Source organism: Aedes albopictus, chromosome 1 (assembly GCF_035046485.1).
Source record: "Aedes albopictus strain Foshan chromosome 1, AalbF5, whole genome shotgun sequence".
Lineage (NCBI taxonomy): Eukaryota > Metazoa > Arthropoda > Insecta > Diptera > Culicidae > Aedes > Aedes albopictus.
Window position 1 is genome coordinate 165,644,805 of NC_085136.1, and position 71,804 is coordinate 165,716,608.

Sequence of the window (71,804 nt, forward strand, 5' to 3'; positions counted from 1 at the left end):
GCCATCATCTGCAACAGCAGCAAGATGCTGCCCGCGCGCGCTCTCCGCGATACTTTTAATGTGTAATTAATTGTAGTATTGTGAACTCTGTAAATAGTCCGTGTAAATATATTGTGCATGTTTTTATTACGTAATGTCCGGGTGTGAAAGAGTTTTATTCGGCCACAATAGTTACATTTCCCCGGATATGAAAGTGGCGACGAGGTTTAGCAGTCGGTTGTGAAAGCGCACGACCGACTCAACGGATCCTACGCGGGAGGGAAGATGGACGCAGAGCATCATCATCGTCGCACAGCAGAACCCGGCAGGAGTCGCACATCGTCAATGTCCTCCTGCAGGCGCACGGGTTTGCTTCCGAGTGATGATCATCAATCCCCATCATCCAACGCCATCGCCGAATCTGGCAATCTAGTGGAAGTCCAGTGGGAGTCCGAACGCACAGTCAGCGTCCTCCCATGGCAGCTCGGTTCGATTCGCAGGATGGATATTCCCTTCAGCATTGGCCAAAGGAACTGGCAATCAAAGTCCATCAGGAGTGGTACACTACTTGGCCGTGTCCTCCAATGGCAGCACGATTCGTTCCTGAAGTCGTTTGCTCCCCGTTATCCGACAGCACCATTTGGACTATGCAGTCAAGCAGGAGTCTGATGTCCCACACAAAGCATCCTCCTGCATCACCATTCTTCATTCATCCAGAAGATGGCCGCTCAACACAAACAGGAGCCAACACCATTCGAATCGCACAGCCCAGCAGAAGTCGGGTGCCACACAGTCAGTGTCCTTCTGCATAAGTTCGGGTTCGATTGCGAATGTGCGCAGCGTCATCGGATGCATCCGGTCTGGTCATTCAGCTGCAACTGGTAGTTCTTCACCTACCCCAGACGGTCAGCATCCTGCGGCTGCGCGGCGTCCTTTTTAATGCAGCAACCAACCATCGGCAGCATCAATCAAGACTTTCTTCGTCACATGAAGAAGTGCTTCTTGATTCCAGGTTCGTCATATTAAAAGGGGGAGATGTTGTGAACGAGCATTTGTTTACCCCCATGATCGGCTCGGCTCGTGTCTATCACGACGACGGATAGACGACGACCGCCGCCGCCGCCGACGACGACGACGACGAACATAGAGCAGAACAACAGAACGCCATCATCTGCAACAGCAGCAAGATGCTGCCCGCGCGCGCTCTCCGCGATACTTTTAATGTGTAATTAATTGTAGTATTGTGAACTCTGTAAATAGTCCGTGTAAATATATTGTGCATGTTTTTATTACGTAACGTCCGGGTGTGAAAGAGTTTTATTCGGCCACAATAGTTACATTTCCCCGGATATGAAAGTTAGTTTTCATGAAATTCCTGTTTATTTGTAATTTGTTATTTATAATTTTATTGAAAACAATAACCAGCTAGTATACATTTTATATGAGGTCAGCATTATTGATTGAACAATAATTTCCCATAGACTGGTCAAAAGCTCATGCAAGATAACAAGCGAATATAATAATAAAAAAAAGGAATTTATTGAAATATTCTTCGAAAGATATCACAGCAACCAAATGTCCAATCGAAATAAAATTTCAGGGCCTTTAACAAGGATACTGTAGCTTTCATTTGGTGCTAAGAGAACTCAAATTGATTGACATACGGCTGAGATATTTATTATGATACACATTGTTAAAAATCTCAAAAAGTTTAGTTGTATAACTCCTAAGTACTCTTCGAAAGATATCTCAGTAACCAAATATCCAATCGAAATAAAATTTCAGAGCGTTCTACTAGGATGTTGTAGCTTTCATTTGCTGCCAAGAGAATTCATATCGGTTGACAGACGGCTGAGATAGTTATTATGATACACTTGATCAAAAATCTCTCAAAAGGTTATCAGGTATCAGAAGGCCGGCTCCAGAGGCACGTTATCCTCCATTTGGGACATTTGTGCCATCGCCAAAATAATAGCTTATTTCATCATCTACCTGAGGGAAAAGGAAAGAAATAAGGATAGGGATGGGGATGAGGACAGGTAGGGAAATAAGAAAAGTACCCTGGAAGAGGATACTAACGCATAAGCGTACCACAATGGGTTCAAACAACGCCCTGAAAAGGGCACTGTAATAACGCATAAGGCGAAAGAGGGCCTATAGCTCTTTACCACAGCGAGTTAAGAACAACAGAATATCCTGAATATTCAGGTCTCTGAAGTTAGTTTTACTTAATAAGTGTTTACCGAATACTCGGAAACGCAGTTGCGCAAAAACTGGACAGTTACATATCAAATGATACGAAGTTCCATAATCGGATTCATCACATGCAAATGAATCAGCTTGCTGAATATTCGCCATGTGATAGCTGAGTCGGCAGTGGCCAGTCAATGCTTTGACCAGAATGCTACAATTCTGCTTTGACACATGTGTAAGATACTTCGCCACCCTTGAAGATGGCTCAGTACAATACAATTTGGTTTGACGACATGACTCCAAACTATTCCAGTATTGTCTGTGTTGAGTAGCAGCCCAGGTGTGAATCTGAAGCTTTACCCAACACTTCGATATCGGAATAGCTGGCTCAGGGCCAATGAAGTCATGTGATGCTCCAGTGCGAGCTAACTCATCAGCCAATTCATTTCCAGTGATGGAAGAATGGCCAGGTACCCATACAAGGTGAACAGCGTTAGCTGAATTCAGTTCCTCGATTTGATTTCGACAAGCGATAACTATCTTCGACCTGGAGTTGGCCGAAGCAAGTGCTTTAATAGCAGCCTGGCTATCTGAACAGAAGTATATACTTTGCCCAATACGTGCTGCTGAAGTGCTGATTGCACTCCGCACATAAGAGCAAAGATTTCGGCCTGAAAAACGGTGCAGTGTCTACCAAGTGAGTAAGACTGATATAGCCTTAGCTCACGAGAGTAAACGCCAGCACCTGCTCGACCTTCGAGAAGGGAGCCATCAGTGTAACATACAATGCCGTCTGAAATACTTCTTTCCAGATATCCAGATGTCCACTCTTCCCGGGAAGGGAATTTCGTGGAATATGTCCTATATGGAAAATTACAAGCAATTGTAAGATCACTTGGAGCAAGGACAACTTTGTCCCAATTCACCAAAAGTGGAAACAACGAGGTATGTGTTGATGTGCGGTTCACAGGAGTTTTCTCTAGTAGACCGAGTACCCGTAGACGGTAAGTGCAAGAAAGTGCTTCTTGTTTGAGATGAATGTGTAGTGGAGCAACGTCAAAGAGAACTTCGAGCGCTGCCGTGGGAGTTGAAGAGAACGCTGCAGATATCGCCATTAAGCACATCCTTTGGAGATGGCCTAACTTTGATTGGACCGTTCTCATTTCGTCCTTTTGCCACCACACAAGACATCCATAAGCCAATATTGGCCGAACAACAGTTGTGTAGATCCATTTGATATACTTGGGTTTTAGACCCCAAGTTGTATCAAAGGTTCGCCGGCATTGCCCGAAGGCCATACAAGCTTTCTTGATTCTGAACTCAATGTGAGGTGTCCAGGAAAGCTTGGAATCAAGAATGACTCCAACGTACTTCACCTGTTCAGTCACATCGATTTCAGAATCAAAGAGACGCAAAGGTCGAACGCCATTACGGTTTCGCCTTTCCATAAAAAGAACAATAGATGTTTTACTCGGATTAACCGAAAGGCCATATTGGCGACACCAACCCTCAACTACCTGAAGGGCGCTTTGCATCAGGTCGAAAAGGGTGGTGATACACATACCAACTAACAATGCTAGGTAGTCGTCGGCAAAACCATAAGTAGGAAAACCGATATTATTGAGTTGCCTCAATGCTTGTCAAAAGCGGTGACAAGACTCCCCCTTGGGGGCATCCACAAACACTCAATTTCCTAATCCCTGCTAGACGCAATGTCGAGAAGAGATATCGGTTTTTGAGCATTTGATGAATCCAATTGGAAATCATTGGAGATATACCATGACTCCGTGCGGCTTCCAATATAGCATCGAAAGGCACATTGTCAAAGGCACCCTCGATATCTAAGAAAACACCCAAACAAGATTGCTTTTGAGCGAATGCTTTCTCGATATCGTAAACAACCTTGTGTAAAAGAGTCACAGTGGACTTAACAGATTGGTAGGTATGTTGGTTCACATGAAGAGGCACGTTGGCCAGATGAACATCACAGATGTGATGATCCACAATGCGTTCTAAGCATTTCAGAAGAAAAGAGGTCAAACAGATAGGTCTGAAACTCTTTGCTTCTTCATACGACGCACGACCCACTTTCGGAAAAAACTTCACAGTAATATCCCGCCAGGATTTGGGAATATACCCTGTAGCAAAACTGCAAACAAGTATTTTTTTTTCAAAACATGTTTGAAATGATCAAATCCCTTCCGAAGCAAAATAAGATAAATCCCATATGCCCCAGGATATTTGAAAGGAGCAAAAATAGCAGAAATAGAAAGCTATACTTGTTTGCTACCAGTTCTCCGAACAACGTATACCAATAAAAATAAAGAAAACATATGTAATTATCACATTTGTAATCCGAAAAACCTTAAAAAGTTGTATTTTTGATAGAATTTCTTGTGGAACACTCTAATATGTTGAATATTATAAAACGGCATCATATTCTCTAATGTCTTGTGGTAATTTGCTCCTTTGACATCAATGCTGTAGGAGTTGAGCAAAAATTATTAAAACTCGTCAAAGCCAATTGTGTCCTAAACTGTTGTGGCTTCGTGGTCGTGCGGCTAAGGTTACCAAGCCTTTAGTCGCATCGTGCTAAGGAGCGCGGGTTCGATTCCCGCCGCAGCTGTCAGGGAAAGTTTTTGGCTGTGCCACTGGGCGTTGCATGCTAGTCCGTTGTCTAGTGTCGTGCTTCCTTCAAAGAGCAAATAGCTCACTGGAAGCATTGAACGTGTCCGTGCCTTAAAAAAAAATTCAAGGAAGCAAAGCTACTACGTTCAGTATAATTTTTTGCCAGCGTGATTGCCTCTCAAAAGCTAGGCTTTGAGATGTATTTGGCTTTCCCGAATTTTTATAATTTCTCCACGAATCCTACACCATTTGACAAGCAAATAATTACATAACATTAGAAAATATGATGCCGCTTAAAAATATCCAACTTATTACATATATTAGGGTGCTGCAGAACAAAGTGCATATATCAAAAAAATCAACCTTTTAAGGTTTTTCTTCTTACAAATGTAATAATTACATCATGAATTACATATTTTTAATTTAATTTTATTGACATACGTTGTTCTGAGAACTTGTAGCAAAATTACTTGAGAACTTGTAGCACCTCTTAAATTTTAAAGGATTTGGTTGAAATTTTGGCCAGTTACTTCTTTTTGAATGTCAATCAAAATATGGGGTTGGACTTGAGAATCAGAGAACATTTTTACAAAAGTGGACAAACCTAATATACATTGAGCTGTATCTCAAAATTGAGACGTATTGGGGCAAGTCAAAGTCCGGATTCAGTGGTCTGAAATCTTCCAGAGACATAAGTTTGCTTTCGAGACACATATATGTTTTGCTGTGAAACCCAGGCACTTTCAGCATGGTCTTGAGGAAATTTTATTCTACTCAAAAACAAGCAATTACGATTATTTTTCAAATTTAGCCTCCAAACATATCTTTAAACATTTTACATTTTCTGTTTCCTTATCGTGCTCTTCGTATATCCCAATTTATAGTCATAACTCATGGCTTTTATCTGTTCAATTGTCGTTTGATCAAATGAAAACTTTGGTTCTTACATCATTCTACTCGATAGTGCTACATAATAAAGGTAAAATTGTTTATGAAGAAATCTCTCCTAATTCTGAAAACCAAAATTGTTTATGTCCGAATAATTCTAGCTAGCAATGTTCTTCCACAAGCAAGCTCAGACGCACAATTCCCGCGCTTATTTACACAACTAAGTCGACTCCCTACCTACATCCATTCAGTTTTGGCTACTCGCGGTATTGACCGCTAATTTCTCGGTCAGTATTAAGTTGACCGGCCGCGAATCTAACACGTGGTGGTGTCTCGAGCGGGCCAAACATGCCACAGTGCAATTTCGCTTCGACCTAGAACCCCCGCTGTGATCCAGTGTGTAAACATTTGTTTCGAAATGTGTTAAAAGAGTCGGTTGGTGTAAACAGCGCGCGAGATTATTAAAAATGGAGAAACAAAAAAAGTGTGATTCAGAAACGAAGATTGATTTGGCCAAGAAAACGGGTAGTTTATCAAGTGCGAACCGTGAATCGACGTCGTCAGCTTTGCAGGAAGGTGTTGTTCAGGCGTCGTCTAGACCGCCGCAAAGGAGTACCACGCGACGAGCTCAACAGCATATTGACGCCGCGCCATTGCCGGCTACGGACTCACGGGTACTATAAGCATAATTTTATTACTCTCACTCATCAAAAACAAGTCACTCTGATTTACTTGGTACAGCTTTTAATGAAAATGTGGTGAATATATTAAAATGTGCACAATATTTGAGCACACAGTTGCCAGGGACCCTATACCTAAGATCAAAACTTGGTGCACAGTAGGGAACGCGGAGGAACTTGTCTCCCCAGTGTTTGCCAAAATCTTCATTAGTTTTCTTCTAGCATATTTTTTAACTACTTCTAAAAAGACTTCATGTGTTTAAGATTGCGCAATGTATTATTTTCTAAAGACTGATTATTTGTTTTTAAGCCGTCAGAAATCTTTTGAGCGTGTATTACATTGCGAAAATTTAGCCAAAACCTGTCAAATTTTCACAGATTGTAGCTTTGAAAATCTACTATCAAATTTATTTGTTAAAATAGTCTTATACTGAAAATATTGTGCTTAGTTAAACTTAGTATCTATATAGAACAGTGATACGGACAGACTTGCTTGTTGATTTGAGGTAACAATGATCGCCGTAGTGAACAATGTTTGTTTGTGTTAAAAACTTTGAATTTTTCAGAAAAAAAAAAGTTAGTTTTGCCTTATTTTTTAAGAATTTACAATGTATTTCTCATTTAGCCGAAATCATTACTACTAAACAACCGATTGCTAATAGGACTTCCCGTAAATTCTCTGTTTTAACGCTTTTGTGGAGCCTTGATTGGGAAGTTATGTAGCTAATCAGAACATGAAATAGTTAAAAAAAAATAATTTGGAATTTAGAGTATAAAATTCACTAGTTGTAAGATTTTGAACGCGTTATTCGGTTTTAAAAAAGCAAAATTAAGCGGAGAAGGAAATTTTCCTTTCCAACCGATGCTTAATTGTATACTGATCAATTTCGCCTCAAAGTGGCATTTCCAATTTTTTTGATATTTGGAGTTATTTAACTTAAAGTTTAAATTTGTTGAACAAAATTCTGTCACATGAATCCATGGAGATCCACTGGGTACTGGTTTTACAAAAATTCTTTTGGGAATATTTAAATTGGCACTGATGTTATGCGCAAAAGTTGTTTTAAAGTGATCAATTTGACCCCGGATTACGGTAATGGAAATTGTGTGTTTGAACATTCCATGAGGTGGATCAAGTCGATCAATGTTACACCCGCTGGTCAATGATACCCCGTTTTACGGTACTTGGAATTATGGTAGATTCAATCAGATGTGCTAGGTAATTATTCATTTAGTTATTTAGTACATATCATTAAATTGGGGATCGAGTCTACCCATTTTCAAAATACGGTAATTTCTTCAAAATTCGAGGAAATCTTACATTTTGAAACAAAAATATAGGAAAGCATTTAAAGAAAATGAATTGAAATCATTCCCTCCCCCTTCTTAATTTCACCCCTATGTACTGTACCCATGAAAAAGGGTATCTACTACGTACCCATAGAGGATAGGGAAGTGCAGCCTTCTTGTTACCTTTTATTGCTGCCCCATATAATTTAAACCAATCGCCCATGCCCGACTGACTAGAAAAGACTGTGTTTTACTTATCCCAAATCATCTAAAAATATTTTACGACCTTTTGGCGGCTCATATAAACAATTTATATTAACAATTGATAGGTGATGTGCGCCGTAGGAGTGAATTCCAACTTTCCTATCGTTCACCATTTCTTCGGGGGTTTGTGTAAACACAGTCACTGAACTGGCTGAACCGCCGTGGTGGCTACGGAAAGGAAAAATGTCGTTTCTTGACTTTTGAACAGGGAACAAACGTATCGTACACGTACTTGATTGTAAATAATTGTACGTCTACTAGGTACTTGTTTAGCTGCAATGTTCATATCTATATGATACCTATACCTTAATATCTTTCAAGCATTGCTAATTGAACATACTACACGTTCTGCTATACAACCTGCTTTACGTCTACATGAATGTCGCGATCCAATTGAGCTGTAAGTGAATGTGGTTAACTTAGTGGCGCAATGCATCTTACGGCGTTAGGACATTACCCCGAATTCCATTATCCCGAATGACATTACCCCGAATTCCATCACCCCGACTTCCATTATCCCGAATAATTTATCCACAAGCCTATCTGGAAACCCGCTCTGGGTACCTAAGCGTTGGGCAATTTTAAATCGATGTTCGCAACATCGATGTTTTTGTTTCGATTAATCGATTTTTTTAAATCGATGTTAAAACCCCACAAAATCGACCGAATCGATTTTTTACATTCGATTTTTCTTGCGATTCAAAAATATTAAATTTTCATCTTTCTTCGGAATGCATTGTCTCAACGTTATATCAATTTTCGTAAAATCATTAGCGTAGCTAGGATTTTTTTTCTGAAGGGAGTCCAGGGGGAGGGCTGACTTGAGATGACTTTTAAGCGGGATGGGCGTCCGATATGTGAATATGCAAATAGGCATTGAAGTTTTAAGGAATCAAAATGACTTTTTTAGATTTGTTTCTAGTTCGTAAACTATATGAGTATGAACAATTCCTACAGGACTTTTTTTCATAGCACATTGGTCGGGCTCCATACAAAGGGGCGGCCAAAACTCTCAAAAAACGGAATTGATATTTTTAAACTTCTTTTCACCTTATAACAAAGATAATGTATTGTAGTTTTATGATTCTTAATTAAAAGCATACCAGCTTTTGTTTTTCAATGACATTTTCACTGCCAAAGTGGCCTAAGTCATACAATTGAAAAATGAAACATTCGAAAAAAGTAAAATAATAATATTTTGAGAATGGAATATATGTTTTATGCTATCCAGCATATGAAAGCTTGTTATTGGACTGTTTGAATGCACGTATGGTGCAAAATTAATAGGGTCTGGGACCATTTGAGCAGGAGCACCTATTTTGGGCACTTGCTGCTATAACTCAGTCAATTTCAAACCGATTGGCTTGAATTTTTGAACATAGCTAGATACTGCGCCTTCCTGATCGTGTTTCAAAAATCAAGTCAATCGGTTCAAAATTGACTGAGTTATAGCAGCAAGTGCCCAAAATAGGTGCCCCTGCCCAAATGGTCCTAGACCCTATGTCACAAAACTTTTCAAATTTTCATATATTGTACCTTAGGAATTTTGGTAATTTTTATGTCAAAAAACGGTTCGTGTCGTCACGTGTCGCCGCAATTTCGAATAGTACATCTTAAACATCATGCTTAGGGCTGCATAAAAACGTTTAAACTTTTTGCAGAAATTTGCAGTTTTTCAAATTAGAGCTATTTAAAAAAAGTCATGTTTTTTCATATATTTTACGTTATTTTTCCATTTTTGACTGAAATAAAATTTATCTTCCCACATTTTTCACACGTTTTGAACAAACTTGATTGGATTTGATCGAAAGATGATCATTTAATTAAATTCAAATTGATTTTCTAACAAAAAACGCAAAAATGTGGGGTTTACTGATTTTTACCGTTTTTGAAATTATTGAAGTTACGTAATTTTTGAATACCCCTAAAAATGCCATAAAACATATCTAGACAACCTATAACTTCGATTTAACACATAAAAAGAGTTTTGACCGAACTTTATATTTTTCCGACCATTGTGCATAGCTTGCTGCAGTGATCCCATCTTGAATTCATCCAGAGATTCCTTCAAGAATTCATCTAGGGATTTCGGGGATTTGTGCCGGGATATCTTTAAAGGTTCCTTTAGTGATTGTTCAAGTGCTGTTTTCGAGGTTCAGGAATTTCTCCAGAGATCCTTGTAGGTATTTCTGCTGATATTCCTTCAGAAATTTCTTCAAGGATTTCTACATACTTTCCTTCCAGAATTACGCTGGAGATTGCCCCAATAATTCCATTTGGAATTATTGGAAGTATTTCTGCAGGAACGTCTTACAAAAATTCTTTCAGAAAATTTTACTAGAGATTCTTCAAAAATTAATCCTGGAATTTCTTTAATAAATTGTACAAAAAAAATCATTAGGAGTTCGTCTAAGTATTTCTCAATGATTCGTGCAGAAATTATTGCAGACATAGATTTGTTCAAATTTTTATCCAGTGACTCCTACAGAAATTTTTCCAGGAAGTCGCTAAGAAAGCTCTCGTGAGATTCCTGAAGGATTTCACCATGGGATTGCTTCTGGGATTCATCATAAGGTTCCTTCACAAAATTATCCCAGATTCCTCCAGGGATTCACCTGGGAACTCCTTCTGTGATTCTTTCGGGAACAACTTCCGGGATATTTTGAAAATGTCTCCGAGAACGTTTCTTGGGATGCTTTGAGCAATTCCCCCAAGAATTTTTCCAGAAACTCCTCCATGAATTAATCTAAGACTTCATCCAGGAACTGTTTAAAGATTTCCTTAGAAATTCCTCTTGAGATTGCTTTCAAGCTTTCTCCTGGGGTTTCTTCGGGAACTTCTTTAGGAACTGCTACAGGGATTGCTCCAAGAGTTCCTCTGCATATTCTTTTTCGGATTTCCTCTGGAATTTCAGCTATTTCTTCAGTACTTCATCCTGGGATATCTTCAGAATTTCGTTCTACAATTCTAGAAATTGATTCTTGGATTTCTTCAGGAGTTCTTCCTGGAATTCCTCCAAGAATTTCTCAAGGGATTCCTCCAAGAACTCCTGAAATGATCCCCCCACAAATTCCTCCAGGAATACTCTGGGAATGGATTTCTCTAAAAATTCTTACAGGGTTTCTTTCGGGAATTCCTCTAGGAATTTCTCTAGGATTTTTTTTTCAGAATTATTATTATTATTAACTTTATTAGGGAGATGTTCAGCCCGAGGCTGGTTTTTTTTTTCAGAAATTACACCAGGGATTCCTCTTGGGATTCTTCCAGAGATACCTCCACGAATTCATCTAGGAATAGTTCTCGGGGAATTCCTCTAGGAATTTGTTCAGAAATTTATCCCAGAATTCTTCTAGAGATCCTCCAGGGATTCATTGCGGGGGTTCTTCAAGAATTCATCTAGGGATTTCTCCTGGAGTTCCAGGGATTCCTCCAGCGATTTTTCCAAAAAGTTCTCCAGGAATTCTTATCAATTTCTCTACGGATTCCTCCATGAATTCCTTAACATGTTTCTTCTCCAGGGATTCCGCCCAGATTTCCTCTAGAAAATCCTCCAGGAGTTCATCCAGAGATTCCTTCAAGATTTCTTCCAGAATTTGTTCCAGGCATTCATCCAGGAATTTTTTCAGGAAGTCCTCCACGAAATTGTCCTGGAATTCCTTCAAAAATTCTCCATGGTTTCTTGCATGTATTCCTGGAGGAATCATCTTAAAATATCGAATCGATGTGAAAACATCGATTCGAAGCTTCCGATTAAATCGGTGCATCGATTCTGCTGGTCCGATTCGAATCGATTCACAAAAATCGATATCTCAGCCAAACTTGCCCAATACTCTACCGGTCTGAGGTTGATTAGCAGCGCTAAGCCAAGCTTTAGCCGTAAATTGAAGAGTTTTGAATTCTTCGCCTGCTCCAATAAGGATATATTGTGGCGTTAGCACTAAATTGGTTTCCGAACAAATTTCATTGATTTCAGCTGCCTTTCCTATGCGTTAAACATTACGTCGGAAGTAGTGCGCTGTATGGAAAACCAGATTTACTGTACAGCGCACTACTTCCGACGTTAAGTTTGACGCATAGGAAAGGCAGCGGAAGTCAATGAAGTTTTTTCGGAAATGAATTTAGTGCTAAACCCACAATATTTTGAAACATAGCGAAAAATATTTGGAATAAAACATGTACACTTGGGAGTTTTATTGTTCCCAAGTGTACATGTTTTAAATTGTTGGATATGGATTGAAGGCGATGATAAAAAAAAATATATATATATAATCTACAGCCAGCGCACCGTATAAAATATTCAACATCGGTTTATGGGACGATCAAGATTTTTAAATGGGATTGAAAATCTTCAAAAAAGGCGCCGTGTTGATAATGTTGATTTTTTCATCCTGATTTGGAAGTCGAAAATACATTTGCATTGAAATTTTTATTTATTTTTATCTATCCTTCCACAATTTCAGGTCACAATAATTATATTGTTGTCTCTTATAGTTCAAGAGATATTATGTTTTATTTAATATACAAAAGAGAATGGGCAAAAACAAATGGGGTGTAGCCTCCATTTATAATCTATTTTGTTTGCTAGAAAGCTCAACTAGCTCAACGATAGCAGTAGATGTACACTACATCCTTTTCTAAACCCATACTGAAACTTATATAGAACCTTATGCTTGTTGAGAAACACAGGAAGTCTCTCAATTAATAGCTTTTCAAAAACTTTACTAAACACAAACAACGATGAGATAGGGCGATAGTATGGGATGTGGCCGTAAGTCGGACCGAATGCAATAAAACAACTTGATTGCTAGACGGTCAAATAACTAATAATTTTATTCAAAAATTCAAATTACATATAAAAGTCATGGCATGCTGGGGTTTGCAGTCGCACCTTCAACACTCCTCCTCGACGGAAGAACACCAGCTGCCACGCGGAATCTCGTCATCTTCTGGTTGGTCAATGGCTTCGTAAGCATATCGGCAACCATGCTGTCGGTAGGACAGTACTGCACCGAGATCTTGCCTTCTTGGTACATCTGGCGGACGAAATGGTACTTCGTGTCGATGTGTTTTGATCGGTTGTTCACCTTACCGGATTCCAGCTGCTTAATACACGACTGGTTGTCCTCGTGAATACGAATTGGCTTCGCTACGTTCGCGTCGAAATCGCTCAGCAACCGGTCGATCCACTGCACCTCTTGGCAGCACTCGGCGAGCGCTACAAATTCCGCTTCGGTGCTGCTTAACGCAACACATGTTTGTTTCCGGGATGCCCAGTGGATTGGTCCACCACCGAACTTCACCAGGAATCCGGAATTCGACTTCCGGGTTTTCGTATCACCGGCCCAGTCGGCGTCGACGTAGACCTCCATGCTCGCTTGTCCTGGCCCCAGTACAAGCTCGTGATCCTGGGTGAGCTTGAGATACCGGAGGATTCGTTTCGCCTCCATCCAATCTGCCTGCGACGGGTTGCTCACTGATCGGCCAAGGATCGATACGCTGACCGCGATATCCGGTCGGGTGTTCACTGCCACATACAACAAACCACCAATCAAGCTTGAGTACTGGTGATTGTTCGGCAGCTTCTCACTCTCCTCCTTTTGTTGCAGGTGGCCAGGGTCCAAAGGAATCTTCGACGACTTCGCTTCGGTCAACCCAAAACGCTCCAACAACGTCTGGATGTAGATCCGTTGATTGAGGGAAAACTGCTCCTCGCTGCGTCGGACTTGGATGCCCAGGAAATGGCTAATATCCCCCAACGATTTTACCGTAAAGCTGCGGTTTAGAGCTGTCATCAGTTCGGCGTACTCTTCTTCGGTGTGGCAAGCGATGACCATATCGTCCACATACACGACCAGATAAGTACACTGGTTGCCTCGTCGTCGAACGTACAAGCACGGATCGTTGGCTGACTGCGTGAAGCCTAGCTGCTTCAGGACGCCATCAAATTTCCGGTTCCACACGTGTCCCGCTTGCTTGAGACCGTACAGACTCTTCTGCAGCAAACATACGGAGCTCTTGTCACCCACCTCGTAGCCAGGCGGTTGCCGCATGTAGACCGTCTCATCCAGGTCGCCGTTGAGGTAGGCCGTTTTGACGTCTGCATGTTTCACCAGCATGTTCTTCGCACTGGCAACTGTGAGCAACGCCCTGAACGTTACCTGTCGCACTACCGGGGCGAACACCTCGTCGAAGTCCGTCCCGAATTTCTGGGAGAATCCTTGCGCAACCAGCCTGGCCTTGTACTGCGCAACGTTGCCATTCTCGTCGACCTTGCGCTTGAAAATCCACTTGCTGCCTACGGGTTTGCGATTAGCGGGCAGATTCGCCAGCTTCCAGGTACCGTGCATCTTCAGTGACTTGATTTCATCATCCATTGCAGCACGCCACTGCGCCGCCTCTGGACCGTTGATTGCTTCAGCGAAACTTCTAGGTTCCGCCACAAGCTTGCGCGCCATGCCGGTGGTCTCCCGGAAACGAACTGGTTTCTGTCCCATCGTGCTTCTAGTAGAACGCCGGAGTGGCATCTCTTCTTCTTCATTTCCGTTGTCATGGCAATCATCGTCGTCGAGCACATCTTCACACGGTGAGTCGTAAGATGAGGAATCGGACTCGTACTCCTCCTGAACCGAGGCATCATCATCGTCGGATTCGTCTTCCATAGCTGGTCGTGAAAGCACTGACTCGTACTCCACCATCGTCGCTGACGGTGACCGGTGCGTCGAACCCTCGTTTTCGACTTCGTCCTCCATTTCCACGAAACGTACATCACGACTGATGACTACCTTCTTCGTCGCTTTGTCGATGAAGCGGAACGCCTTGTGGCAGTCCGAGTAGCCGACGAACGTCAACTTTTGCGCCTTCGGTGCCAACTTGCTTCGCTTCTCTTGAGGAATGTGAACGAACGCAGTGCATCCAAAAATGTGCAATCGTCCGTAATCCGGTTTCTTCCCAAACCAGAGCTCGAAAGGTGTCCTCTTGACGGACCTCGATGGTAGCATATTCTGCAGATGCACGGCCGTGTTGACCGCTTCCGCCCAGAACTCGTAGCCCATCTTCGCGTCGATCAGCATGCATCGAGCCATCTCGACGATCGAGCGGTTTTTCCTCTCCGCGACACCGTTTTGCTCCGGTGCGTAGCCAGCCGTGTACTGGGGAGCGATTCCATTGACACGATAGAATCGTCCCAAACGCTTCGATTTGTATTCGCCTCCCTGGTCGGAACGAATAACAGTCGGACATCTTCCAAAACGATTTTTAACCATACTCACGTAATCCTCTATTACATCCGCAGCTTCCGACTTATTCTTGAGGAAATACACGACGGTGTACCGGCTGTGGTCGTCAATCATCGTGAGGAAATACCGCGAACCACCAGGCGACACGGTGTTCATCGGCCCACAGATGTCCGTGTGGATAATGTCCAGCACCTTCGCAGATTGTCGGTCCTCCTTCCTCGGAAATTGCAGCCGAGAAATCTTACCTTCGACGCAGCACTCGCACGTTTGGAACACGTTACATTTTTGGATGTTCACGCCGGTAGCCAAACCGTCATGCGCCGCTCGATGTATTGCATCAGGATCACGGTGGCCTAATTTGCGGTGCCAGTGGTGGATGCAATTTTTACTGTGGAGGGACGCAACCATACCGCACTCCTTAGCCGTCTTTAACTGGTAGAGCCCACCGATTTTCTTCGCTACTGCAGCGACAACACCGTTGCGTTGGATGACACACCCCCGGTGACCAGAAAATATTACCTCGGCTCCTTTGGCTACCAGCCTTCCGACCGATATCAGGTTCGACTCCAAATCCGGGACGTAGAACACATCGGAAAGAATAATTTCTTGTGGCTTACCTTCTTCGTCCTGGCAGAATAGGCGCCCCGAACCGACACCTCTCACCAACGTCTCGTTTCCATCGGCCAGCGTGATGGAAATCCCCGTGCTTGGCTTCATCTCGTCGAAAAACGCACGGTCACAGCACATGTGCGATGTTGCTCCAGAGTCGACGATCCACACGTTCGATGCTCTCTCGGTCGCAGCAACCATGAATGCGAATGGCGTTGCCATGCCAACCGTCGCCTTCGGTTTCGATTTTTTCTTCGTCACGTAGCTCTGGCTAGCACCGCCATTTGTGGCTTCCCGTCCAGCTCTTGACGCTGGGCATTCGCGCTTGAAATGTCCGGGCTTGTGGCAATTGTGGCAGACAATTGACTTTTTGTCCCCACCAGCACGCAGAATCGACTCACCTCGGTGGCTTTTTTTGGCTCGCTTCTGTGCTTCATCCAGCAGCTTTCGCTTCACCAGCTCCATGGTGAGCTCGTCGTCGGAACGGCTTTCCAACGCTGTCGTCAGGATGTCGAACGAATCCGGCATGCTCTTCAGCACCATCGCCACCTTCAAACTGGGCTCCAGCTCCTGTCCGGCGTTTGCGAGGCTCGCGAACAGCTCCTCCATGCGGAACAGGTGGCCCTCCATGTCCCCGTCGTCGGCGTACTCAGCTTTGCACAGCTTTTTCAGGTACGACACGCGGGTGCACATCGTCGTCTTCTGATGGTGTTTCCGCAATTCTTCCCAGGTCTCGTTGGCGGTCTTGCAGTTCCGGATTAGCGGGTGTTGGCTGTCGTCGACCAGCAAAACGATGGTGGCCCGTGCTTTGGCGTCTCCGTCCTTCCACGCGTCCGTCAGAGGTTCTGGGGCGGCCTCCGTCACGTGTTTCCAAAGGTTTTCGCGCACCAGCAGCATCTCCACCTTGAATTGCCAGCATTCGTAGCCGCCGCTCTTCAGCTTCTCCAGGCCAAACTTGCTTTCGTCCATATCGGGATCGTGAACAAATCTTGAGGAAACTATGAAACTTTAATTCTTCTGTAATTTTCTTCTAAATGGCCCATAACCTATGGGATGTGGCCGCAAGTCGGACCGAATGCAATAAAACAACTTGATTGCTAGACGGTCAAATAACAACTAATAATTTTATTCAAAAATTCAAATTACATATAAAAGTCATGGCATGCTGGGGTTTGCAGTCGCACCTTCAACAGATAGTTCATGGATTAGATCTATCACCAGATTTGAAAATAGGTGTGACTTTAGCGACTTTAGCAGGTTCAATATTTGAAAAATACATGTTAAATATTTCACAAACTTCTGAATTATCAGACGTTTAAGCTCCGTTGTTGTTCAACTCAATTTTGGTAGAAGGAGTTGTCCTACATTCAATTTTTTCCACTTGTCTGATTTACTGGTGTCGTTTAAAAGTTGCTTAAAGTACTCAGTTTTACATTGCTTTTTAGGACTGATACACAAATTATGTTACGCAAAAATCGGCTTTCACTGCCCACACGAAGGGAGACCTGATGACGAGAAAGAAGCGTTCTACGCGCAGTTAGACCAAACATACGATGGTTGCTCGCCGCGTGACGTGAAAATCGTGGTCGGCGACATGAACGCGCAGGTACGAAGGGAGGAAATGTACAAACCGGTAATCGGGCGAAACAGCTTGCACGCCGTATCGAACAAGATTTGCAGCCTCCCGTGGTATGGTATGTCCGAAGCACCTTCTTCCCCCGCATAGATATCCACAAAGCCACCTGGAGATCACTTGACCATCAAACAGAAAACCAAATCGACCACGTTTAAATCGACGATAAAATCTTCTCGGATATAACCAATGTCCGCACATACCGCAGTGCGAATATAGATTCGGATCACTACTTAGTCGCTGTATGCATGCGCTCAAAACTTTCGACAGACCACGCGTCGAAGTCGAACGCCGCGGCTCAACATCGAGCAGCTGCGTAACGTAGAAGTGGCTCAAGACTACGTGCAGCAGTTAGCAGTGGCCCTACCAACGGAAGAGTAGCTTGGCGCAGCTACACTTGAAGATGGCTGGAAGGACATCCGATCCGCCATAGGTAGTACCTCGGCTACAGCACTAGGCTTCGCGACTTCGAATCACAGAAACGACTGGTACGACGGCGAATGTGAACAGTTGAAAAACGAGAACAATGCAGCATGGGCAAGAATGCTGCAACACCGTACGAGAGCGATCGAGGCACGTTATAGACAGGCGCGGAACAGGCAGAACTCAGTCTTCCGGATGAAGAAGCACCAACAGGAAAAACGAGATCGCGAAGCGATGGAAGAGCGCTAAAGACACACGAAAGTTCTACGAGAAGCTGAACCGCTCGCACAGAGGCTTTGTGCCACAAGCCGACATGTACCGAGATAATCACGGGAATATTCTCACGAGCGAGCGTGAGGTGGCCGAGAGGTGGCGGCAGCATTACGATGAGCACTTCAATGGCGACGTTGCAAGTCACGACGTGCGCAAGACGAAAGATTTCCAGCCCCTAACCTCCAAGAGATTGAAAAGGAGGTTACCCGGTTGAAAAACAACAAAGCCGCTGGAGCAGATTAACTACCAAGCGAGCTTCTAAAATACGGTGGAGAAGCACTGGTAAGAGCACTACACTGGGTCATTACCAAGATTTGGGAGGAGGAAGTATTAATCGATCGAGAACAGCTATAGCAGATTATGCACGAATACGGATTCCTGGATAAACAGATACGATTAATCAAGGCGACGATGGACCGAGTGATGTGCGTAGTTCGAGTATCAGGGACACTCTCGAGTCCCTTCGAATCTCGCAGAGGGTTACGGCAAGGTGATGGTCTGTCGTGCTTGCTGTTCAACATTGCGTTAGAAGGTGTAATAAGGAGAGCAGGGATAAACACGAGTGGGACGATTTTTAGGAAGTCCGATCAGCTGCTTGGTTTCACTGCTATTATTGCTCGCAAATTTGAGACGATGGCGGAAATGGTTGTGCTACTTTTCCCCGAATGTCGTTTCCCCGAACGCCGGTTCACCGAATGCCTTTTGCCCGAATGACCCATTTCCCCGAATCACACCCTTCTTTATTCTTTATTCTGCTGAAACACTACTTAATAAAGAATGTTGTTATGACTCCTTCTTTCCATTGCTGCCCGTTCTTTCTAGAACTAAATTGACCCTAAAGAATTGTCAACTTATGGTCGGTCAACTAGTCGATTAAAATCATGGTCGATTAATTAGTCGGTTATAAACCTAGGTCTCATAATCACGAATATTTTGTAGTAAGTGGTCATTTCGATCAAGAATGTATTTTTCGGGGAAACAGTTCATTCGGTGAACTGACTTTCGGGGAAACGGGTCATTCGGGGAAACGGCATTCGGGGAAACGACATTCGGGAAGAAGTAGCACAATCGGCGGAAACGTGCATCCGAATGAAGAGTGAAGCCAGGCGAATTGGATTAGTCATTAATCCGGCAGGAAATCGAACTTACCTTGGACTCCGCAGAACTTTACGATCGAATAAAGTTCGCCGTAACACGAAGTTAACTATCTACAAAACGATGATTAGACCGGTCGTCCTCTATGGGCTCGAAATATGGACCCTACGTGCAGAGGACCAACGCGCCCTTGGAGTTTTCGAACGGAAGGTGTTGCGTACCATCCACGGCGGAGTGCAGATGAAAGACGGGACTTCGAGAAGGCGAATGATCCACGAGCTGCATCAGCTGCTGAGAGAACCAACCATCGTCCATACCGCGAAAATCGGGAGGCTACGGTGGGCGGGTCACGTCATCAGGATGTCGGATAGCAACCCGACTAAAATGGTTCTCGAGAGTCATCCGACCGGTACAAGAAGACGTGTTGCGCAGCGATCTAGGTGGGTCGACCAAGCGGAGGACGATCTGCGGACCCTACGCAGAGTGCGGAACTCGAGACAAACAACCATGGACCGAGTGGAATGGAGACGGCTACTATGTACAGCAGAGGCCACCCCGGCCTTAGCCTGATCTGTAAGGTAATGAATGTTAGGACGGCGCCTAAAAGCTGTTTAAAAGAAAGTTTCGAAACATCAATGAATGAAATAAAAGTGTAATAAAACTATTTTCTAAGGGATTTCAGTTTCTAGTTGAACTTGAACATTGCGGTGGTTTCCATTGAATATATACATAATTCAAAATTTTAAACATATTCGCAATATGGTCAGAAGCATGTCACGACCAACACATTTTCAAAAACTCACTATCGAAGATGCAACTCGAACAGGAAGATAAGTCATATGATTCCGGGTCGTTTGGCCTAACGTCGTTTGGGCAAATGCCATTTAGCCGAAAAGGTCATTTTGACCGAATGCCGTTTGGTCAAAAAATAAATTATAAACTTATTCATTCCCAGGGGCCATGCCACCGTTTTCTATGTAAGTGTAACTAGAAGGAACAAATCTTTGATAAAATTTTTATGTTCTTCAAATTAGACCGTGATATTCTAAGAGCACTCTACTTGTTAAATACTAGGTGTCACAAATCAGGCTAACTGATCTTATATTTTCTTATTCGAATGCGCAGGGCGCTTAGTACACAACAAAAATATTTTCATTTCATTTTCATTTTGCAGCATTTGGTGGGGCAATGAGAGCGCAAGTCAGTCCAAAGCCGATGATAAGGAGGGGTAATGGCTGAATAGTCTTTGCTGACCACATAAACGCCATGGGATAGGAAAAGGGTATTTTGGTGTGGGATTAGGGTGTTGGTACAGACTTGACAATATCAATGCTATTCAGATGCAAAATAATTTTAAGGCTCAATAGTGAATCGCATACCTTCCAAAACCAAAAAACAATAATCCACAAAATACCAAGCAAGTCAAAGAAAGAAAAAGCGCCCGATTGTTTATTTTGTCAATTATAACAAACGGAAACTTCTACCCTCTCCGACTCGCCAGTCACCCCGGAAAAAATGTCCCTTCAGTTCTAGAAAATATATTATCCCCAATTAAGCCTTTAATCGAAAAGCTAAAAGTTAAAAGGTAAAAGCTTTGCTGATGTGACTTTCCTATTAGGCAATTCTCTCATCACATGTTTGTCTTCAAAACTTTGTCAAGCTTAGAAAATTGGAGTTAATAAACAATACACTACAAGGTTCGAATTCCCATAGAATGAGATCATTCATTCGCACTACAACACCATAAGAGACAATATCACATTGGCTGATTACAGAACAAATGCGAAAAATCTCCCTTTTTCCCCTATCCGCAACCCGGGGACGCGCCCTGTTGAATTTCAAAAGCCTCAGAGAATATTACAAACCTTCAATGGCATTGCCATACACTAACCCACATTGCCCATTCAGGGGTCTGACTGGGCCTATTACCCTCCCTCAGTTTGTAATATTCTCACCAACTTGGAATTATATTTTCCCGGCACATAAATGACTTCGACAAATGTTCGATATACTATGCTGCATCATGATCAGTATAACAATATCAGATGACTTGAAGATCTGATTTTTACAGAATTGTTTGCCATTGTTTATACATTCAGCTATTCCAATCATTACTGCAAAGCACATCGACTACATGCCTGAAATCAAAGCTTTCTGGAAGATATAATCCAAGCCCAGGGCTTAGTATACACAACAAAAATATTGGCTTAGAATGTCAATTTTTTTTTCTGAATCATTTTGATCATAATTCGGCCAAATGGCCGGACACCAAGTAATATCACACTCCCAAATTCATCCTATTCGAAGGCAAGCAATTATACAGCACCGATTCTAACAAAAAATACTGAAATAAGAAACAAAACAAACGGCGCTTGAATCCTTTATTTTTCGTAGGATAAAAATGGGAGCCACATGCTTAATAAGGAAACCAATACCCTACCTACAATTATAAGTTAGAGATGAGCAGGAATATAGTGAACATTTGCAACACAATGTCTAATCCCTTTGAATGATCTTTCCGCGATAATGATTTTTTTAACCTTGAAGCGTAGGTATATCGACTAATAGCGTCATATCTTCATTCTTTCAGGAGGAGCGAAAGGCCAATGGAAGATTTATAGCAGTTTGCGTTGCCTTGTTCCTCGTGTTCCTCGGAATATATCACGCGTGGCTGCGGCGAACAGCCGTTGTAGCGGGAGTTATCGTTCCGGTACTAATCATGCTTCTCTACACCGCTTGGGTTCTTTATTCGGCTAAGCGACACAAGCGGAAAATGATGCTGGTAATTATTTGGGTCAGTTATTTCGAGCAAAATTGAGACATATATTTCTATCGTTCTAGCTAAGAAATGCAGCTTCATTAAATTCTGTCAACTGTTTGGACAAAGATTCCGTTGCTCCCCATTCGGATGTTCCCTTGAAAACGAAAGAAAATCTCCAAACCCCGAACAGCAATTCGCAGAAAACTGGTTCTGTGCGATACTCAAACATCAATGAAATACCATCTACCTCATCACGAAGTCACTCAAAGGATACCAACTTGCGAAAGCACGAACAGCATGACAGGAGCCGATCCGGAGCAGCTAATAAATCATCAGTAAAAGTTCTACCACGGCAGCAATCGTCGATTACTCCGATGAGCCTGAAGGAAATCCCTCAACAACGACGACTCTCTCTGGATCCCCATATGGCCCACATGATTGTCAAGAATGAACTGGACAAGGATAGGCATGGCAGTTTGCGAAGTGTTGAGAATGCAAAGGGTAACAAGAAGCCAAAGAGCAATAAAGAAAAAGTTGGGTTTACTATTTATTAAATGTAATGTTTGGTTAATAAAACAAATTGTTTGTATGAACTATGAATTCATAATATTTTTCATAAGAGAAAAATGATAAAAAAGTGATACCTATAAACTATTTTATCCACTCATTTGGATCCGAAGTTCGAAGAAATTCACATAAAATGGCAAAACTAGGTAGATAATTTGTTTTGAAATGTTAAAAAAAACACCTTTAATCTGTGCAGTGACACAGTGAACACAAAGTCACAAATAATGAAATACGCACTTACCTTCTCAGCTTGTTTCGTGTTTTCGCTTCATGCCTTCTTTCCGCTTGTTATGCTTTTCGATTTGATACTGAACTAACACGTGCTCGATGTCAGCACCGATGTCGAACGGATCGTTCGATTTTGCCTTGCCGTCCAGCAACTCTGGATGGGTTTGCCAAAACTTGTCACCGATCATGTCGTCGAATATGGGAACTATCAACGACAGCGACTTGTTATCGGCCACGGTTACCTTCTTCCTGAGAAGCACGGTACCTTTCCGGTACATGGCCGGTTCGTTATTGTAGTTGATGTTGAACTCGCTGAACAGTATTTCGTTCTTATCGCTGGACAACGTTTTCCTTAAACGTGTTTCTGCCTAAAATTAGAGAAGATTGTTCGAAAAAGTGTTTAAACATGGGCAATCTCTATTGTCGTTGCATGTAAAGGAAACGTCCATAAATTACGCCACGCAAAATTGACCATTTTCAGTCCTCTTGGGATATACCTGATTGAAATTGTAATTGAATTTATTAATCATACGTAAACCATCTTGTACATTTATCGGGTCAAGGAAACTATCCTGTATGAGATCCCTGAAAATTTTCATGTGGGTCGTCACACTTTGCTGTGATTTAGGAACGTTCCCAAAAACTCTAAACCTATGACAACGGAACAATATCGGGCGATACGGTGGCTCTCAAGGTTACTATCTGTACATTTAGACATTAAAATACAGATTGTGCCAATATACGTGGCAAATTGAGCTCTTTGACTTACCTCTGCATTGGTCAACCCAGACGCAACGAGATTCCAAAAAGTGGTGTTGTACAGATTGTTTATATGGACGTCCGCCTGGCGCCAACTCAAATAATCCCGTAAATTTTCATCGGTGGGATATAGCACGGCTCGGGCATCGAACGCCGGCGGATATTTCAATGGTAGTGAGTCTTTGAATATGTATTGCCAGTTGAAAATGTACGCCGCAGTGAACAAACTGGCCACGTAACTGACCAGTTTGTCCCGGCGCCTCTCGTAGACGGTACTGTCCCGCTTGAAGACGAACGAGTACTCGTCGCTTTGTCCATACCCCACAACGATCTCGTTGAACTCCAGCATGACGTTCACCGCAGCGAGGCTCATGAGGTTCAGCCCCCGCCTGTCATTCGGCTTATCGAATCCATGTACGTCGCAAAACTTGTGAAAGCCTTTTCCGTCCACGCGCACCACAATCCAACAGTTTTTCAGCAGCGTATCAGATTGTTCGAAACTTTTCACATATTCAAAGCGACTTTTGGCCATTTTCGACACAGAAAACTTGCGAATTTCATGCACAAACTTTGAAGGGATTGTTTTGATCAATAATTTGTTCCACATGGTCCACATCACACCGATCGATATCGTTACGTCACGCGGAAGAGCACGCATCACGATCACGACGCAGGATGCGTGATGGTAAACAATGCACAGTAAATGTGAACAGTGCAAAAAGTGAGCAAAATAACAAAATGAATTTAATTTGTAAATTTTTCTGTTTTTATTCAGCTTGGGTTGATTTTTAGTATTAGAATAAATTTACAACTAGAGTTAGAGGTTAGGTGAGATTTCGAAAGAAGAACTCAAATTAAGGTATTTAGTATAGCGCGCCCCAGGAGAAAAACGACGCAGATGGCGAACTCAATTTAAGTGTGCTTTGGGCTTAGCGTGGAAGTGGGTAGGCGTATTTCTGCTGATGGGTGGGTGTAACCTCCAGCAGAGCAATCCCCACCCAATGTCAAAAATATTTTGGTTTCGCGAAAAAAAAAAAGTTCGATCTGTTTCGGGTAGCCTGAGTTTTCTCTAATTTCATCGCTTTGCGAAGGTATTTATTCAATATTTCTTGTTAGTTTGTTTAACTAGCTTCGGCTAAAGTGTAAAAATACAAATTTTAAATAAATCCATCGATTTCTCCGACGGCAGGACGAATCCCGAGCATCTCCATCGATCGCAGCCAGCAGTAGTGGTAACGCGGGGGAGGTAAACAAAGCGAGATAAAATGGATCCCATAATTGATTGGCAAATATCGCGTCACGACATCAAATCCCGCGGCCAGTACCTGCTGGAAACGGGCAAGTGGGCCGATTGCCATTTCCTGGTCGGACAGGAACCGAACCACCAGATGCTGGCCGGCCACAAGCTGATTCTGGCAATGGCTTCGCCCGTGTTCGAAGCCATGTTCTACGGAGGGCTGGCGGAGAAGAACGATCCGATCCCGATACTGGACATCGATCCGTCGGCGTTCAAATCGTTGTTGGAGTGAGTATATTTCCGGACATTTTGTGTATGTGTATGGTCAGGGAGATGCTGATTGCCTGGGAAAATCCCAGTCGTGGGATTCAGTTAGAGATTTCACCTGGATCCCTTCAGGGATTCTTTCAAAATTTTCTCTAGACTTTTATCCCAGTATTCCTTTGTGATTTCTCCCGGGATTCTTCCCGTAATTACTCACTGGATTCCTTCAAAGATCCCTCTTGGGATTCCTACATTAATTCCCCTTGGGATTGCTCCCGAAATTCTTTCTTTAATTCATTTAACGGTTTCTTCTGGGATTCCTTTAAGATTTTTAGAGATCTATCCCGAAATCATTGAGGGATTGTTCCAGGATAATCAAGAAGACTACTTTTGAGATTCTTTCTTGCATTAATCCAAGATTCGTTTGGGGATTCCTTCAGAAGTTTCTGCCGGGTTTTCTTCCGAATTCTTAATGGGGTTTCTACCGGGGTTCCTTCAGGGATTTTTCCCGGGCTCCCTTCATTGAGTCCTCCCGGGATTGCTTCAGGCTTCCTTTGGAGATTTATCTTACAATTCTTTAAGAGATTCTTGCAAGGATTCCCCTTCGCGGATTTCTCCAACATTCTCTCAGGAATTCCTCAGAAATATGTTTACTACCCGAAAAAAAAACTAGAAAGCCGGAAATATTCAGAGAATTTTGTTTATCAGGGAAACACCTGGAATACTCGGAATATTTTGAATATTCAGGGAAATTTTACACCGATAAAAAATCATGTCTATACCAAGTAGTGAACTTTACTACTCGTAGATCTACTCAGAAGTAGAGTCCACAGAGTTTACTACATTGTTGGTATCAATCTGGTAGTTGAAATCAGTCGAGAAATACCGTTACAATGACTTTTTCCAGTCAGGGTTTATTACTGGAACTACTTTAGAAATATTTCTTGGAATGCCTCAAGAGTTTGTCACAGGATTCATTTTCCATGATGTTCAAGGTTCGAACATTTATTTTCCTTAAGAATATTCTGAGATTCCTGAATTAGTAATCGAGTTTTCACGAGCAAAGGCGATTCCTTAACCTCAAATCTACCTGTTCAACGAATGTAAATTCTTGATTTTTCTCAATAAATTGGCTCGTAGTTTGCAGACAATGACGAGAACAGCTGTTTCCGACCATTTTCAATTTGATTCTGATCCTGAATTCCCCGCAAATGCAATTTTTAGGGTCGTTGAACAGAAAAAGTGAGGTTACGAGACGCCACTGTTCACGAGGATTTTTTTTTTCAGAATTTCTTCTAGTTGTTTTTTGGTATTGGTCCCAGAGTCCCTCGTGGGATTTTCCCGAAGTTCCTCCTGCGTTTTGCCCAAAGAAATTTTCGCGGGCTTTCTTCCATGATTGATTTCGAGATCTAAACAAGAGTGTCTTAAGATATATCGCTGGTAGTTTCACAGATTTTCTTTTAAACTTTCTCTCGGAACTCCTCTTAAAGATTTTTCGCGATTCCTTCCAGTGTTGTTTATGAGGCTTCTCCAGTAGATCTTCCCGGGATTTCTTCCAGAGTAGCTGCAGAAGTTATTTATGGGATTTCTACGACGGCTCCTGCAAGGATTTCTTAAGGAATTTTCCACAACTCCTGCCTGGATTTATTTAGAAATTCCCGTGAGTTTTCTTCAGAGTTTTGCTTTTCATTTCTACAGGAAATTGTTTCAGCTTGAAAATTTCCTAAAGATTCTTGCAGCATGTTTTTTTAGTTGCACCTGAGATTTCTCCGGGGTTTCTCCCGGTACTTTTCTCGGGTTTCTCCCGGTACTTCTATCAGAAGATTCCTTTCGGTGTTGGGATATCTCTCAGAGTTTTTTTCTGAATTTATCCTGAGCTTTCTTCTAAGTTTTTAGTGCCTTAGGGGATTTCTGTATACAGCTTCTATAGAACCTATTTCTCATAGAGTTCTCAGGGTGTCGACTACCTGGAAAAACCTGGAAAGTCAGGGCATGTCAGGCAATTTATCTTTGGACCTGGAAAGTCAGGGAAAGTCAGGGAATTTTGTTGATGGTCAGGGAAAAATTAGCACGATAATCATAAAACAATATATATGAGTTATACAAATCCCTACAAATATGAAGTTTGAAAAAAAAGTTGAATTGTTTCTTTAAACTGTCGAATCCATGATTCAGACTTACGATCAAATCAATGTATGATCTTAAAATTTTTCAGTTAAACGTAATGTTGTTCTGAATTTCATTATTAAGGACAAACGTCTTGAAATCCCGCTTCAACATTGCATCGAAACTTCAAACGCACAAATCTCAAGAAGCAAGCTTCAAACAACAATGTATTTCATTATTCTGTTCTTGCTCACTTGTAATTAGCTTAGAATAAAAAGGTCAGGTTCACTGGTTTTGTTTACGAAGAGATTTGTGCCCTCGAAATCGTGAGTAGGTGCCTAAGTCAGCCATTGTGGCGGCCATTTTGGGATTCTAACAAGTCTGTCCTTAAGCCTTATTTCATGTCACCTTTACATGTTTATTTTCGAGCAAATAAGCTGAAAATTAAAAGGTCCATTCTTTGGTGATAACGTTTTGAGATACCTGATGAGTTCTAATGAATTTATTGGTAAATTCAGTCTTGAGATGCCAGGAAATTTTGTTGTACAGACCACTGATGATTTTATTTAATTACTGGAGAAATCTTTGTTGAATTCCTAATAATCAGGGAATATCTTCAATTATGCGTACCAGATAGTATTATACCCAAGTTTAATTGTTTGGTGATAACATGTGGGTTATCTAAAAAAAAAGCAAAATCTTTGCGTTTTGCAAGAAAACTCTTCAAGAATCTAAAGATAAGTCTACAATAGAGAAGCCATCGAAAATTCCGATGAGAATATAGAAGGAAGCTAGTGACGAGATTATCAAAGATGTACCAACAGAATTGCAAATTGTTTAAGATAAACGCACAATAAAACAGATAAGATCTTCTCTTTTATACTGGTTGACTAGAAAATTCTAGACAGATTTCTGAAAATGTTGAAAATCCATTCCTTAAAAACATTTGAAAAGCTTCAGCTACATCAAGATGATAATGTATGTCACTAAGACAGGTCTATCAATCTCCTAAAAGTCCTTCATACGGAATTCATGTTGCAGTTCCTAGTTTTTGGAAGAATTTCGAAACATAATCTGCTTGACATCCTGTAATCCTATTTTAGGATACAACAGAAATTCAATCAACCCTAGCAGAGTAAAATAGCTCAATAATAGCATATTTTTAACGGAGATCAAAAAGTGATATTTGTTTGTTTGAGATAAGAGGTAGGTAAAAGTACTGAAAATAATATCTCAATTTTACTCCTCGAACATCATCATCATAGCACATTTAACTCTTGGTAAGATCTAACCAATAGCAGTGAGCTATTTGATTGATCTTCAAATATCAAATTTTGCTATTGGTTAGATGGTTAAAGAACAAATTTTTGCTATTATATTCAGCACTTTTACCTCTTATCTCAAACAAAACAATATCACATTTTGATCGTCAGTACTTGACCTCTGCTCGGGAATGTAGAAGTATCAGGTAGAGTATAGCAAGAAAATGTGTACGAATTTTCAAAAGTTTGATGGAGCTAATGGAGTTGTGAAAGGTACAACACTACCAAAAAATCTCGCTCGTCGTATACAGTTTTGGTTGCTTGATGGCGCGCGTGCTGAAAGGTTAAAATATGTGACAAAATTGCAGTTACAATATCTGAACATCTGGAGTAGCTCTAACTAATGAAACAAAGTCAAGATATCATTCTTATGATGTTCTAGGGATAATGTCTATTGAACATTCTAGTTGTGATTTTAGCGTTATTTTTAAAAGAGTTTTTAGTTGGTCTTCTGAATAGATTTTATCTAAATTAAGGAGTTATTGGTGGACATATCAAAAGTTACTTCCAGCACAGCGTATCAGGAAGAAGAGTTCTGAAGAAAAACTGTCAATTTACCTTAAATTTCTTGGAAAAGATCTGGTAAATTTTCATTGTTTTTTCTCTATTTTTTCACTTCTAGAAAAAAACAGGAAAATTCAGAGAAAGTTATTATATCTCATGAGCAGATATGATTGTTTCGCATGACCTTGAATTTTCAGTGAAATAGACTGTGTGGTGATCTCATCTATGAATGCCACGATAAGATATTAGTGTTGCACTTGTGTGCGTGGATTCACTAGCGAACGAATGGCCTAACCATAAACAGTCGGCACCACTCGTCAGTCTAGTCGACGGACTTGAGTAGATCGGACGACATCACAGACTGGAAAGTCAGGGAATTTGATTTTCAAAATTGAGTCGACACCCTGAGTTCTTCTCGTGATTTTTTTTTTCCGAGCTTTTCCCAGGCTATTCCTCAAAGTTGTTCATCGCATTTCTTGCAGTGATTCCGATGAAATTTTTTTGCCGATTTTATCAGAACCATGCTTTTTATTTCTGGAATATTTTTTAAAGATTTTTTTTCACGGATTTCTCAGAAGTTTTTCTCGGAATATTTCCTGTGATAACTTACAAAATTCTTTGTAAGAAATTCCCGTAGAATATTGGAAGGAATCCACGTGACATCTTGTGAGAAACCCCTCAAATATCTATCCGAAAAACTTGAGAGGTAGTTTAAAAGAAATCCAGAGAATAGCTGAGACATCTCGGGAAAAATCTGTGTGTAATCTTGGCAGGAAATTTTAGGAGAAACCCTAAAAACCTCTAAGAAATCCTGGGAGAAACTTCCGGCGAATTTCTGCAAGAACCTCGCAAAAATTTTGAAAGAAACTGTCGAAAAGCTGTCCCGGAATACCACTTAGAGAAATTCATGAAGAAACTTTGGATAAGATGTTGAACGATCTCCGGGAGGAGTCCAGTGAGAAACATGGGAACATCCTTCTGAAAAAAAAAACCTGGAAGCTACCCCAGCAGAGACTCCATGTACAACTCCTGCAGAAATTATGGGAGAAACTCTGCTAGGAATCCCAAGAACAACTCTCAGAAATCCCGAAAGAACACCAAAACAATCTTTTTGGAAGTATTCATCGAAATAGCCAAAATTTTCAATCGGTATCCCCAGTTTTTTTTTTTGAAATTGTTTGTGGTTTCCAATGTTCTATTGAATTTTCATCTAGATCTCAACATTACTACACCACCAGCACAGACTTTTCAGTTCAGTTTCGAAACTGTACTAGCAATTTAACCGTCAGGCGACTGTGGAATTGTGGATTGGACTTCCTAAATGTTTTTTTCCCTGATTTTTAGAGTGTTTGGTTGTCATTTCTTATTAAAAGAAATTTTCGGTAGAGTTGTCAAATAAATTTCTTGTAATTAACCCGAAAGAATGCTGGAAAAAACCTAGGAGTTTTGCAAAAAAGGTACTTGGAAGAATTCAGCTATTTGGTGGGATTTCTATGGTGGAAACTTGCGCATTTTAGTTCTGTATAGTTTTTGAAAAGAATATACTGCCCCACTCGCATAAATGTCCCATATGAATAGGAAACCCAGCAAAGATGGGACTGTTATGCGAGTGGGGGCAGTATAAATTTCACAAAATTTTGGGATCATTTTTGAATTAGGTACATGTTTTCAAAATGCCTCCCTGGATAAACCTGGAAAACCGGGAATTTGATTTTGTCTTATGAGTAGACACCCGGGTTTCCTTTGGAATTTTATCCCAGAAATCCTGCAAGGATTTTTTCCGAGGCTCCATCAGGGAATGTTTTATGTTTTATGATTTCTTTAGAAATCCTTTCGATTTTCTTTCAGGGATTGCTTCAGGATTAGCTCAGGGACTTCTCTTGAGATTCTTTCAGGTATTACTCAAGGATTCTTTCAAGGATTGCTCCGGGGATTGTATGAGAGATTCAGGAATTCCCCCTAGACTATTTAAATATGCAACATGATGAAGAAACACCCCTGATTATATGGCCTTCTGATAGACTATTTCAAGGATTCCACCAGAGATCAATTCCCAAATTTTAGAACGTCCGATATGAATGTAAAATTAGTAATATAGTTCAGAAATATCGGCACTTACTCACTAATAGGGTGCGGGCACCAGTTTTGGCCAGTCTAAGGGAAACCATTTTTATAAAAATAACCAATAATCCTATGAAAACAACCAATGCGTCAAAAGAAAGGTTTCAATCTATATTTGAAGGAAAAAATGCAGAAATCATGCCAATACTTGATTTTTGTATTAAAAGTGGCACTGGCCAAAATAGAAGCTCTGCCGCAGTTTTGGCCATATTCTTAAGTTTGGTTTCTATTTTGGCCAATCACGTGTATTTCTTATGGGACTGGCCAAATTAGAAGCACCCTGGCCAAAATAGATATATGGGAGCAGATTTTTTAAGGAAATATATTTTTTTCTTCCAGTTTTTAATCAAAATGTGTGGTTTTCACAGCTGTAATCATCATATTGTATTAGGATCTACTAGTAAAAAATAAATTTTCGCCGATTTAGATCGCAACAGGCTCAATACCGCACTATGGCCAAAACTCCGGACTGGCCAAAACTGAAGCTTCTACCCTACTAACTATTATGTATTTCATTCCCTCATCTACATCTTCCAGGTATATCTACACGGATAAAATCAGCATCAATTCGGTAGACCGAGCTTGCGAGTTGTGCTATGGTGCTAAAAAGTACATGCTTCCTCACGTTGTCGAGCAGTGCATAACGTTTCTGTGGTCGGATCTTTGCCCCAAGAACGTCTGCCGAGCCTATGAGTTTGCCAAGTTGTTCGAAGAGCCACGTTTGATGGAAAAGTGCTTGCAAATAATGTGCACCAAAACGATCGACGTAGTTCAGGACTCGAGTTTCGAAGATGTCGAACTCAGCACGATCATTACGATCCTTGATCAGGACGTTTTGAACATCGACTCTGAGTTAAACCTATTCTGGGCGATCAATAAGTATGCCGAAAAGCATGGGCTATGTGCAAGCCGCAATCCGGAAAGTCAGTCGAATAACGACCAAGATCCGGTAGACTCGCCGCAATCCCCTCCTACGGTGGACGTTGAAGCAGGTCCTTCAAATGCCCAACGCGCTGGAGGAAACCCCAATGTTCCTTTGGGAAACGACCAACAAGTAGCTCCAATTCCTCTGGTGAACACAAACCGACAGCAAGAGTTGCCCACAATTCGAGATGCCATACGTCGAATTCGGTTCCTGTCGCTGAATCCGCAGCAATTTGCCGAAGGACCAGCAAGAACTAATCTTCTGACCCAGTCGGAAGCATTTGCCATCCTGATGAACATCTCAACGTCCAACAGTTGCTATCCGATGCCCGAGGGCTTCACCACCAACAAGAATCCAAGGAACGCATTTTCCGATTCTACACCATCTAGCCCAATGGCCGGACCGAGTGGAAACGTTCCCCCCATGGGTCACCGTCCCGGAACTGGAGCTGGTCCGAGTGGATTGTTCACTCAGCATGTTCCTCCGCCGCAACCGGCTCCATTGCCGTCCCAAACAGTTCCTGCTCCAGCTCCCGCTCCAGTTCCAGCAGGACACCCGGGCAGCCCACAAAGTCCAGAATTTTATCCAGCAGATTATTTGGATGAGCTGCGCACCAATGACTCCAATTACGATCGGAAATACTATTGCCGACGGATCATGCGCCAGCAAACGGAATGCCTGAATACTTCCGTTCTGGATTGCTCTTTGACCTTCATCGTGGACCGATCGGTATGCATCACGGGAATCGAAGTTCCCACTCAGGTCCAGGGCTCTTCCATCGTGGGAAACGATCGCTACTCGGAGCTGCTGTACGCCCACCTTCTGGATGCCCACGGATCGCGCCTGACCTACACACATTGCAACCAGCGGGTCCAGTACAACTCGATGCTGGAGATCGCCTTCGATCGTCCAGTATTCATCCAGCGGCACAAGATGTACAAGATCGGGGTCGTGTTCAACAAGGTCGGATGGTACCCGGTCAGTCAGTCCGTGGCCAAGGTCAACTGTGACAATGTTTGCTTCACGTTCTGCGTCGGGTCGCAGTCGGAATCGGTCCGCGATGGGCTGATTCGAACCATCGTATTCACCTACACGCGAGATGGAATTGCATATCCGTAAAGGGATGGAAGTATCTATTTTTAACATTAGTAAACTACTTACCGTCGTCGTATATTCATAGAGTGAACATCCACATTATAACAGAACACTATATGAATCAATCTCAACTATATGTATTGTTAATCACATATTCCTTACATTTATTTTCAAACCCTGCTAGGAAATTTCATGAAAATGTGAAAAAGGTCATTGGTAACCTACTGTCTTTCACCTGATTTTTCTTAGCCATTTCTCGATAAGATGGAAAGCTTTTTATGGTAATGAGTATTAGACTAAACAGAGCATAATGCTAAGCATCTTCCCTACGGCAGTAAAGGCTGTTCTTATTGTTTAAGACAATTATTCACCTATTTGAAGCTTTTGGGATAATCTGACAAAAGTATTTCAGTTAATTATCCAAAAAGTTATTCTTCTTCATATCTGCATTACTTGAAATCAGTTCTGGGCAACATACATACATACTTAAACGTAGATTTTGCAATAAACTATGATCATTAATATATTGGGCGCGCTCATTTGGAAAGAAATCCTAGTCTTTACATCGCTGGAAAAAAGTTAACCCTTTCCTTCGTGGGAAGGAACAATTTAAAAAAAGCGTTTCTTTAAAAAAAAAATGCTTCCACAAACGTTATTGCAAATGGGCCGAGTTTTCCGAAATCTACATACCTAACAACGAGTTTGTCGAAAACCAAAATGGCTCTAGTCTAGAGCAACGGAGCAACCTTGCGAAGTAGATAGTTAGCAATAGTAGGTACGACACAACACAGCCACGTGCCCAGAGAAATGTGGATCACGGATCATACCTGGAGGAAGATAGAGAAGCGAAGGAACGCCAAAGCCGCGATAGAGCGAGTGAAAACACGAGGAGCCAAAGTCGTAGCCCGTCAGCGCTGTTCGGCTCTCGAGAAGGAAGTGAATCGCTCATGTAGACGGGACAAAAGAGCGTGGGCGGACTCCCTAGCCGACGAAGGTGAGAAAGCTGCATACACCGGCGACATTCGTCTCCTGTAAGATGTTTTACGTCGTCTTATTGGGACTAAGAAGAATGCTACGATGCCCGTGAAAGACACGTCGGGACAGTTATTGACCGACCCGGCTGACCAGTTGAAACGTTGATTTGAGCACTTTGGAAACCTTTTTCAAGTGTCGGCCACGCCATCAACACCTCAGCATGATCCCCCAAGTGTTCAACGCATTACCCTTGTCCAAACCGAGGCTCCATCAGTGCAGGAGATGAAAACAGCCATCCGTAGTATGAAATCGAACAGGGCCCCAGGGGTCGATCGCATATCAGCTGAGATGCTCAAAGCTGACCCCGTAGTATCCGCACAACTATACTGCCTCAATTATTCTGCAACATATGGGAAACCGCGACATTTCCGGCCGACTGGATGCAAGGCTGGACTGGACAAAGGTACCCAAAAAGAGTGATTTGACTGTATGCGATAATTGGTGGGGCATCATGTTACTGTGTGTTGTTCTCAAAGTCCTCTGCAAAGTGATCCTTAACCGGATACAGGATAAGATTGACGCAACTCTCCGATGGCAGCAAGCAGGATTCCGTGCCGGACGACCGTGTGTGGACTATATTGTCTGTCATGCTCCGCGTCATCCTGGAGCAAATCAATGAATTCCAAACATCTCTATACCTGGTGTTCACCGTCTCAATCACGAAAACATGTGGAAAGCCCTCATGCGCAAGGGTGTCCCTGAGAAAATCATCGGCCTCATTGAAGCACAGTGCATCCAAAGGACATTTTCATGCAGAGTACTGCACAATGGTGTCTTGTCCGACCCCATCCAAGTCGCCGCTGGAGTGAGGCAAGGATGTATATACTAACACCGCTGCTGTTCCTCATCATAATCGACGAAATCCTGCTAGGTGCGATTGATCGTGAACCATCGTGGGTTGCTGTGGCATCCCATTACCATGGAGCACCTAAATGACTTCGAATTGACTGATGACATTACTCCTAGGGGCTAGACACTGTGCAAACGAGAGCACCTTTGAGAGATTCTGAGTTACTCTTTTTATCGATGATCGACGAAATATGTTGAAAGACATCTTCAAAACTGCAATTTTCATTCAGCACACGCAACACTTTGCAGTTTGACATTGGTGCCAGATCACACTTTGGCAAAAACGGGAGAAATTCTGAGGAGCTGTGAGGAATTCTGAACAACACCTCGAAAACAGATTTGCTCTAGTTAGCTCTGTCTTGCCCCTAGCGTTACTCTCCTAACTCAACGGCGCTCTGATAAGCAAAGCAAGCTCGATGATCTTGCTGATCGCTCCTCGGCGGCAGGTGTTACCATCAAAGTCAACAAGACTAAATCGTTGGATGTAAACACGGTCAACCTTTCCAGCGTTACGGTAGCTGGGCAATCAGTGGAGAATGTTGAAGGTTTCAATATCTTGGTAGCCAAATGGCGGCACCAGGAACGTGATATTCACGGCATTTTTGAAGGATTTGCCATACGGCGTAAGTCTGGTCTATTGTCGACCGACCGTCGATGAAGCATGCTTGATACTTTCCCACGAATTCATTTGTTTTAGGTGACAGACTACAGAAGATGACCTGGGATAGCACTTCAAAATGGTAATCGTTCTGAAGTTCGCACATTCCAAATGGTCGCCTTACTTGTGAACGGAACAGATTATCCCTTTCTTTCACTCCTCCGATAGCTGTTCATTTTCTCCGATACTGACTATCAATCGGTGCAGCCAGGAGACCAACTTTTTTGGACCCATCTTGATGAATTCATCTGCGATAGCAGCTTTACTTTACTTGCTGCTTTGTTGGTTTTTCGTTGGTGAATAGTATACTTAACTTCCCTAAGTGTTGGAGTTGGATCATTTTTGTTCTCTGCTGCAGTGGCCTAGCCGTGCCCTCCGTTGCCGTGGACTCCCGAGCTGGAACGAATAATGGGGCACGTTCGGTGTAGTACTAGATTTGTAGTAATGAGCTGAATTTTTGTATGGTGAGAAGGTCAATTCTCCGTTTCTGCAAAGAAATGGTTCAAAAAGCGTGGGTATTATGATTCCTTGCCTAATTTGATGTTGTTTGAGCAAAACTTTGGATAACTGTGTTGTTTATGTTGCAAGAAATGAAGAAAACAACAACTCTGTTGCCCTAAGTTTTGCTCAAACAGCATCAAATTAGACAAGGAATCATGATACCCACGCTTTTTGCAACATTTCATTACAGAAATGGAGAATTGACCTTCTCACCATACTAAAATTCAGCTCATTACTACAAATCTAGTACTTCACCGGTCTGTCCTATTGCCGCATACTAAAATCAGGTATACTACCAAAACCAGTATTGGTATTGTGTAAGTATTGTGTCACTGGCCGAAAATGCCTCACTGAGTTATTGGTTTGGTATAGGAGGCAATCAGTGAAGTACTAGATTGAAAGTAGTGAGCAGGATTTTTGTATGGCGAGATGATCAATTCTCCTTTTCTGCAATGAAATGGTGCAAACAGCGTGGGTTATATGATTTATTGACTAATTTGATGCTGTTTGAGCAAAAGTTTGGGTAACTGTGTTGTTGAAGTTGCAGGAAAAAATAATACAATAACACAGTTATTCAAACTTTTGCTCAAATAGCATCAAATTAGCCAATAAATCATATAACCTACGCTGTTTGCACCATTTCATTGCAGACATGGAGAATTGATCATCTCACCATACAAAAATCCAGCTCACTACTCTCAATCTAGTACTTCACTGATTGCCTCCTATTGAGGACTGATTGATTCAATAATTGAATAGGACGCAATCAGTGAAGTACTAGATTGAATGTAATGAACTGAATTTTTGTATGGTGAGATGATCAATTCTACATTTCTGCAATGAAAGGGTGCAAACAGCGTAGGTATTATGATTTTTTGATTAACTTGATTCTGTTTGAGCAAGAGTTTGGGTAACTGTGTTGAAATAAATAATACAACAACACAGTTACCCAAACTTCTACTAAAACAGCATCAAATTAGCCAAGAAATCAGAATACCCACGCTGTTTCCACCATTCCATTGCAGAAATGGAGAATAGGACAAATCGGTGAAGTATTAGATTTGTAGTAATGAGCTGAATTTTAGTATGGTGAGAAGATCAATTCTCCTTTTCTGCAATGAAATGGTGCAAAAAGCGTGGGTATTTTGATTCCTTGTCTAATTTGATGCTGTTTGAGCAAAACTTTGAGCAACAGTGTTGTTGTTTTCTTCATTCTTTGCAACACAAACAACATAGTTATTCACAGTTTTGCTCAAACAGCATCAAATTAGGCAAGAAATCATAATACCCACGCTTTTTGCACCATTTCATTGCAGAAACGAAGAATTAACCTTCTCACCATTCTAAAATTCAGCTCATCACTACAAATCTAGTACTACACCGAACGTACCCCATTCTCCGTTTCTGCAATAAAATGGTGCAAAAAGCTTGGGTATTATGATTCCTTGCCTAATTTGATGCTGCTTGAGCAAAACTTTGGATAACTATGTTGTTTGTGTTGCAAGAAATGGAGAAAACAACAACACTGTTGCTCAAAGTTTTGCTCAAACAGCATCAAATTAGGCAAGGAATCATAATATCCACGCTTTATGCACCATTTCATTGCAGAAACGGAGAATTGACCTTCTCACCATACTTAAATTCAGCTCATTACTACAAATCTAGTACTGCACCGAACGTGCCCCATTGATCATCTTACCATATTATCAATCCAGTTGAAAATCGGAGTTTTCGACTAGCGAAGTTGGATTCTTCTCCAAATCCGTGCGTCGGACCTTACTTCGGAAGTGGTGCGCTCAGGGCCGGATCTAAGGGGGGGCCGGGGGGCCCGGGCCCCGGGCCCCCACATTTTAGGGGCCCCACAAAAACCTTTTTTGGTTGCTAACATTAGCTTTATTTTTCATATTGCTCAAGTACTGTTCGAAAATTGGGAAAAACATTTTTGGTCATCCCTCCAAGGGGCCTCCACATCCGCTCGGGCCCCGGGCCCCCACAATGCTTAATCCGGGCCTGGGTGCGCTGTATAGTATCAGGCCCGCTAGACAGCGCACTACTTCCGAAGTTACGTCCGGCGCATAGATTTGGAGAAAAATTCAACTTCGCTAGTCAAAAACTCCGATTTTCAACTGGATTGACAATACAAAAATCCAGTTCACTACTTTCAATCTAGTACTTCACTGATTGCGTCCTATTGCATTTTATTCAGGTTGTAGATATTGCATTTTGCATACCTGAATTTGGTATTGCACAGCTTCTATTTTCTCCTACTCGGGTACGTTCTCCATGCCATTCAGGTGCTGATCGAAGTACATCCGTCCATCAACATGCTCCTATCATTATCATTGGACATTTCGGCTTGCGGCACGAAGCTGTTCCGGGAAGCGTTGAGTTTCTGGTAAAACTTCCGTGTTTCTTTGGAACGGCACAGCAGTTCTATTCCTTCGCATTCCGCTTCTTCCAGGCAGTGCTTTTTCTCCCGAAAGAGGCCGGTCTGTTGTTTCCACTTCTCTTTGTAACGTTCTGTGGGGTTTCTTGCTGCAGCATTACCGCCCACGCTGCGTTCGTATTTGAAATTTCAATGCACTTCTCTTCGGACCATTAAGTCCGTCGACTCTTTTCCGAGGCAGCATTGGGTTGCTTTAGTTGCTCTAGGTTGTACCGTGGTCGCCGGTACCGTACAGTGTTGTAACGGAGAGTTTTGGAAGCAGTTTGACCATCATCCGGTAGTGGTCAGAGTCGATGTTAGCGCCACGATAAATCCTGACGTATATAAGTACCACCCATCAATTAGAACGTGATCGATTTGCGATTTCGTCTGCTTTGGTGATCTCCAGGTGTAACTATAAGAGAGGACGTGTTGGAAAAAGGTGCTACGTGTGGCCATGTTGAAGGCGTCGAAATCAGCTGAAGCGGACCGCTTGAGACTCCTATTTCTCAGGAATGTGAAACGAAAAATCAACAAACACGGTATTTTACGGAAGGTGAACACATTTTATTTCTATTTCATTATATGTATCATTATGGAAGTATGCTTGATGGTTGTATTCCGAACTAAATGCTTCTGCCGCAATTGAATTTTTGACACTAATTTCAGGTTTGTCAATTTGAAGACTTTCGTTTTGAACTACGAGTTACAAATAAATGCCACACATTCAAGTTATGTGTACAATGTTTTATCTTACACTGAATATATTTTCATACTGTTTCACTAACGTTCAAGAATTTGAATAAAAAGGGATTTGAAATCCCAGAGATCAAATAGAACAAGCATCAAACATACAGTTATGGGATGGCTTTAGTTATAACTATTGTGATTATTGTGGATAGTCAGATTAATTGTATCGGTATAGTTGTTTGGCTTAGTCTTTAATTTTCAGTGTGTTCCTCTTCTCTGCATGCACGATTTTTGATCGAAATCGTTTCTTTTTTTCATCGAGTTGTTAAAATTCCGTAAAAAAGTCTAATTGCACGATATTTTTTTTCTTGTTACATCGATTTTAAATCCGTACATTTTTTGTTATCTAATCCTAGGCTTCCGAACGATTTGCTTTTTTCGTTTTTGGTTTTTTGATTTTAGTGTACCGTTGTAAAAAATACGACACATATTGTATGGGTATTACATATTGTATTAGCATATTCGGGATATTTCGTTCCGTGGACAATGGTTTTTCGTTATTTTTACGTTTCTTGACAATATGTCAGTTAAACTTACGGGTGTTATATGATCTTAAAGGTACACCAGACACATATTGTTAAGTATTTCTAGTAATGTGTTTTGGTTTAATGTAGGGCTAATGACGTACACTATCCCTGTGAATGATACGAACTGTGTAATTGGTGTGTAACATAACGAAAACACTCTAAAAGTAATGTCAGTGCACCTTCGTGACAAACACATTAATACGATGGAAACTCCTACCACGCTCATTCTTTGCAAATCTCAATAGCAGCGTAAAGCCTAAAAAAATGCATTTCTATCCCACCTGTACATTACCGTAGCCAACATCAATGAGGTACAGATACAGGTGGCGCAGATAAACATTGCGAACCACTAGTTGTCTCTTTCGTTCTACCGCTGTTCTTATGCAACTCAATTAGTGACGTCACTAATTGAGTTGCATAAGAACAGCGGTAGAAGGAAAGAGACAACTAGTGGTTCGCAATGTTTATCTGCGCCACCTGTATCTGTACCTCATTGAGCCAACATCACTTCGACACAACCTATCTTTCAACACAGTTGCATAGTTTTAATGTTCACTGCGAGAAGAAGAAGAGTTTTATAGGTCCCCCTCTCCACATCCGTTATCGCCTCTCCTACAGACTTATTAAGTTACAGTAATTTTAGTCGCTCTGACACATAAATTATGACACTCACTGATCGTATATGAATGAAACGTAGAACAAAATATCAAGCAGTCAGAGCTTCGTGTTTTATCATGAGTTTCAGAAAGAAAAGACGATCGCTGCTGACTTATGTTATTGACATTGTCTTGAACGAGGGTTTAGTTTAAGTTGCTTTGGCGTTCGTTTCTGTTTTGATGGTCGGCGTTTGTCATTTGACCCTCACTTCACAGTAAGCGTCGTTAAGCAGCCTGAAGTTGCACACTACTGGTTCAAACGGGCAGAAAATATGCTGTTGTAGGATTCCAATTACACCTTCCATCAGTACAACATATACCGCCAAACATTGAATTTCAACTCCAGAGCTACAGACATAAAAAGAGCTACATAAAATGCTATTCATTTAGATTTCTAGATGTTTTCGTTATGTGACAACACTAACCATCACAGTTATTGAATCTTACAGAAATGACATATTTCTCTAGCAGTCTTCTCTAAAGAGCAAGTTTATTTATCGTTCCGCCTACGACGAAACAGGATTAGATTATTTAGTTTTTCGCTTCTTGTTGCTGCAAACGACTCTCTTCTGCTTGGCAGGGGCTTGTCGTGGAGCGTTGACCGCTGATTGCTGGATTGCTGGGTGGTTGCCACTGGTGAGGGCGCCGCTACCACTGGCCAATTGCGACTGCAGCTGCTGGTGCTGATGCTGCTGCTGTTGCAATTGGCCAGGGTCTTGCTGCGTGTGTTACCAGTGGTACACCGGAAATCAGTAGGTCTGCAACGGATCGGCGTCCTGCTCAGAGACGTCGATCTGGATGGCTTGGTAGTCCTTCAGCATGTTGCGCAGAATTTCTCTGAATATCGGCAGATAACCTCGCTCTGAATTGCTATGGTTGAGCAAGATTACGTGGATATTCTGGTGGTTCGCGTCCAGGACATCATGGTGAAACATTTCTCCTAGAATACACAAGAACAATTCGATTTACAGTCACATCAGTAGATCAACTCATTTTCAGCAAACCTGTAATGTAAAGATCAGCCTTGACTCCCTTCAGCACGCTGGTACCCGATCCAGCGCAAACAGAGAACGTCCGTATCGGTGACTCCAAGTTTCTGTTGACCGCTACGGCTACCTTCAAGTCTTTCAATTTCGTGTAGGCCTTTATTCTGTCGATAGCTGCCCCTAGGGTCAATTCACCCTGGATGACACAAAGTCTTCCGGCACCGATCGACGGATTGGACAGATTCTCCAAAACGGGTTGAGCACTGGCCAACGGCAAGGCGGCGGCCAACCAATCGTTTACTCCATTAGTGACGCTGTCCCAGCTGGTGTGTGGTGAATACAGTGCGATTTTATTTTCCAGACAAATCGATACGATACGCTCCTTCCAGGACTTTTGCGTGATCCTCTTGAGAGGAGCAAATATTGGCGGATGGTAGGATATGATCATGTCGGATCCCCTTGCCATAGCTTCACTCATTACATTCTCAGTGAGATCGTTCGTTAGGAGAATTTTATTAACATTTCTGTAAAACAATAACTAACTTAAGACACAGTACCTTAAATTAGGAGTGCCTCGAAACTTACCTTTTGGTGAACGGCTCAATCAGTAACCCTACGTTGTCCCACTTTTCCGCGAGGTTCTCCGGAGCGAATTCATTCAGTTTCTCCACAACCACGGAGAGTGCTATGCCAGCCATTTTGCGGACAACTGGAGACGTGGATATAGCTTTGGCACGATACTGTATGTTGGAGATATTTCCACTGGTTTTATATAAGTTGAACATTCACGAAGCTTTTGTGGAGTACATCAGTTGGATTCGCCGGTGGCTCTCTACAACAATGAAGAATGTTCGTATTTTATTAGTCTTTTTAATCCTTTTTCTTAAGATTTATACTGAAGCCGATTCATAGCCGATACACTGAAGGATCGCTGGTCCATCGGTTCGCTACATGAGATATGTTGGACAGGAACTAGGGAGGGTGCGAATGTGAAGAAGTAATCGGAATCATACGAGAACTGGAAACTGCTTTTATCTTTAATCTTAAATGTGCAGGTTGAGGATCAAAGGCGGATTGTTCAACTTAGCCTTCACTCCGTAAGTACTGATTATGTCAAAGACGCATTCTTTGAAACGTGAATACGATCACGGCCTAAGCCACGACATACTGACGCTTAGGTAGGCCAGGAGAAAAAATTCAGACCGACGATCAGTGCTCATCAACTATCAAACGAAAACGCCCTATGACTTGTAGATTTTACTGCCTCCAAGAACATGACTATTTGTAGCACCTTCTTCCAGCAAAACTTCTCTTATCGTTCCACCTGGAGATCACCACAGCAGACGGAATCGTAAATTGATCACGTTCTGATTGATGGACGGCACTTCTCCGGATCTGGGATCTGGGAAACCGAACAGCTACCGGAGGAGTGGAAGGAAGGAATATTTTTTTTTTTCTTTTTCAGTTAGTTTATTTAATGGCTCACCCGCCGATACCAGCTTTACAGAGCCGACAATCTTATTTAAAAAGAGAACAAAAACAAACTATTTCGAGCCATTACTGCTCTTATTTTTCAAAGAAAAAACTTGGGTTGATGAGGCGCCAGTAGCATGTTCCTTCGAACTCCTGTTTGGGGAACACTGCTCACTACAAACTTTTTTCGTTTCAGCCTTCTCTCGCTTTGACCGCCGCCGCTTGTTTGTAGCTTCAATAAAGTCGGATGATGAACTCGTCGAAGCATTGTCGTCGATGTCCGTCCATTCGTCGTCGTTTTGTTTTGTTTCTTCAACTGTAGGTGCTTTTTGTGCTTTATTAATTGGTGGGAAATCGGCCTCAGTAAAAAGTCCGTCGGATGGTGGAGACGATGCTGTAGATGCTGTTCGTGGATGATTTACGAATGCTGCGTTGTTTGATTCCACGCACTTCTTACCGGGGTGGATAGGTTCGTGGCAATGCCGGCAGGATTTAGGTTGGTTCTCGTACGAGATCATTGTAATTTCATTAGCAATGGTAACGTAGGATGGAATGTGACGTAGTAAATTCATTCGCAACACCCTCACGCCATTTGATATGCCCGGGAAATAGTGCATCCACGTTTCGTCTCTGATGGAGATAACCTCTCCAAACTTCAACATGAATTCTCCGACGGCAGAATGGCTCACTGACGGAGGGAGGTCATGTACCCTAACGGTGACAGCCTCACAATCCACGTATATAGGAATTCTGAATTCTTTATCCGCACAAAGCATTGTTCGCTTCCAGTTATGTTCTGACTGGTAGCGTGAGGCAATCTCGTAAGACTTCATCTCGACATACACACAGTTGCGTGCATGGTGCAACTGGATGCTGATAACGTCTTCATATCGTACTTTTATCACATTATCCAAAAAAGTCTGTATCTTCCCAATCTCGGGACGAGCCGGGAGAACGCTAAAATCAATCACTAACGTGTTTTTTCGCACACCGCACATTTTCCGAGTATTGCGAACGAAAGGGAATAAGACAAAAGAAACACGTCTGATGCACGCGAGGACTGGCTGTAAACTCGAAGGAAGGAATAATATGCCCCATTCGCAAGAAAGGCGACTATTTGGAATGTGAGAACTTCAGAGCGATCACTATTTTGAATGCTGTCTACAAAGTGATATCCCAGATCATCTTCTGTCGTCTGTCGAGCCGGCTTCATCGACGGCCGGTCGACAACGGACCAGATCTTCACCATACGGCAAATCATCCAGAAATGCCGTGAATACCAGGTCCCAACGCATCACCTGTTCATCGACTTCAAAGCGGCATACGACAGTATCGACCGCGCAGACCTAAGGAGAATCATGGATGAAAATGGCTTTCCTGGGAAGCTGACTAGACTAAAAGCAACGATGGGCGGTGTGCAAAACTTAAGGGTTTCGAGTGAATTATCCAGTTCATTCGAGTCTCGCCAGGGACTGCGACAAGGTGATGGATGTGAGCCTACTTTTTAACATCGCTCTGGAAGGTGTGATGCGACGAGCCGGGCTCAACAGCCGGGGAACGATTTTCACAAAATCCGGTCAATTTGTGTGCTTTGCGGACGACATGGACATTATCGCCAGATCAGTTGGAAAGGTGGAAGAGCTGTACGTCCGCATGAAACGCGAAGCAGCAAAGGTCGGATTGGTGGTGAATGCCTCAAAAAAGTACATGCTAGTTGGCGGAACCGAACACGACCGGGTCCGTCTGGGTAGTAATGTTACGATAGACGGGGATACCTTCGAGGTGGTGGAGGAATTCGACTACCTCGGATACTTACTGACGGCTGACAACAACGTGAGTCGTGAAATTAAGTGGCGCATCATCAGCGGAAGTTGTTCCTACTGTGGGGTGTGAATATAGTTTACTGTTATTCCCCTTGCCTGTCCGTCCCCTAGCAAGCATCAGTGATAGCCAGTACCATGACGACGCAGACAATGTGAAGCTGCCTCATTGAGGAGAGGGGCTTTGGCGGAGCAAGTCGTATTCATCGTGCGCTTGAGGATTATGCCAAGTGATTCTACTGTAGTTTGCTAAGATGGCGGGGAACCGATTGATCCAGTGAGTTACGCGATATTCACATTGGCGATCCTGCCAGGAGTGCATCATAATTTATCTAAAGTTAATCAAAAGGTAGGTAGAATCACTTGGCATGTAAACAGTGAGAGCAAGTGGGTTGTTTGTGTGTGTAAAGTGTTTAGTGTTACAAACGAGGCGAGCTGAGAATTCAGAGAAGTTTTTTTTTTATGCGCGCCGTTGTGTGGATGTTTACGCAACGGTTCGAGCACATCCACATACACCACACCCTGGTGTGGTGGTATGGTTGACTCTCGTTGTGGACTGATAGCACGTTATAGTTTAATGGGTGGTTCGTCAGTCGATCCTTGCGTGCATGCTTGATCATGTTCTTGTTCGGCGCTTGTGATCACGCTTTCGTAGGATGGTTCCTCGGATTGTTCATGCGCATGTTGTCGCTCGGTGAAAAAGTAAAGGCAAACAAACGACGTGGTGTGTGTGGCGACAGATAAGGTAATCGGTAATTGTGAATGGAGTCGTTAAATACTCGCGGTGACTCGAGGCTGGTATGAATGGGAAAACAAGGCATGTCTAAACGGAATTTTCGCTCTGGAGCGATTATTGGCATGTGGAACCGACGAAAATTATTCTGCATAATGAAAATGCAGGGACGTGTAAAGAAAACCGTCCAAAGAAATAGCGTGTTGGACAACCGCTGAAAACTGTTCTGCATAAAGAAAATGCGGGGACGTGTAATGAAAACCGTCCATGAAAATGGCGCGTTGGACAACCGCCGAAATTTTTTTTTTCTGCATAAGGAAAATGCAGGGACGTGTAATGAAAACCGTCCAAGAAAATGGCGCGTTGGACAACCGCCGAATTTTTTTTCTGCATAAGGAAAATGCAGGGACGTGTAATGAAAACCGTCCAAGGAAAAGGCGTTGTTGGATAACCGCCGAAAATGGTTCTGCATAAAGAAAATGCAGGGACGTGTAAAGAAAACCGTCCAAGAAAATGGCGCGTTGGACAACCGCCAAATTTTTTTTCTGCATAAGGAAAATGCAGGGACGTGTAATGAAAACCGTCCAAGGAAAAGGCGTTGTTGAATAACCGCTGAAAATTTTTCTGCATAAGGAAAATGCAAGGACGTGTAATGAAAACCGTCCAAAGGAAATGCGTGTTGGACAACCGCCGAAAATGTTTCTGCATAAGGAATATGCAGGGACGTGTAATGAAAACCGTCCAAGGAGAAGGTGTTGTTGGGTAAAACAAGCCTAAATGTGATTGTTCTGTCTACTGCTGACCACTGCAGTTGATATGGCCGTGCCCATTACCTGGTAATAAGTCTAGTAATCAGCAATGGAATGGGCCTTTTACATTTGACGTTTTAAATCAGCTGATTTTTTCGGGTCTTTGACAGTTCTTGTATGGAGATGACAGGTCCGGGTTAGCAGCTGTTGTTCAAATTTAGGCCAAGAAAATGCCTATCCTCCTCAAAAACGAAACAAGCATACAAAATAGATTTGAATTTCGCTATCCCATTAGAAGCTTGAGCAGGGATGGCAATGAGACATCGATAATGGCAGTAACAAAATGAAACTTTTTGTGACTCAAAACAAGTGAACAATGGACGAGGAAAAATGGTGAGACCAAACAAGGACAAAAAAAGCAAAATCATCGATTTGAGTGGGAAAAGGGCATATTGGCCCTTAAGAGCTCATCATCGCTCAATCAGAAAGAAAAGGAGTGGGAGAAGTTAACAAACTTGCTAGAAAGACATCTTTTTTTTCGGAGAAGAGGGAGAATGTGGGGTGTGAATATAGTTTACTGTTATTCCCCTTGCCTGTCCGTCCCCTAGCAAGCATCAGTGATAGCCAGTACCATGACGACGCAGACAATGTGAAGCTGCCTCATTGAGGAGAGGGGCTTTGGCGGAGCAAGTCGTATTCATCGTGCGCTTGAGGATTATGCCAAGTGATTCTACTGTAGTTTGCTAAGATGGCGGGGAACCGATTGATCCAGTGAGTTACGCGATATTCACACCTACTACGGTCTCCAGAAGAATCTGCGGTCTAAAAAGATTCACCCACGCATAAAATGCACCATGTACATTAAAGCCGGTGGTCCTCTACGGACACGAGACATGCTTGAGGAGGACCTGCAGCTGCAAGCACTCGGAGTTTTCGAGTGACGCGTGCTAAGGACGATCTGCGGCGGTGTGCATGAGCTTGGTGTGTAACGGGGAAGGATGAACCACGAGCTCGCTGCACTTTACCGCGAACCCAGAAGGTGACCAAAGCCGGAAGGATGCGATGGGAAGGGCATGTTGCAGGAATGGCGGACAACAACCCTGTAAAGTTGGTGTTCGCGACAGATCCGGTTGGCACAAGAAGGCGTGGAGCACAGAGAGCGCGATGGGCGGATCAGGTGGAGCGTGACTTGGCGAGCATCGGGCGGGACCAAGGATGGAGAACGGCAGCCACGAACCGTGTATTATGGAGGAATATTGTTGATTCAGTTTTATCTTGAATTTGATGTAATTCTAAATAAATGAAATAAAAAATGACGGCATTTTTCTGACATTATCGACGTATGGACCTATCAAGGTGTTTATATCGACTCTGACCACTGCCTGGTGAGGATCAAACTGCGCCCAAAACTTTACGTGTTAAGGAGTGGAGTAAAATCGAAGCTGCCGTAAACAACGCATCCAAGATGACTATCGGGTACGTGGAAAGAAAGGGAGTCTATAGGACGATTGGTTCGCCAAGGATTGGTTTTGGAGAAGAAGAACGCACCGGGGACGGAAATTCGGCAGCATGGAATACAACAGAATGTGAAGCGGTTAAGACATAAGCGGAAGCAGCAGGCCCGCCTCTTGAAAAAAAAAATCGCCTGGAAAAACAGGATAGTGATGAAATGGAACTGCTGTGCCGTTCTCGTAATACACAAGCTCATTGCATGCCGCAAGCCGAAATATGCAGTGATAAAAACGGAAGTCATCTAATGGACAAACGTGAGGTGATCGAAAGGTGGAAACAGCACTTCAAAGAGCACCTGAATGGCGTGGAGAATGAAGGCACGGAGGATCAAGGCAGCCCATGAAATGACTACGTTAATGCAGCAGAGGAAATGAACAAACTAACTCACACACTACTGTGAGTAGTAGTAGTAGTGAGTAGGATGCCATTCGCAGCAGAACTCATCAAGATGAGCCTGTAAAACTTGGCTACTTGTCGGTCTTGGCTAGTAGTTTAAGTTCATACTGAAGAAGTGGAAGGAATGTGTAACCTCCTGTCCCATCCAACAAGACTGGCGACTGTATGAGAACTTTCGAGCGATCACCATTTTGAATGTCGCCGAAAAAGTGCTATTCCGGTTATCCCAGCGCATCTTCCGATGTCTATCACCTAAAGTAAGAGAGTTGTTATGGGATGCTCTCAAGCCAGTTTAATCGAAGGCCGATAGACAACGGACCAGATCTTACGGTAACTCCTCCAGAAATACCGTGAATATCAGGTTGCAACGCAGTACCAGTTCATCAGCTTCAAGATGGTACATATCAGTATTGACCGTACCAAGCTATGGACAATCATGGACGAGAACAGTTTTCCCGGGAAGCTCCCCAGACTGATAATATAAAGCAACGATGGACGCTGTACAAACGATGGACAGTTCGTAAGTATATTACCTAGTTTTAGCTCGTGTAAACCATCTTTAAAAATTATAAAAAGTTCATACATTTCTCGAAATTGTAATGTGTTCAGAAATGAACTAAGCTCGGATTAAAAATCCCTATAATAATAAGTCAATAATAATAATAAATCATGATTTCAATAAAAAAAAATTGTCCGCACATTTTTTTTTCTATTGGCACTTGGGTTGTTTTCGATAATACTTGTATACCCCCATTTAATTTCTTTTTCATAGAATATGGGAATACTTCCATACCTAATTTAGTGAAAATTTGATCTTTGAATAGTTTAACATTGAAATAATTAAAAAAAACTTAATGAACCTAGATGGGTAAATGATTTTTTTTTCATTAACCTCAACAAAAGGGTGTCACATAAAAACACTAAATATGTGTTCACAACTACCTTAATTCTCAACATTTTTACGTATTGCAGGAATATACTCACAATCATACTCTCCGGGATCCTTTTTTCAGGATTTGGGCAACAATTTAATTCACTTTTTTCAGTTTTTCATCACCTTCAGTATTTGCAGAATTCTTTGTTTTTTGCAATTTTCATTTTTGCAATTTTTCCGACTTTTGACAGACACCAGACACACTCGGAGCAGAGGAATCAGATTGGCTGAATTTCCAACCCTGTTCCACATCAAGCGGTGCAACGTGGAACAGGGGGTCATAATAGCGATAATAGCCCTATAGCCTTCCCCGGTTCGCTTGTTTGAAGTGACCGTTTTTATATATAGTCAGAGAAGCCCGTATTATACAAAATCAATCGTGGAATCAATTTTTGACCCATATGCATTGACGATAATTTTGATGCTGTAAAGATCTTCTTCACAAAATATCGAATCACGAAAAGTTGAAACAATAAACTTAAAGCTCTCCAACAGTACCACATAAGGCCAAAAAAAAGCGAATCACAAAAAGCCGAAATAAATAAAATAAAATTTGTATTTGTTAACATTTGTAGCTAGGGGGATTAGGGGCATAATGGACACCCTAAGCAAATGAGTACGTTAGGACTGTTAACAGAGACAAAATTTAACATACTATCAGTTGCCTTACATAAGTTGCATAATGGGCACCCTTGCATATTTTATGCTATACCTTTGATTACATCGACCACTTAAATAATTTGCCTACGGCGATCAATGCTACAAATATAATATTGTTCGTGCAGTTGAAAATCGGAATTTTTGACACGCGAAAATCGATTTTTTTTCCTAAACCGTGTGTCGGACGAACGTCGGGCACAGTGCGCTGGATAGAGGGCCAGGTCCGCTGTCCAGCGCACTACGTCCGACGTTGGGTTTCACGTATGGATTTTGAGAAAATTCGATTGTCGGGTGTCAGGAAACTTCGGGTTTCAACCGCGACGACAATACTCCATCTTACACGAATTTACATAAAACCAAAGTTCATTAAAACAAATTTAAGCTAAAACAATTAAAGTGATTTTTTCGAAACTATCTAAAATGCCTAAAAGTATGCAATGCATTTGCAGTTTACAGTATGCAATGTTCATTTCACCCTAAAACGACATCTACATCGAAATTGCTATTTTTAGTTATTGTTCGTGCAGTTGAAAATCGGAATTTTTGACACGCGAAAATCGATTTTTTCTCCTAAACCGTGTGTCGGACGAACGTCGGGCACAGTGCGCTGGATAGAGGGCCAGGTCCGCTGTCCAGCGCACTACGTCCGACGTTGGGTTTCACGTATGGATTTTGAGAAAATTCGATTGTCGGGTGTCAGGAAACTTCGGGTTTCAACCGCGACGACAATACTCCATCTTACACGAATTTACATAAAACCAAAGTTCATTAAAACAAATTTAAGCTAAAACAATTAAAGTGATTTTTTCGAAACTATCTAAAATGCCTAAAAGTATGCAATGCATTTGCAGTTTACAGTATGCAATGTTCATTTCACCCTAAAACGACATCTACATCGAAATTGCTATTTTTAGTTAATTCTGATCAAAAATAAAATAGGGAAACTGACGTGTTCTTGGCAGTTTTGCTCTCTTTCGTCATGTCACGAACACACTGAGATTCTGATTTTCCAGCTCAGTAATTTTTTCACTGAATAATTCAGTATTTTTCCAGCTTTTACTGAGTTCTCAACAGCAGATTTAACTCGGTATACTCGGTAATCATATTTACCGTTCACCAGTAACGATGTTTACCGTGCATCTGTAATTTTTGACAGTTCATTTGCAGAGCTCGTTAACTTATTTACAGAGTATAGTCTATTTTACGAAACGACAACAGCGTTGAAACTAATGTTCTGCCCGACAACAACTCTGCAGCGCGAGACTCGGACGTAGTCACAGGGTCGGCGCGCTACCGGGCAACCGGAGGGGCTTCGCGGGATCAAAATTGGCACTCAATCATTCAAATAATCTGTTATCAGACGAGCGGTTCAAATTACACTATTATTATTTGGCCAAACTGTTGTTCTGTTGTTCACGGGTGTTTCACTGGATTTTCTGGCACGTACCTGATGATCTGCAGTCCTGCGAGCGCTCGCGATGGGTTTCCGGATCCTATTCCGGCGGCACGGTCACTCCTTCAGACGCTGTAGTGATCGGCAAGATGGCCCTGATACCGATGAATGGGGATTTGGGGACAATGGCGGATTTCGGTGGGCTGGAATGACGGTATTCAGCGATGTGGAGTTGGTTCGGATGATCAGGCGCTTCCTTCAGACTAAACCGGTCGACGACGGCAAGGCCGCCCTATTGTCGAACCGTGAAGGGAATTCTCCTTGATATTTAGGGCCCCGGCCCGAGAACAGTCCTACTTGACGTGGATGGCCTTCGGCCAGAGGTATTGGGGTCCTTGACAATTAGGTCTTGGCGACTACGAGGTCACCTTGACCGGCGTGCAATGGCGGTCTTCAGACGCGCCAACCAGAACGTACTCTTTAAAAGGCACATAAAAGGTCCTGGCGAGGAAATAATCAGGATAATTGCTCCATAAATTGGTTCGAGCTATTGAATTACCTGAACTGCGGTGAACGGTCTCTCCAACGTAACTCGATTCACTACTCCCCTGATAAAAAATATCATAAAAATACGATAAATTTTATTGTTACAACACCATTTTTTCGAAAAATATTCACCACTAAACGTATTGTAATTTACACAGCACACTCACCATCACCCCTATTGTTCTATACCATTCGGCGAATGGTAAATGGCACTTTTACAATAAAAAATGGTGGTCGTTATGTATCTTAACCATAAAATTTTGAGAAAATTTTCATACACTTTTTCGCGAAAAACAATAGAATGTATTGTGTTTTTATGAGACATTTTTGGGGCAATTTTCAAAAGAAAACAATATATCTTAATGTTTTTTCATTGTTCTTACAATACAAATACAATTAATTGAATGGCGTCAAATGAATCGTTGTTACAATAAAAATACAATAATATTTGTTGTTGTTTGTAAGCAGTTTTCGCTTTTGAAAATCCATAGAATTTATATTTTCCGCTAACATTTATATCCAGCATTTACGAGCACTAACGGCCGCCAGAATGACATTTTGGGATAAGAATCAAACACTCTGATGTCTGCCTGGTATGTATTGCTTGGCAGCTGTTGATAAGGTCTATCTTCAATCTTTTCAAATAACTGCCAAATATCACAAGTCAGACCTCAGGTCGTATGATCCATACCATAAATCGTTCACAATTCATGTGGCCATTAGTATCTGTAAATGCTGGGGAAAAATTTTAGCGAGAAATATGATTTCTCTGGTTTTTCAAAGGCAAAATCTGTTTACATAACAACAAATATTATTGCATGTTTATTTTAGCATCGGTTCAATTAACCCCATTAAACTAATTGTATTTGTATTGTTATCAATGATAGTTTACTCACAGACAAACAGACGTAACACCTTGAACGATTTTCATAAAAATCCATCGCCCAGTTCACACTACCATCACCTGGTGGAAAAGTTGCACGAATCACTGTGTTGTGCAATATCGTCAACAGAAGGCGCTAGGGTGAAACGTCAAACACATAGAAAAACGATGCACGCGCCTCTGGTTGTGAAAGCTACAACTATGAAAATTTAAAATGATCGTTAAAAGCGTGGTCGATGGAAATTTCGCAAGTGTTACGTCTGTTTGTCTGTGGTTTACTATTTACTAGATTCCTTTAATTTATTGGAAAACATTAGAAAAATCATTGTTCATCTTTTTCTTGTCGTAACATCCTCACTTGGCTAAAACCTGATTTTCAGCTAGTTTTCTATAAGTACTTCCTGAGTTATTCATTGAGAGCTTCCTCTGCCAACACGGCTTGACGTCTGTCAGTCGTTGAAGCTTAAGCGAAACATCTATTGTATTTGAATTATTGAATTAGAACGAAAACTATAAAAAAAATATGTCAAGTGATTTTGCATTTGATTATACAAACATGATCCAAGCAACAATAATATTTATTGTTATTTATTTGTTACGAATTGTTTTTAAGTGTAATTGACAAATAAACTCTTTTTTAATAAGAAGTTCATGAGAACTTTGCAGGCACTTTTGCAACTATTTAAAAACAACTTAAATTATTTTTTACTGATAGTCGTTTTAAATTTTTATAGAACTATTGAAAAACAATCGAATCAATTAGTCACTAATAAAGCTAATGTTCACTTATTGTACGACCTATATGGGTTTGATTTCTATTGTAAAAAGTAACAATATATCTACTATGTGTTTTATTGTGAACGATAAAACCAGTCATATGTTAATAATATTTACCATGTAATGAATGGTAATTTTTTATCCGGGTCGCACTATATTCTTAAAAATTTTGAACTCCACAGAGCACTTCTGGTCTACACGCTCGCCTGATTAAAAGTGGGCGATGGCCGCCCAACAATCATCCGAAAAAAGATCGAAGTAGGCCTCGCCGCGATCGGACGTGATTTTGTTTTGCCTGTCACGGTTTTTTTTTCGCTCTACCGTTTTGTGCGGTTTTTGTGATAATTTGGCTAGAGCTACGCCTTCTGGAAGTTTTGAGCATATGATTTGTGGAATCCGTTCGGCACAATGGTTGTGTTGCAGTTTTGAAGCTCTTATCTTCAAATTGAAGATTTTCGTGTTGTGATTGTGGCCGGAAGAACTTGATATCGTTATTCCGCTAGTGATTGATTTGGTTATACGTCGCGAACAAGCGGACACCCACTTTTCATGCCGCATCGTGTACTTTTGCCAATGCTGTTAAGCTTTATATTCTTGGTGTGAAAATTTTAAATCAGAACAGTGTGTTAATGCAATGACTTGTAGTCTTGTGTTATCCAGAAAACATTGCGAACATTCGTACAACAACTATGTGCGCGGGTGTTGATAGTTTTTGTGGCGTGACATTTCTCAAGCAGTTATCAGCAGCATCCCACATCAAGAGGAACCTGGTTCAGAAAAGACGATCATCAAATGGATATAAAACGACAAACTTGGTGAGGGCGTTTCATGCTTCCTATTTCTCTATTGTATATTGTATATATTGAACCATATAATAGCAAATATCTCGGAGCGTTTGGTACGGTATGTCCACGCATCCTTCCTCCCCTGTAGATTCGAGAAGTGATTCGATGTTAAACGAAAGTTTATTATAGTCGAAGAATTTCAAAGAATCATCTCTGCGGTAAACGCTACGCAGTAGGCCTGGCCGCTTTGACGCTTGTGTCATATCTTTGATATGCTGCAAGCATCAATATTGACAAGAAAAATAATTGGGCGTAATCTAACCCGATTATTTTCCAGGATGCTTTCTTGTACTGGCTGCGTATGCGTTAGATTAGATAGATTAGATTAGATTAGATGGCCGCCCAACAATCATCCTTCGAACCCTTCAGCCCATTCGAAAATCCATGTCCCCATCTTGTTGTAATTTCTATACGCCATGTTACAACGGCCGTTACATATGGCCTTGTCGGACTGCTTAGTGAGTTTGAATGCTGATGATGTTCGAATATTTGAATGTTCGACCACATGGTGCAATTAAAAAACCTATTTGAATCTTGTAACTACGGTTACAGTTTTGATATTGATATTAACACTCACGGTTTCGGGCCCACGTTCTGATTGACGGACGGCACTTCTCCGACATTATCGACGTCAGAAACTATCGTGGCGCCAACATCGACTCCGATAACTAGCTGGTGATGGTGATGATCAAGCTGCGCCTAACACTTTCCGTCATCAACAATGTGCGGTACCGGCGACCACCACGGTACAACCTAGAGCGACTGAAACAAAATCCACAGCTCAGGTGAGATTTGAACTCACGACTTTTATTCGCTAGACAAGTGCTTTACCAACTAAGCTACCGAGCCAATTAATGACATGGCAACTTAGTTGTCATAAGGTAATTCAAATCTCATCGATCTATAATCTATATCATCTCTGTTGTACATATGTACGACGAGCGAAAACGATTTATTTATTGTTTGAAACTGTTTGCCTATCGTACAGACACCACTTCCCCAACAACTTGTAGAGGAAGAACAATTGCTACCTGGAAGGCGATCAAACGCGTCGTTCGCATTCTGTTTGATATTGTCGGGCCGCCACCAAACCGGACTTCGCACAATCAAGTCGCGACGCGACCCAACTCGCGACGTTTTTTAATCATGTCAAATGTAGTGCGCATCCTTCCCGTTGTTGTCAGCAACACAGCGCACTAGATGCGAAACAGTTGCGACACTTGTGGACCAAGAAAATGACAATTTTTGATTGAATGTCGGTCTTGATTCCAACCGGATAGACAATACGACGGATAACTACGTAGAGGTAGATGCTCGAAAACGACAACTAATGTCGAATTCGTTTTTGAACCTGGGTTGGAACTGGATCGGCGGAAAATGTGTAAACAAACAACGTCAAACAAACTTTAGTACAAGCGAAACCGAAGTCGGGTTGGGGTTGAAACTGTGATCTGATCCAGTTCCAACCCAGGTTGGAACTGAATCAAAAACGAAAACGACATAAGTTGCCGTGTCATTATTGCGATATTTGCACCCATTTAGACTCGGCCGAAACTCATTATCATCACAGTCGAATTTCGCACACGACTTCGCAGCGGCTGGCATGCACAAGTTGTAAGCCCCTCGGCTGCTCCGACGGGAAATAATCTTGTTGTGGGTGGGATTATGTAGAACACTGGGTCGTCTATTCAAAATAGCACCGTTTTAAACACTAGAACACCCTAGTCCACTTACCTGAGCGGGAACTAAATTTGATAATCAACTCACGGTTCGGGTGGAGGGGGGTACAACCAATTTCCGAAACCAAAGCAGAAAATTTATAAGCGGACCGCTAAGAATGAGGCATTAGAACCCCTTTCTGGGTACGAAACAGCGAAATAAGAGTGTATATGACGTAATCAGGGCAATGCGTCTTAAAAGAATACTCTAACTACCATTTCATTTGAACTACATACTATATGGTTTTATTTGCCCTTTTCGGGGCTTTTGAGAGAGATGATACATGTGAGGAGGGTACTTGCGGTTTTGGGGTCCTGATCAGCGATCTGTCGGTGGCTCGGTGACGAAACTACGGCGGGGCGGTGGCCCGGCGGCGACACTGTGGCGAGGCAGTGGCCCAGCGGCGAATGGAAACTGCGGCGGGGCGGTGGCCCGGCGGCGAAGCTGCGACGAAACTGCGACGGGGCAGTGGCCCGGCGGCGAAACTGCGGCGAGGCAGTGGCCCAGCGGCGAATGGAAACTGCGGCGGGGCGGTGGCCCGGCGGCGAAGCTGCGACGAAACTGCGACGGGGCAGTGGCCCGGCGGCGAAACTGCGGCGGGGCGCTGGAGATACGTTGGTAAGCCGTATTACAGGGTGGCAGGCTTGGCTACGGTACCGGTTCCCAACCGGTTCTATGTTGGCGGGAATCACTGGCGGCTGACCGGTTCGATTGTTGGCTTCGGGACGGTCAATTGGCACAACGGATGGCTTGGCATGCACGGATGATGAATGGCGTCGGAATTCATTGCCGGGTCCAACGATGGCGGGGATCACCGGTTCCTAACCGGTTTGATTGGAGATTTCAGTGAGTGGCTGGACCAGATCGGGAATCACATGCGTTAGTGACCGTTTCCAAAATGGAGGACTTTCGATGGCATGCAGTCGTCCTTCTGTCCGTGGATAGCCTCCAAAATGGCGGAGGGGATGGCTATCGAGTCCCAGCCGGTGAATGGTGGGGGATTCGAGCGTGAATCCGGTCCTTGGCGTCGTGCAATCTGTGGGTAGGAACAACGGCTTCGAGGTTTCCACCCGGAAAGCCCAAAAGAAAAGGCCCGAGCTCGGACCTGATCCCGAAGATTAGTAACCATCACTTCAAATCGTCTCCCCCCCCCTCACTGTCTCTCTTTTATAGTTTAGCACAAATATAGTTACCTTTTCTTACAATAGCTGTTCTTTCTTAACTGGTGCAGGTGGTGGATTTTCTTCTATTTAACACATGCGGCTATATAGATAGATTATCAAATTTCACATTAGGCATACACAATTACAAATTAGATATAAGAAACTAACCGTACTATAGTTTTTTTAAGCACAAACAATTAGCTTTAGGAAAACTTCAATAACTGTAACTGTGAAATAGATCTTTAAGAACGCAAAACTAGAATTACTTATATACACTTTTACCCTAAATCTGGGCTTTTAGATTTACTTTTAAGGTTTCACGACGCGCACTACGATCTTCTTGGCGGTCACGGACAGAAAGAAAGACCTTCTGCAATGGCGTATTATTAAAAGGCATTCAGAAAAGCCGAACTATCCCGAGGCTGGACACCCAGTTCATTTGCAATGGTTGGCATCCCTTCCTAGAACTCTGAGTTGCATGTTTTACCTTAACGTTTCAAACCGCTGTTCATAAATGACAGGTGTGAGCATCCACTACGAGTGCCATAGGAGTAGCCAGCCTGCGCATTCCACCGACAGCTGTGAGTACTACACCAGTAAGGCTGTCAGTTTGTTTGTTCAGGGTCGGATTTGGGTTTAGGGTGCTTACTGGCGTGTGGGGGTTTTGGGGAAAGGATGCTTGTGGAGGAGCCATCAAGCTTATAAATTGGAACCTACGGTTACAAAGTTCGGTTGAGTTCGTGACAGTGGCGTCGGACGCACGACAGGTAAACAAAATAGGGTCCGGGACCATTTGGGCAGGAGCACCTATTTTGGGCACTTGCTGCTCTAACTCAGTCAATTTCAAACCTATTGACTTGATTTTTGAGACACGATCAGATACGCACAGCATCTAGCCATGTACAAAAAATCAAGTCAATCGGTTTGAAATTGACTGAGTTAGAGCAGCAAGTGCCCAAAATAGGTGCTCCTGCCCAAATGGTCCCAGACCCAATTGTGGATTTGGAAGAAAACCGAAGAATGAGCATCGCTCAAATTTCACTGCATTACTAGCGAACTTAAGGTGAGATAAGACGGACTCACCATGGTACTCAGAAACATTTTTCCGTTGTGAAAACAAAAACCAATTTCACACAAAATTCCGGACTTGCTAACTTATTGTACCCGTGCGCTTATTGTTTCCAGTAAATAAACAGTTTTCGCATAGTTAGTGAGTTTTCGCAAAAAAAAAGCAAAAAATGAATACCGAAATAATTTGTCTTATTAACAGCGTCTAGCGTACAGTTTTACCTTAACCACCAACAACACATGCTCACTCACGCAAAATTGGCGCGCTCGAACTGACAGACCCCCAGGTAGGATAAAGTCGTGACTGTCGACACTGCGTCGGACTGAAAACGAAAACATCAGGGATGCATGTCGGGTCAGATGAGAAATGACAGAAAGTTCGCTGAAAACTTCGCTTCGCTAGTCCAACTGGCGAACTCCGATTTGGTGCTGCGAGGGCAATAAGTTTGATTAGTGTGAAATTTCGCGTGGAAATGATGATTCAGTGGATTCTCAAATTATCACAGTAGTCTAAACATTGGTGACAAACCCAATAATTGGCTCGGTAGCTTAGTTGGTAAAGCACTGGTCTAGCGAATAAGGGTCGTTAGTTCAAATCTCACCTGAGCTGTGGATTTTTTCTCAATTTAACCAATAATTTACCCATCTGTACATATGTAAGTTGAGTTATTTGAAAATCATAATTGACCACACGGATTGGTATTACGAAAATTTGCACTTTGAGTGAATAACAAACTATTGGTTTTCGTCAGTCTTATGACGGAAAGGCTCAGCTATGCTGCAAATCAATATATTAGAGTCCGATCATAAAACATATAGATCGAATATTGACTTCATCTCTCTCACCTCTCACTTCGCCTCTCCGCCATTTCCCGGAATGCCACTTCCCGGAATGATCATTTTCCCGTAATGCCATTTCCCGGAGTGGGCTGAAGTATGTTGAGCCGAGGTACATCAGAACGAAAGTAGGCCGATTAGGTGATTATAGGTCGAATGACTTTTGTGGTGGGTTGCGTGTTATATTCTTGGCAGTTGAACTGGTGTTGAATTCAATCATAATCCTCAGCCTTAGATTAGCACAAAAATACCACATCTCCTTTTTCTTTATAATTGAAAGAGCTTTTTATCAAGCTTTCATATATATAGCTATCAGCATGTACTTCATTTTGAAGCAAACTACCACAGATTCGAAAGGACGGCCACTCGGCAGCCTAATGGAGTGGTATTATTATGAAACACATACTGCCTAAGATCGCATATCAGTCCTATATTTGCTGGGTTTCCTATTAATATGGGACAGTTATTTTTTTATGGGTTTTCAGTTGGAGCTGCGTGACAGCTTGTTTGTCAAGGCTGAACTCGTTATTCAAATTTCATCTCTACAAAGACCAATGTTTAGACGGACTAGTGTTAAATTGGGCTATGTTGCCCAATTTAACACTAGTTTTTACATTGTGGCTAAGTATATAACTATAGTTTTAATCAAAATTTTGCATTTTCCCACCCGTAGATGTATTAGTCATGTCTACCCTCAGTCATGTGAAGTCTATGAAGCTATCAGAATAAATTTTTACCCGTGGAATCTGAAGCACCAGGAATGTTTATATTCTTGCTATTAGAGCAACATTAACGGCGGCTACTATTCGAGCAATCCGCGCAGCGCTACCATTTTGACTTAACCACCCTTTTCCACACCGGTACCCGGATAAAAAATTACCATTCATTACATGGTAAATATTATTAACATATGACTGGTTTTATCGTTCACAATAAAACACATAGTAGATATATTGTTACTTTTTACAATAGAAATCAAACCCATATAGGTCGTACAATAAGTGAACATTAGCTTTATTAGTGACTAATTGATTCGATTGTTTTTCAATAGTTCTATAAAAATTTAAAACGACTATCAGTAAAAAATAATTTAAGTTGTTTTTAAATAGTTGCAAAAGTGCCTGCAAAGTTCTCATGAACTTCTTATTAAAAAAGAGTTTATTTGTCAATTACACTTAAAAACAATTCGTAACAAATAAATAACAATAAATATTATTGTTGCTTGGATCATGTTTGTATAATCAAATGCAAAATCACTTGACATATTTTTTTTATAGTTTTCGTTCTAATTCAATAATTCAAATACAATAGATGTTTCGCTTAAGCTTCAACGACTGACAGACGTCAAGCCGTGTTGGCAGAGGAAGCTCTCAATGAATAACTCAGGAAGTACTTATAGAAAACTAGCTGAAAATCAGGTTTTAGCCAAGTGAGGATGTTACGACAAGAAAAAGATGAACAATGATTTTTCTAATGTTTTCCAATAAATTAAAGGAATCTAGTAAATAGTAAACCACAGACAAACAGACGTAACACTTGCGAAATTTCCATCGACCACGCTTTTAACGATCATTTTAAATTTTCATAGTTGTAGCTTTCACAACCAGAGGCGCGTGCATCGTTTTTCTATGTGTTTGACGTTTCACCCTAGCGCCTTCTGTTGACGATATTGCACAACACAGTGATTCGTGCAACTTTTCCACCAGGTGATGGTAGTGTGAACTGGGCGATGGATTTTTATGAAAATCGTTCAAGGTGTTACGTCTGTTTGTCTGTGAGTAAACTATCATTGATAACAATACAAATACAATTAGTTTAATGGGGTTAATTGAACCGATGCTAAAATAAACATGCAATAATATTTGTTGTTATGTAAACAGATTTTGCCTTTGAAAAACCAGAGAAATCATATTTCTCGCTAAAATTTTTCCCCAGCATTTACAGATACTAATGGCCACATGAATTGTGAACGATTTATGGTATGGATCATACGACCTGAGGTCTGACTTGTGATATTTGGCAGTTATTTGAAAAGATTGAAGATAGACCTTATCAACAGCTGCCAAGCAATACATACCAGGCAGACATCAGAGTGTTTGATTCTTATCCCAAAATGTCATTCTGGCGGCCGTTAGTGCTCGTAAATGCTGGATATAAATGTTAGCGGAAAATATAAATTCTATGGATTTTCAAAAGCGAAAACTGCTTACAAACAACAACAAATATTATTGTATTTTTATTGTAACAACGATTCATTTGACGCCATTCAATTAATTGTATTTGTATTGTAAGAACAATGAAAAAACATTAAGATATATTGTTTTCTTTTGAAAATTGCCCCAAAAATGTCTCATAAAAACACAATACATTCTATTGTTTTTCGCGAAAAAGTGTATGAAAATTTTCTCAAAATTTTATGGTTAAGATACATAACGACCACCATTTTTTATTGTAAAAGTGCCATTTACCATTCGCCGAATGGTATAGAACAATAGGGGTGATGGTGAGTGTGCTGTGTAAATTACAATACGTTTAGTGGTGAATATTTTTCGAAAAAATGGTGTTGTAACAATAAAATTTATCGTATTTTTATGATATTTTTTATCAGGGTAGCAATCAAATTAGTCGCCCTGGTTCGTATCGGGAGGGCTGTCATATTTCCATAACATTTTTAGCAGCGCAACTGTCCCGCTACTATATTTGGTCACCCACCCATAGCGCTACTATTTTGCGAGCGCATCCAGCAGCGACCGGTAAAGTTTGTTGCAATGATGGAGGGCTGCCAAACGGGGTATAGAAGCGCACCGTTAAAGGTGCTCTTACTTCTTGGAAATAACATAACACAAAATGCTGTCTATGTTGACAACTGTGCCTATGCTATCTCCAAGAAATATTATGTAAAATGTATAATCGAATTAATTACGGTTAAATACCAATTGAAGACAACAACCTTTAGGGCCGATTTCTTCACCTCGGCTTAACCGGTAAGCCAGGCTTACCCATACAGTTAAACCTGGCTTAACGCTTAAGCCAGGGTGAAGAAATTGCCCCTTACTGCGATAACACCTCCCTAATAAACCAACACAATACACGTTAACCAACACAATACGGTTAAGCAAATCTTATGGTTATCGTTTATGCGGGCTATGTTGGTAGCCACCTACAGCACTGGCGCCATCCCCAATGATAGACACTAGTTTACGAGACACGAGATACGAAAACAACCTAGGGTGGGGCGGGGCAAGATGGGTCGCGGGGCAAGATGGGTCAGTGCCATTTTTGGGCGCATTACTCATGTTTTGTTTATGTTAATAATTTTGTTAGATGACCAGCACGAATATACAAAAATGTGGGGCATTGATTGAAAAATTATTCACTCTCATTGGAAATAAAAAATAAAATGGTTTTTAGCCATTTTTCTTATGCGATACATTCCATATAATCTCCGTATAAACGGCCGCGGGGCAAGATGGGTCATCTTTAATTTTGAACGTATTTTTGGAGCATTCAACAGTTATTTATTTTTTATTACCGTGCGGTATCCATATTCTGAACAGTTAAGGGAATCTCAGAGTTTTGCAATGAGTTCCATACAAAATTTTATGCAATGATATTTTCATTATACAACTCATTTGAGTTGTATAATATTCATAATGCAACCCAAACGAGTTGCATTATGAACATTATGCAACTATTTTTCATTATGCAACTCATTTCAGTTGCATAATGAATCAGTTCTAAAAAAATGGCCATTATGATACCAGAATGAGTTATATAAAATAGAAATTATTATACTGAATTGCATAAATGTATAAAATAAATTAAATTTCATAATAATTTCCAGTCTCTGAACTAGATATATTTTTGTTTGTGGACGACGTGTTCCTAATTATGGACATCATAAGAAGCCGTGGTCCTAATTCTGAACACATAGTGTTACTTACTATGTAAAAACACATTCTCTACGTTCGCAGTTCAGTCAAAAACGATATGTTTTGTAACGATTGGATAATAGAGGGGCTTTATAAAATTAACACCTCAACTCTCGATTCAATATATGCTTCATAAAAAGAAAATCTATTTTGCGTTAGCCGACTGTTCAGAATATGGAGCTGTCTATAATATGGTGCTCGCACGGTACAAGACTATCTCATAAATGACTTCAATCAAGCGGAATGCTCAAAATTATAACATAAATTTATGATATTTTTTTAGTGAAAACATCGATTTTCAAGTCGCCTCAGGACCACTCAAATCGTAAAGTTTTTTATATTCCAAATAAATTTATAAAATGTTTACTAGTAGCTCTTGTTTACTTGTTTTAAATTACTTAAAAGGTGACCCATCTTGCTCCGCACTTTTTTTCACGGCGCAAAATTGATCACTTTTTAAAGCTGCTCGTTTAACATCATATTTTGTATTTAATGAACTTTTTATGGACTTTTAGCATAGCTAACTAGTGTATTAAAGAGTAGCGGACGAATACAAACCAATGCGATTTGTATTTACAAAGTTATGGTGATCCATCCTTAGGCGACCCATCTTGCCCCGCCCCACCCTAACTATTAAAACAAAGCCAATCCGTTCATTTGTCCTATCGGTCCTACCTAGATAAACCATGTCATCTTCTTTCCTAGTCATACAAAAGTTACGTCCTTCAGCTTAGAAACAATCAGATTTTGTCTAAAATGTCACGTCGAACGCGTTGAAGTCAATAAAGTGTTAAAGTATGGTCCACTGCATGAACTTGGGCCGACCCGCCCACTCCCAAAGATAATTTGGCGTTTGAGCGGTGTCGTCACCGCTCAAAAGTCAAACCATGTGTGAGAGTAAGCAGGCCAGTATAAATTCGTGCAGTAATCCATTGTTCGCACGTTAGCTTCGAATCTATCAGCACTATTAAGTGCTGCAACTTTCCTTCCTACTATTCAGTTGATTTCACTAGATTTATATAAAGGGAATATTACTGGATATCATTGTAATATTTAAAAAAGCAAATTTGTTTTGATAAAATTACTAATTTAAATATATTTAATTATTGTATATTGCTCAAATTATAGTAAATTTAGTAGTGAATCAAAATCAACCAAAAAATGTGGGAAAGAAAGCCCAAACAGCATTTTCAAGTCTACTGGCAATAAAAAGGTTTCAAAACCTGTCACAAAACCTATAATATTTCTACTAGGGTTTGTAATGATCATCAAAACCTTTTCAAATCCAACCGACTTGGACCTATTGCTTGAGTATAGAATCTATTGAGCCCCGGCGGTCCCTCCGTGTTTATCGAGCATGTCTGATGAATATGCCAAAATACGGCCGAGAATAGGTAATTTCCCCTAGTTTGGATCCATATCAAGCTGTAGAAAATAAAAAAAGGGTAGGTAATGCCAATTTTCATACGGTAAAAAATATTTGTATGATATTTATTACGAAAAATTGTCATTTTTCAAAAATCTCGCCGGGGCGACTGTTGCGGAGACAAGTCATCTTTTGCGCGATACACCAAAGATTAAAAGCAGCTTTCATGATGTGCAGCTTCAATGCTGTAATTCAATTTATTTTATTATTCTTAGTCTATTACTTATTCATTATATTGTCGGCCCGCCACCAAACCAGACTTCGCACAATCAAGTTGCGACGCGACCCAACTCGCGACGTTTTTTAATCACGTGAAAAGTAGTGCGCATCCTTCCCATTGTTGTCAGCAACACAGCGCACTAGATGCGAAACAGTTGCGACACTTGTGGACCAAGAAAATTGCAATTTTTGTTTGAATGTCGGTCTTGATTCCAACCGGATAGACAATATACATACATTTTAGTATTCTATTCCGCGCTATTAAAAGATGCGACCTCCTATCAACAGCTTTTTTCGCTAACTGCTATTTGGCCCGTGTTGCCAGTTTCACAGAGCATTTTCATCCCAACACTCCCACCCGTGAAACTGGTAAATAGGTCTAATTATTTTTTTTGCTTGATTCACATGGAATGGATAACATGATCAACGGTCCGACCATTCAGAATTGCAAACAATCGCCGCAGTGCGATCGACCTGAAAGTGTGTGCAATCGCCACTGTTTGTACGGCTCCCACCGGGATCGAAAATCACGTACACTATGTCTATTACACAAAGCACTATATTGTCGAATCCACATTTGTTCGTACTATCGCACAATATAGGTTGGACGGTCGTTTGCCTTTTCAAAGCGTGTCTCCTAACCGAGCATGTTTTAGACACATTCCCACTCACGACATACACCGTGTTCACACTCTGATTATATTTAACCCCGAGATGACAATTTCTATTCGGTCTAATAGAAATTGATTGCACATGCAGCGATACAGACAAATTGTGTTCTTCTTCATAAACCTCGGCATGATTCATTTGACGTGATGGTTCTGGATGATGGGTGATTGGTTTACTGCTTTCATGATCAGCTGTACAGACTGGATTAGGCGAAGATTTCAATATTTCACATGGGTTAACGTTACCAAATTGCCTTATAATTGCTTCCTTCTGTTCGAGGAAATCCAACTGAATTTTTCTCGCAGCTTCCTCAAATTTCGCATCTATTTCAGCAATATCACGTTCATATTCTTCATCGATTCGACGTGCTTCTTCCTCATAAAACTTCCGCCATCGTTTGCTTTTCAGCTCTATATGGAAAAGACTTTGCACTTGATCCATGGTGCACTCACTTCGCGACCATAAAATCATTGAAGTTTGTTGCGAAGACAAGTCATCTTTTGCGCGATACACCAAAGATTGAAAGCAGCTTTCATGATGTGCAGCTTCAATGCTGTAATTCAATTTATTTTATTAATCTTAGTCTATTACTTATTCATTATATACATACATTTTAGTATTCTATTCCGCGCTGTTAAAAGATGCGACCTCCTATCAACAGCTTTTTTCGCTAACTGCTATTTGGTCCGTGTTGCCAGTTTCACAGAGCATTTTCATCCCAACAGCGACCTCTAAACGTCATTTCTGAAATTTGCCTTCATACAAAAGTTTGTTTCTAACACCCTTAGCTATCATTTGCAGGGTTAGCCCCCAAGCTTTTTGAACATGTGCAATTTTGGGACACCCTAATATAGGGTGTTTCAGGTAATTTGGTCAGACCGTTACGTGTATACATTTTGGACATTTCTATTTGATTTTGCCGTAAATGTCCAAAGTATATACGCGTATCGGTCTGTCTAAAATACCTGAATTCCCGTACTGTGGCGCCTCTGTTTACATGCGGTGAACACTAGAAAATTTGACTTCATTGATCCATTGACAACAGAGACCCCAGTATAGGTACTTATTAAGAATTAAGCACTAAATAAAGTACTGTTACAGGGAAAAATATTAAGGAAATTTGCTGAAAAACCCTCAAAGCTACCCTGTTTTACGGTATGTTCTTTTTCACATACAGGCAAAAGCGGGCTTAACCTGCCTATATTTTCAATAAGAAAAAACTCATTCCACGGTATGAGGTTTCTATCCTACAGGAAATTCTTCAAACCATTGGAAGCCTATCAATTTTACGTTGCAAACGATTTTATTCAACAAATGACCTGTGTGTATAGCAGAATTTTAACCATCGTTCATAACATTCTTAACGGTAAACTCATACATTTCCTTGTTGATCGACTTCAAGTGTTGTATCTCTTTCTTAAGCTTGATAATTTCGTCCTGCTGGTTGGATTGACCGGATCCACTGGTTACACTTCTGGACGAACCATCCAATTCTTTGCCGGCAACAAAATCGCGCACATTTTCCTTCACGTCAACTTCCACAATCAAGTCGTCGATCTTTTCGCTAGGATAGACCATTTTCTGGAACGGCTGGAATATGGGATTCAGTTTCACTTCTTGGTCGAACATCGCCTTCGGAGTCAGCATAAATTGGGCATTTGTTACTGTGCCTTTGTGGGGAATGACTCGTAGCTGCTGGCGGCTTTTCGTGTGCCACATAAGGACATTTTCGTCGGCCCCACCGGAGAGCAGTGTTTCCCCGTCGATCGAGACCGACAGGCATGTGACGGCTTTTTTGTGTCCCAAGAAGACATTCTTCTGTTGCTGTTTGCGATCCACATGATACTCTTTTGTACGAGGCGGGGACAGCAGACTGAAACTGTAGATTGGCCCTTCGTTTGTTCCGACGAATACGTTCGACTCCAGCGTGTCCATCGTTACGGAAGACAGAGGCTCCTGGAACACCAAATTCAGAAGCATAGAGCCAGATGATAAGTCGTAAATTTTACACGACCGATCAGCAGAAACAGAACAAAACAGCGCTTTCATGCCTCCTTTGCCAACGTACAAATCCGTAACCGGAAGTGCATGATCCGAAAAGGAATACAGCGCATTGAAGGACTGCTTTTGGAACACTCGAACAACTTGCGCCAGGCTCCAAACGAGCACCATACCGTCTTGTCCGGCGCTTATGAAATGAGTCCCATCATCCGTAAAGCGGAGAACGTTGACTGCTTGATAGTGCCTGGAAATTGTTGCCAACATAGCGCCCGTGGCCAGCTGATAGACGTTGATGGTTTCCTGCACTGCTACGACGCAGTAGGCACCGTCGGGCGAAACGGCCACCGCAGTGGGTCGCCCAGGAAGTATAAATCGTGTACTGATTGCCTCATGTCGGTTGATTGGCCAAATGTGCAGCATTGGTTTGACCATGTTTCCCGTTAAAATGTACTGATTGGATATGGTGGCCAAAGTGTGCGCACCCGGGGCACCACCGCCCTTGTACGAAATGAGATGTGTCCCGGTGCGGACGTCCCAAACGCAACAGCTCCATAATTGATCACTAGAATCACTGGTAATAGCAACTTCAACACAATCCGACATTATTTAGCACTGATCCGGGAAATTATCGATGAGTTTAAGCGGATTAAATTAAATCAGAATTATTTCAAACCAGAAGCACGTTTTTACAAAACAAAACAGATAGCAGACAGTGTTCAAATCAGGCGCAGTGGCTCGTGCAAGAATTTGTTTACATTTTTTCGAACAAAGTAGGGTTGGGTTTCAAAGTAAGGATACTTTTGCAAATTACGTAACAAAATTTTGTTAATGTGAATGAGCCATTAAGAACAAAAAATTTTATTTACATCAAAATGATGTAATCGTTCATAGGAATCGTGATTACATTGATTATTTAGTACATCGGGCGGGTTGGATTTTTTTTTTGCTGTACCTATGGATTACTGCACGAATTTGTGCTGGCCTAGCTTACTCTCACAGAAAATTTGACGTTTGAGCGGTGCCGACACCGCTCAAACGTCAAAGTTCGCGCGGGAGTAAGCAGGCCAGCATAAACTCTTTTTTTTTTAAACTCGTGCAGTGGCAAAGTATCTAAATACCAAGGTAAGAGATTCCCGCTAATATTCATGGATTAGTGAGAAAAGGAAAAAAGCAAAAAATAGTTATGAAGTATGCGCGGATTTGTATGGGAACATCACTATTTAGCAAAATTTTTAAAGAAATCAAGCACTCCCATCTTAGAAGGAATTATTTAATTGCTTCTCACTGGATTAAAAGTTACCTCCATGCAATAAAACAGGAAATATCGCCATTTGAAAATGGGTGACAACATATTTTTAATTGGTTCTAAACATATTTTTTCAGCATTTAGAAACATCCAAACTAATGAAACTTCATAAACTTTGCTGAAATAATGACATTTTAGTGTAAAAACACCAACTTTTCATAACTAACGCAGATGTGTTGGTGAGTGTCGTTATTGACATTTGCGGGAATCTCTTACCTTGGTATTTAGATACTTTGGTGCAGTGGACCATACACGGAGACAAATTTCGTTCGTTTGAAACAAAAATATTCATGTTTATTCGGTAAACTGATAAAATATTTAAAACTAAAATATTAATTTTTAAAACAAACTCAATTACATATTGATTTCTACAATTCCCATTGAAGAGCCCCCCGTTCCGCCGTCGAGAACATAAACAAAACTCTCAAGTTCCCGCTGCATCACCCAACAAGATTTCCTCTTGCAAAAAAGGCAAGTTTCACCAAAAGTTTCCATGAAATCCCATTGATTTCGGGAGCGTATGTTATCTACATGATGTTGGCATTGAAAGTGCCACGCGGGAAGTGGATTTTCCTACAGAAGGAAATAATTCTGTAAATTTGATTGGAAAACAAATATTTCCGTAGGGCCGACCTGCCACAAAAAAACAAAAATTTTTACATTTGTTTCTAACATAACCAGTCAGAAGATACATGTTTGTTTCAAAAATGGATTGAATTTGCTTCAAATGTGACGTTCGATTTGCTTCAAACAGTTTTATTTTTGTTGCCAGAACAAATTGACAATTTATTTGAGTTTACCTGAAATATTTTTGATTTTACCATGCTTTTTTCTGCGTGTACTGTTAAAAATGTGATCGATAGGAAGGAATGGTCCACTGCACGAATTTATTCTGGCCTGCTTAGGGTTCGTTCAAATATTACGTAACACTAAGGGGGGAGGGAGGGGGTCTAGCGCTGCGTTACGCTTCATACACAGGCCTGGTAGCGAGTCACTTTTTAGTGATTTGGTCACTATTTTTGAGTCGGTCACTAAAGAGTCACTATTTGCATGAAAAAGTCACTAAAGTCACTTTTTTCAGTAAATTGGTCACTAAAGTCACTATTTTCGTTAATCTGACTACATTGAAAAACATTTATTGTCAAAATTAATGGACAAATTTTCCTCAGAAACCTTATCCTTAAAAAAAATTTCGGCTGCGCCGCTAATTACACTAATATTGTTCTTGTCTTTATCAACCTTCATCACGTTGGAAGCAGCTCGCTGACGTAGTATATGGTTTGGATCGAAAATTAGCTAAAGGAGGGTTAATGCGAACTATAGCTACAGTTTTCTCGTATTCCGAAGAAGTAAAAATGAATGTGTGGCTATGATCATAGATGAATTTCTGAAATATTATACTTTCTCAATAATAACATAGCAATATTCCTTAAGTATTTTCATTTAAAATTTCAGTTTAATTATATCACCCTATTTCTTCGCATTATTTCAAACTCTTGTGAATAAGATGTTTGGATGGAGTTCAGCGGATCGGAATACGATAACACATACCCAGCTTTAGCATCCTTTTCAACATCATATGCGATCGTGTGTTGATTGGGCAGTGCATTGTATTCCCCTGTATCAGTTAATCTTGGATAAATCGGAAATTTACAGCTCACGAACTTTTGTAGTAGGTAAAGAAAAGATTCTTTTTTTCATTAGATTGCAGAACTATTTATATTACAAATGCGAGATGAATTTCTGATGAAACTATTGGAGGTAGTAGTGACATCATTTGATCATAATTTTTTTTACTGAAATCCGGAAAAGTTTATAATGAAGTTTATTTACTTCTGATGAAAATATTCATAATTCTTCAAATATTTTTTTCATGAATCTTTTATTCTCTCTGGAGCTTTTCTTGGAATCTAATTTTACCAACATGTCATCCAATGCGATGGTGAGATTCAAGAAGAAATCTGCCAAAGTTTCTTTCGCAAAATTTGCTCAACTTCTGTAATTATTTTCATAAAATATAGATCAGTTTTTCAACTGCGTCTTCGAGAAATCGATTAAACAGTTTTTTTTTTCAGAAATCCAGTTTCTGGGGAAGTTTTCCAGAAGTGGAAAGAATTAGGTTTTGGGAATCTTTTACAAACAAAGAATTATGAAAACATATATTTCTTAGAAACAGAAATACTAAACAGATTGCAATGAAACATTTTTGTAATATTATCTATGTATGTAGGAATATTGTATGAAAGTTTCATTTGATTTCAAATCATTTGGTCAAACCTTCAGAAAGTTGTGGTCGTATAATTGTCTCGGGAATCTATATTTTTGTATTTGTTCTTCGAAGAAAATTAAATTTTTGTACTGGTAGGCAATGGCACAATATTTACTGTAAGAACGTGTGCGTTAGAATTCGTCCACAGTAAAATAAAATTAACAACAGATTCATCCAGGTGTGCGCTTTAAATTGTGCCAATTACATAGTATTTCGAAGTAAATAAAATTCCTTGAAAATAACAGGGGTTTCGGCTAGTATTCCTCCAAGGATGTTTTCGATCACCTGGCAATCATTTGACTCATTAATCCATAGCTCAGTGCAGAAGCCTAATATTGAAATGAGGTGTTCGGCAAACTTGTAGATAAGTGTTTTTCCTACAATTGGGTTTTTAAATTAAGAAAAATGTATTGATTTTTTGATTTTATACGAAAGAGCACCTTTTTCTGAACTACCTTGATTTTTTTTTCAGATTTTTAGAACTTCATTTTGGTACGTAAAATCGATTTCGAAGAGATTTTTCGAAATCACCTTTTGACAGCTGGCCAACTGCTTGACAGCTCCGCCCAGTACAAAATGCGACGAGGGGTGATTCGACAAATCGCTCCCATACAAACTTCAAACTGATTTTTCAATAGGTTCCCGGGCACAAAAATTCATGAAAATTTGGATTTCGGCTCAGTTTTGCATGCAAATTCTGAATATGGACTTATCTCAACACCGCTAAAGAAGCCAATTATCACCAAGGACGTCATATCTTAACTCTCCTATACACGGCGTGAGAGCGCTAGTAACACCTACTCATACTAACACTTTTACGCCGTAAATATAAGAGTAAGGATATGGCGTCCTTGGTGATAATTGAAGGAAAAACACTTATTTACAAATTTGCCGAACACCTCATTTCAATATTAGGCTTCTGAACTGAGATAAAGACAAATGAGTCAAATGATTGCCAGATGATCGAAAACATCCTTGCATATTATATTAAGCAGTAGTATACATCAT

At 41.3% G+C, this 71,804-nt stretch overlaps 6 protein-coding genes across 6 annotated transcripts; 2 read left to right on the top strand and 4 right to left on the bottom strand.

The window, feature by feature from the left end:
* The first annotated feature begins 5,873 nt into the window (after window positions 1–5,873).
* Window positions 5,874–22,551, top strand: LOC115260742 (uncharacterized). Its single transcript, XM_029862036.2, has 3 exons — window positions 5,874–6,362; window positions 21,781–21,972; window positions 22,032–22,551. The coding sequence occupies exons 1-3, from the start codon at window positions 6,156–6,158 to the stop codon at window positions 22,503–22,505; spliced, it is 873 nt and encodes a 290-aa protein (XP_029717896.2). The 5' UTR covers window positions 5,874–6,155; the 3' UTR covers window positions 22,506–22,551.
* Window positions 22,552–22,669: 118 nt separating this feature from the next.
* LOC109431470 (probable tRNA(His) guanylyltransferase) lies at window positions 22,670–24,186 on the bottom strand. The gene is made up of 2 exons (XM_019707681.3): window positions 23,516–24,186; window positions 22,670–23,114 (listed from the first exon to the last, which is right to left on the bottom strand). The coding sequence occupies exons 1-2, from the start codon at window positions 24,161–24,163 to the stop codon at window positions 22,764–22,766; spliced, it is 999 nt and encodes a 332-aa protein (XP_019563226.3). The 5' UTR covers window positions 24,164–24,186; the 3' UTR covers window positions 22,670–22,763.
* A 256-nt stretch (window positions 24,187–24,442) lies between these two features.
* On the top strand, window positions 24,443–33,603 carry LOC109431469 (uncharacterized). Its single transcript, XM_019707680.3, has 3 exons — window positions 24,443–24,596; window positions 24,695–25,030; window positions 31,597–33,603. The coding sequence occupies exons 2-3, from the start codon at window positions 24,771–24,773 to the stop codon at window positions 33,101–33,103; spliced, it is 1,767 nt and encodes a 588-aa protein (XP_019563225.3). The 5' UTR covers window positions 24,443–24,596; window positions 24,695–24,770; the 3' UTR covers window positions 33,104–33,603.
* Window positions 33,604–40,953: 7,350 nt separating this feature from the next.
* LOC109415588 (NIF3-like protein 1) lies at window positions 40,954–49,293 on the bottom strand. Its single transcript, XM_062845740.1, has 4 exons — window positions 49,134–49,293; window positions 42,052–42,298; window positions 41,485–41,990; window positions 40,954–41,420 (listed from the first exon to the last, which is right to left on the bottom strand). Exons 2-4 carry the CDS (start codon window positions 42,249–42,251, stop codon window positions 41,230–41,232), a joined length of 897 nt encoding a protein of 298 aa, XP_062701724.1. The 5' UTR covers window positions 42,252–42,298; window positions 49,134–49,293; the 3' UTR covers window positions 40,954–41,229.
* LOC134285253 (uncharacterized) lies at window positions 42,305–49,127 on the bottom strand. Its single transcript, XM_062845739.1, has 2 exons — window positions 47,035–49,127; window positions 42,305–44,816 (listed from the first exon to the last, which is right to left on the bottom strand). The coding sequence occupies exon 2, from the start codon at window positions 43,935–43,937 to the stop codon at window positions 43,011–43,013; it is 927 nt and encodes a 308-aa protein (XP_062701723.1). The 5' UTR covers window positions 43,938–44,816; window positions 47,035–49,127; the 3' UTR covers window positions 42,305–43,010.
* Window positions 49,294–66,504: 17,211 nt separating the features above from the next.
* Window positions 66,505–67,972, bottom strand: LOC109415589 (WD repeat-containing protein 18). The gene has a single exon (XM_019689480.3). It carries the CDS (start codon window positions 67,822–67,824, stop codon window positions 66,559–66,561), a length of 1,266 nt encoding a protein of 421 aa, XP_019545025.3. The 5' UTR covers window positions 67,825–67,972; the 3' UTR covers window positions 66,505–66,558.
* Between the last annotated feature and the right edge of the window lie 3,832 nt (window positions 67,973–71,804).

Bases quoted from the DNA above. Each gene is read 5' to 3' on its own strand.
- LOC115260742 (XM_029862036.2), top strand. From the start codon at position 6,156: ATGGAGAAACAAAAAAAGTGTGATTCAGAAACGAAGATTGATTTGGCC. The intron at 6,363-21,780 runs GTACTATAAGCA...TCATTCTTTCAG, and splicing joins TGCCGGCTACGGACTCACGG to GAGGAGCGAAAGGCCAATGG. The intron at 21,973-22,031 runs GTAATTATTTGG...CTATCGTTCTAG, and splicing joins ACAAGCGGAAAATGATGCTG to CTAAGAAATGCAGCTTCATT.
- LOC109431470 (XM_019707681.3), bottom strand. From the start codon at position 24,163: ATGCGTGCTCTTCCGCGTGACGTAACGATATCGATCGGTGTGATGTGG. The intron at 23,115-23,515 runs GTAAGTCAAAGA...CTCTAATTTTAG, and splicing joins CTGGGTTGACCAATGCAGAG to GCAGAAACACGTTTAAGGAA.
- LOC109431469 (XM_019707680.3), top strand. From the start codon at position 24,771: ATGGATCCCATAATTGATTGGCAAATATCGCGTCACGACATCAAATCC. The intron at 25,031-31,596 runs GTGAGTATATTT...TACATCTTCCAG, and splicing joins GCGTTCAAATCGTTGTTGGA to GTATATCTACACGGATAAAA.
- LOC109415588 (XM_062845740.1), bottom strand. From the start codon at position 42,251: ATGTTCAACTTATATAAAACCAGTGGAAATATCTCCAACATACAGTAT. The intron at 41,991-42,051 runs GTAAGTTTCGAG...ATTGTTTTACAG, and splicing joins ATTGAGCCGTTCACCAAAAG to AAATGTTAATAAAATTCTCC. The intron at 41,421-41,484 runs GTTTGCTGAAAA...TGTGTATTCTAG, and splicing joins GGCTGATCTTTACATTACAG to GAGAAATGTTTCACCATGAT.
- LOC134285253 (XM_062845739.1), bottom strand. From the start codon at position 43,937: ATGTGCGGTGTGCGAAAAAACACGTTAGTGATTGATTTTAGCGTTCTC.
- LOC109415589 (XM_019689480.3), bottom strand. From the start codon at position 67,824: ATGTCGGATTGTGTTGAAGTTGCTATTACCAGTGATTCTAGTGATCAA.